At 56.5% G+C, this 70735-nt stretch overlaps 1 long non-coding RNA gene and 1 pseudogene across 1 annotated transcript; one reads left to right on the top strand and one right to left on the bottom strand.

Moving 5' to 3' along the window:
- Positions 1-14863: 14863 nt before the first annotated feature.
- On the top strand, positions 14864-15696 carry LOC143675907 (non-selective voltage-gated ion channel VDAC2 pseudogene; annotated as a pseudogene).
- A 22773-nt stretch (positions 15697-38469) lies between these two features.
- LOC143676662 (uncharacterized) lies at positions 38470-43920 on the bottom strand. The gene is made up of 3 exons (XR_013172242.1): positions 43065-43920; positions 42330-42485; positions 38470-41312 (listed from the first exon to the last, which is right to left on the bottom strand). It is a non-coding gene; the product is annotated as an uncharacterized LOC143676662 (long non-coding RNA).
- Between the last annotated feature and the right edge of the window lie 26815 nt (positions 43921-70735).

Below are 70735 nucleotides of genomic sequence, written 5' to 3'. Positions count from 1 at the left end.
GGGGAGTCATCAGGCGTGGGGATGCCAGCTGCTTGTTGCGAAGACCCCCCGGGAGTGACCATCATGTGTCTTCAGGAATCACCCGGGAGAACGGCTGCAGGAGGAAGAGGCAGCCGTGCGCCCACCGCGCAGCCCAGGGAGGACGCCAGCACCCCGACCCCCCACGGGGACAGCTCTGCTATTGGGGGGACCACAGGGGGACAGCTCCCCAGCCCGGGGCAGACACCCCACGGTTGTCTCCAGCCCCGCTGCTGCCGGCCCCCCGCGTGTCCCCCACGCCCCATCTCGGGCCCTTTCCGCGTGGCCGGCGCCTGGGGAGGCGGCTGGCGCATTCTTGGCAGCGCGGCCTGTGGCCTCCCACACTGCGTGCACGTGGGCCCCATTTGCAGGGCGCAGCCCGGGTGGGGGAGCCAGAGGGGTGGGGCTGGGCTTAAACGTTTCCACCTGAGAATGCAGAGGGAGCACCCCCCCACACTAAAATGATGAAAGGACCCGGGATCAGGATGCCAAACCTGCCGAGGAAACAGGGGGCACAGCACCCCAATGTGGGGTCAGCGGCCTGGGCCCAGCCCAGAGAACCCCCACCCACGGGCAGGGAGCAGAGAGGCAGATGGCAGAAGCCCGGGGGCTGGCGGCACCCCTCTACCGGCCATGCACGCTTCCTGCTCCTCGGGGTTCCCAGATAGGATGCAGGACCCCAGGAGGCCCCCAGACCCTCAGACCTGGGGGACGCACTCAGAGCCGCCCCCATCACCACAGCAGGCGGTGGCTGCATTCATGGGGACAGGGTCTGCTCTGGGTGCCCGGCGCCCACAAGGTCTGTCTCCCAAAGGCTCCAGAGACCCCCAGCCCCGCAGCCACCCACCCACCCCTGGGCAGGTTGTCCCGCTGCCGGGACAGTTCGGAGCAGCTCCTCCTGTGAGCACGGGGCCGGGAGGCTCCGAGGCGACGAGGCCTTTGTCCCGCCCGGGACGGTATGTGGAAACACAGATGAGCAAGGCCCCAGAAGGGGACAAAACCTCCCGGTTCCGGCCCACGCGCCCCGCGTCCCGCCGCACCACGGCGCCGCAAAACCCGCCTCCACCCGCGCCAGGAGCCGCGGTCCCGGGACGCCCCCGCCCGCCTCGCGACCCCCACCGCGCCTGGCCTGGCCCGCGGCCCCGGGAGCAAATGCGTGTCCTCCTTCTGCCAACCACATGGGCCCGGCCCTCCTTTCTCTGTGGGTCCCCCTCGCCTCTCGAGTCCCCAGCCCCCTGAGAACCAGAGCCTTCCAGGCTGCCCGGGGGGGAAAGCTCAGCAGCGCCAACGGGCAAGGACAGGCTCGGGGGGGGGGGGCCCGGGTCAAGGCTGAGACCCGAACACTGGCCCATCGCGAACCAGAACCCGGACTGTGCAGGGAGGAGACGCCTGGGGGCGCGGCCGCCTCCCCTCCCCCGCTCCCACTGGCCCGACCTCCGCGTGCACCCCGGCTCATCGTGCGTCCCTCTTCCCCCACGCCCTTTCCTTGGGCGCTGCCTGTGCCGCTGGGGGGCTGTCTCTGCGGGGTGGGGGACCCACAGGCACAGGCCCCGCCTCTGCACTCGGGAAAAACAAGCACACAGCCATGGATGGTGGAGGCTGCCGGCGGAGGCTGCCGGCGGAGTCTATGGGGCCGCCCGGAAGCGGGGGGGGGGGGGAGCGGGAGGCCCTCCTGGGGGGCGGGGACGCAGAGGGGCAGCTGACAGAGGGGCCAGGGAGGGCCGGAGTGGAGCCTGGGCGAGGAGCGGGGTCCCGAGGCCCGCGGGTGCAGGCCGGGGGCTGGGGTCTTGCTCAAGGGGTCCTGAGAGCCGTGGCCCCAGAATGATGGTGGCGGGTGGCATGTTAAGAGGCCGGTGGGGGGCAGATAGGCTCGGAGGGAGGGCCACCCAGGGACCAGGAGGAGAAGGACCCCACGGCCCCATGGCCACTGCCCCGCTGAGAGGCAGGGACGGGGCTTCGTGCTCTGGGGCGCTAGTGCTGAAACCCTCCTCAGCCACCCACAGGGCCGCTCAGCATTTCCTGTTGGCAGAGAGGGAGCCGAGTCACAGGGAAAACGACCCACCCGGCTCAGGGTGTGGTCTGGAAAAGTGGGGGCCCGAACCCAGGCAGAGGTAGAGGGCAGGACAAGTACTCAGGCCCAAGAGACACCCGGCGCTCAGCAGAATAGGGGGTGGGGGTGCTGGGGTCCGTCTCAGCACTGGCAAGGTGGCTGCTGCACTCACGTGTGGTAGGGAAGAGAGGGGAAGACTTCCACCCTTCCAGGGATGCCTCCCCACCAAGGGCAGGACGCACAGATCTGGGGCCCAAGGGGGCCCTGGGGTCACGGACACCCCCGTTATCCCCACTGGTGTGCAGGTAAGGAGGGGGCCAAGGAAGAAACTGTGGAGATCCCACAGCAGCAGGACCCCCGTCTCCCACCCCCACAAGGCCCTGGGACCTGCCCTGGAACTCTGGGTCATAGCTGAGAGGTCAGAGGTTCAGGTGGGGGGCAGCCCTCTCTCCGCAGCCCCCCATGCGATAACTAAGAAAGTCAAGTGTGCAAGCCAGTCTTAGCTTGTCGGAGCTGCTACAACCAGCAGCCCCCAAGAGGTTGGCTTAACAAGAGGCGACAGGCTCAGGCCAGAGGCTGGAGGTCCCTGCAGGCCAGGCTTCCCCCAAGAGTGGCCAGTGCTGTGGACTGGCTCGGCCTGACCCCGGCTCCCTGGTGGGCACCCCTGCCTCCATCACATGCTGTCCCCCTGGGGCTCTCTCTGTGGTTCCTGTGCCTCCGGCCTGTTCCAAGCACCAGCTTCCAATGACTGCATCCGAATTTCTTCTCTTTCTCAGGCCTCTGTCATACGGATCAAATGCATCCTGTCAGGTTGGGCCACTCCATAAGTAAGAACACCAGCCTTCCAGGAGCTTCCAGGACCTCATTTCCAAGGGGTCCTCCCCCCGCCCGGGGTCTGAGACTGAAAGCAGCCTTCCCGTGGGGACGTGGTTCTGTCCACACACGTCCCGCCGCAGCAGCTTCGGGCTCAGCCCACATCGGGGTGCAGGAGCCCAGCGGCCCGAAAGACCCGGTTCCTAACGCGCTCACACAAATGCACAGAGCAGGGAAGAGAGCGGTTGGGAACATGCTCTAAAACTTCGAAGAATTTAAGGGAGGAAAGGAACTGATTACCGTTCAATAAGTGCCTTCCCTTAAAAAAAAAAACGGAAAGGAAGAGGTTTAAAGAGAAAGAAACTTTACAAAGGGAAAAAGAAATGTTCAACCTCCGGGCAAATTCTGCAGGAAAAAAGGAGAGAGAAAGGTGGGTGGAAGGGCAGACGCGATTTATGGGCCAGCGGAGCTGCGCCAGCTCGAGAAGGTGCTGGAGCAACTTGGCGCGAGGCCTGCCTGCTGATCTGAGCTTTGAGGAACAACTTCCTGTCAATAAATGCGAACAAAAGTTTGGACCCATCTTCAAAGTGATGAGTTATGCCGAAAATATGTTCCAAGCACTTTGAATGTTCCTGTAAACTGGAGGAATGGATCGTTCGTGGCGCTCTGGCATTCAGCAGAGTTTATAAATAACCGCTCAGGTTGGCTTGGATTATTCCTGCCATGGGAAAAGGCAGCGCTCCGCGAGCAGAGGAAACCTGGAGCCCAGGAGCACGTGTGATAAATCAAAAGGTTACAATTAGCCCGCCGCTCCTCGGAGGGCCAGCATCCCGGGCAAGGCTGGCGCGGGGGCCTGGAGAAGCCCAGTGCCCATCTTGGGGAGTGGGGGTCTCTGCTCGGCCCAGAGCCATAAGTGGACCCTGGACCAGATCCTCCATCTGCATTTTGGAGGGAAAAAAGGAAGGGAGGGATGCCACATGTGGTTCCCATCGGCCGAGAAAAGTAAAAACATGTGCCGGCGTTTCCAGCAGACATGGCCCTCGTTATTTTAATGAGAACGTCTGTAATTAGTGGCAAGAGTGAAAAGGCAGCAGCAGCCCTGTTCTTTTGTGCCCCCAGCTGGCCCGAGGGCACTGTCCCCTCTGTCCTTCACCCGCGAAAGAGGAGGGGAGGAAACCGTGGAGAAAGCAGAGCTTTCAGCCCCAACAGTCCCTCTTGGGGTGCCGCAGTCCACACATGCAGTTCATTTGTCAGCAGTTAGACCCCATTACAACATTAACAGCCTCTCCCGGTGCCAAAGGGTTGGCTTCGCACGCCTATAAATTACAGCACATCAAACGGGACTTTATTGAGTCCTCGCCAATCAGAAGTAAAACTTCCATAACTTTTTACAATTCTCTGCATTCCTCCAATTATATTAAAATACTTATTTACACCCTGCATGATATATATAAACGTTTTATTAAGAACACTTGAAAGCTGTTCTTTAAAACAGAGAAGATGGAACCGTACATGGGTGGAGATGCAGCCAGTCCGTGCTGCTGGGTGGGTTATGTTTAGGGCAGCAGGGGGGGTCGGGTTTGCACGGGGCTGTCCTGACATGAACAGGTGAGCGCACAGCTGTGCTCACAGCCGCCCACCGACCCGAAGACCTCCCCTTCCAGCGTGGCCATGGCGTGCGCTGGCGTGTTTCGTCCCCGCCTGGGCCTGTCCATGCGACTCTCTCCTGGGGTCGTGCTGCCCCCCGCCCGCTCCCGGCAGCTGCCCATTCAGGCACGCCATGGGTCCCCCACAAAGTGTGAGCGCACCCTTCAACATCCCGTCACCGCTGGTGTGGAAGGAGGCACGGGGTGGGGGGAGGCGAGCACCCACGTCCCCTCTCTGCCCTCTCGTGACAAGGAGCACGTCGAGAGCCACCACCATGCCTCCCGCCCCACCGGAGTCATCCGTGGTGACTGGCCTGGTGACCCCAGGGGCAACGACACCCCCTTGGAATACGGCCTCCCTCCCGAGGGTCCCTGTCCTGCTGGCAGGCACATCATCAGAGTTGGGAAGGAGGACGTTGCCAGCCGCCATCATGCTGCCACCACGTGAGCCTCTCTCCCAGGGGTCAGTGATCATGTGGCCGTAGTGGAGGGTCGACAGGTGCCAAGCCCTTTGTGAGCACCATCTCTGGTGGTCCTTGGTGGCCACCCTACAAGGCCGAGTCTCAGCGAGGTTGAAGGCCAGGGCGAGGATGGCAGGGGCCCAGGCCAGGCGGGGGGGCTCTGGGCCAGGTGGTCCCTGCAGGTGGGCAGCAGCACCGGAAGGCGAGTGGGAGCCGCGTCCAACAAAGGACTCAGCTGGGAAAGGGCTGTGCCAGGGCGAGGGACCCGTGAGAGGAATCTGACAAGAGGCGTGGGGAAGGGGTTCTGCCCGACGCGGACGCCCACCGCGGGGCCCCGTGGGAAGCCCTCTGCCCACAGATCCCCAGCGTGGAGGCCCACAGCTCATCCCTGCAAACCCCACAGACCACAGCACATTTCCCCAACACGGATAAGGCTCTGGCCCGACGGAAGCTACTTCTGTCCTTCTGACCCTCCAGGGCTCCCTGTGGTTAGCAGCGGCCAGCGCCTCCCGCCCCAGGGCTCCACCACGAAGGCCAGGGAGGTCCAGCGCTGGCCCTGACCCCTTGGCACCTCTCTCTCGCCCCTCAGCTAGGGCCCAGGCATGCAACCGTCCCTAACTGCAAAGGCAGATGGGAGCGTGGTCCAGCCGGGTGTCCAGAAAGAAGGCAGCAACCAGCCCCGTCCACGGCAGGACCCTCCTTTGCTCCCAGAACAACAGCACCAGGTGTGGGTGTAGCTGCTGTGGGATGCCTCGGACTGCAGGGCTCTCTCCGCCGTCCGCAGGGACGTCCCGCCGAGTCCGCCATTGCCCACAGCCCATTGCCTTGAGGTTGTCGCGGCAGCTGCAGACACGGGCACCATGTTGGCATTCGCAGCAGGGAGAAACGTGAGGTGTGGGGGACTGTGCCGGCCGCCCCGCCCCTCCTACAGGAAATCCAACCTCTCCCAGCAGCCCCTGCAGCCCAGGGCACTGTGGACAGCCGGGCCGAAAGGGCCACTGGGAGATGGGCGCAGGGACCACGCAGCTGCCACAAGCAAAACTGCAGCACGGTCAGCGAGGAAGACATGCCCAGGGGTTGCAGCCAGTGGCGTGTGCCTCTGGGGGGAAGACGTGCTCCCTGTGTGCCGGGTTCTGAGGGGCCTCAAACGCTCACACCGCCTGGAGCCTCAGCGTGAACCTATTTGTCAGTGGGGCACGTGGGCGTGTTTCGTTAAGGAGCTTGAGCTAAATTGCCCCGGATTTAGAGCAGGCCCTAAATGGGGGACACCATTTCTGTCATTTGTGGCACTTTGGGACAGCCGTCCTGGGAAACCGGCCCCAGTGTGCGACGCCATGATGATGCAACAGTCTGAAAGAGCCCCCGAGAGGGTGGAGAGAGGGTGCCTCCCCTCTAGGGCGGGAGCTAGAGAAAGGGGACCAGGGTCAGGAATGGACCCCCAGAGCTGGCAGGGTTGGAGCGGGCCAGGACGGCTGGAAGCTTCTCATTCGAGGAAGACAAGAGCGGCAATGAGAAGGGTCTTCAAGGAGGAGTGTACGCGGGGCACCATGGGGAGTGGCGACGGATGGACAGTCTATTCTACGAAAAGAGATCATCCGTCAGCTCAGAGTGGTCCAGGGATTAGGAGTGGCATCCTGAGCCTTGGGATCTCGGCAGTCGGCCTTCCTCCTACAGTGCCCGCTGGTCACAGCCGGAGCCCCAACGGTTTAAGGAGAAGACACGCTCTCGGCTGCAGGCCCTGCACCCCGCGTGCTGTCACTGACGTGGCGAGCGTCTCCAGCGATGCCCAGTCCTTGGCAAGACTGTTTTTGCGTCCTGGCTGGTAAAGCCAGTACCGTGCTGTGGGTTGCCTTCAACAACGGAATTTATTGGTTCAAGGTTTTGAGGCTGAAAGTCCAAAATCGAGGTGCGGCTATGGCGAGGCTTTCTCCCAGAAGACGGCGGCGCTCTGGGTGGCTGCAGGAGGCTGCTGCTCGCTGGCTGTCCTGCCGCCTGGCGATGCCCATGGCCGCCTCTCCTGCTTCTCCAGATTCCCTCAAGTCCCAGGCTGGCCGCTCCCCGCAGTTCTCTCTGTCCCTTCCTGTAAAGCCGCCAATTGTAGGATTGTAAGACCCAACTCAGCTGGGCCACACTTTAACTGAACTAAAGTAAGCTCACCCTGTTTCGACTGGGACCACACCCGCAGGAATGGAGTAGGTTTACCAACGTGCTTTCTTTCCTGGGGCACAGAGCTCCAAGCCAGTGCAAGGACCGACCGGCCCCACTCGTGCCTGGGGGAGAGGGGACGAGGGGAGGCTGTGTCCATGAGGCTTGGAGCTGTGGACCTGCAAAGACACACACCCAGCCTGGCTAGAGAATTTGCACTCAGCTAGAGCAGCCTTAAGATGAATTCAGCGAAGGCATTATGCCAGTGGACATTTCAGAATAATGGTCTTGGGGCCCCCGAAGAGCAAATAAAAGATAAGTTTTCCAAGGCAGGTGGCTGACACACTGCAACAGGGAGAGAGACTCTTGAGTCTTCTCAGGGGACAAACTCCTGGGGGCTTCACATCTGAGACCCCGGAGCTCCTCACCCCACTGGGAGCAGATGATGCTGGCATGACAGAGCCGGGTACCAGCCTGCCAGCCACGAGACACTGCCACAGGGGCAGTCCTTGTGGCCAGCTGGGATGAGAGCCTCCTCCCTTAGCTAACACCGCTGCTGCCCCCTCGACTGGTCCTGCTGCCCCCCAACCCCACTCCAGCTTTTTCTCTTCGGTTCTCTGTAGCGTTCATTGCCTTCCAGCATACTGTGAGGCTCACATATTCACTCTGTGTGATTCCAACCACTAGGATGGAAGTGCCACGTGGGCAGGTCTGGGTGTTTTGGTTTCCTGCCCCAGGGTGCTGCCTGGCACTTAGCTGATGCCCACAACGGGGCCAGCAGGTTGAGTTTGAATTGCAGAATCACCCAGAACACGACTGCCTCTGCATGCCCAGGCACACTTGCCACCCCTGCCTGTCCCTCTCCATGCCCCCTCTCCCCGCCCTCCTTTCAACCAAACCACTGTTGCCTCCAAGCCTGCGTTCAGGGAAGCCCAGCTAGCACTCGGTACTGCTGTGGCATTGGCCACTCTCTCAATCAATCACCAAAATGTGCACGTTGTTGTTTGGGAAGCCATGTGGAGCCTAAAATTAAATCTGGAAAGGTTTACTTACAAAATCACCCAACGCTTTGCATCTTCTGGTAATAATCTAGATTCTGAATCTGCAATGAACTATCCCCTGCCACGCAAAGCAGCCACTCAGGACATGGGCTTGGTGGACTCATCGCTAATTCAAAGGCTCAAGAAACAAGCCAGAGGCCGGCATCATCTTTTCACATTGGAAAGGATTCACATGGCGGCTCAGGCAGCCCCGTGGCCTCCCTGGGATGTGCTTGTCCCACGGCTGCTACACTGGGGCGAACAGCTGCAGCAGGAGGCAGAGTTTTCCATGGACTGATGTCCTTCCAGCTGGGAAACGTGTCGGCAAAGCAGGAGGGCCTGCACGTGGAGGGGGCCGTGCCTGCCCATCAGGGCCCCCCGGACAGCTGGGCCTCCACCAGCCACCTCCAGACATGCCCTTGTCCCTGCACTGCCAGCCGCTGCCTCAGACCCTCCACCCGGCCACTGCTCACCTGGCCCCGCCACCCAAACCACTCTGAGACCGGAAACTGCGTCCGCGTGTCTGTCTGGGAAGGGATAGCCTCCTGCTCCCCGCTATTCTCGGTGTCTTGCGGGAAGAACACAAAGAAGGTGTGGGCTGGTGGCCTGGTGGCAGGAAATGAGGTCTGCTGGACCGGTCTGTGGGCTCCGGAGGTCAGACTCAGCAACCAGGAAACCACTCTCCCCAGTAGACGGACCCGTCCCAAAACTCAACTCCCGACGACAGACGGCTTGGCGGGGAGTCGGCAAAAATGCACTTCCCGGGGCGGGTCCAGCCCAGCTGCACATGGAGGCCAGGGCCCCGGCAACAAGAAGGCACCGGGGGAGGTGGCACGCGGGGGAGGGCAGAGAGACTGGGGCGGCCTTCCGAGAAGTGACATTTTTATAACATTTGTTCTAAATATAAATGTAACAAGGATTTATATTATGGAAAACTTGGCATGTATAAAAACTTTTTAAATGCTTATTGAATTTTCAAGTTCAGGTCATGCTTTTCCATGTTGTTTTAAAACTCTTTTGAAGCCTACTTTTGCGTTCGCGTGCCATCATTCTGTTACAGCACAACTGATGCACGCAGTTTCCTACCGTTAAGACACTTACGCTATTTCCCAATTATTCTGGACGACAGCCATGGGCGTCTTTGTGCACAAAGTTTTCTCTTTTCCCAAAACCGTGAGTACTGGGCCAAAGGTTTTAAACATCCCCCTTAAACTTTAAGTTTTTAAATAGCAATTTTATTAGAGAAATAACACATACTCATCATAGAAAAAATTTAAATTAAAAAAACATATTGTTAACAGCAATTTATCATCCAGAGACGGCCATTTCTTTCCAACATTTTATTATGAAAGTTGTCAACCAGACAGCAGAACTGAAAGAAGTCTACAGTATTATATGACCCAAATAACGGCCCCCAAAGATAGTAAGCAGGTCCTACCCCCTGAACCTGTAAATGTTTCCATATATGGAAAAAGGGTCTTTGCAAGTGCAATTACATTACAGGTTATGAGATGCAGAAATGACCCTGGGTTTCCAGTGGGACCCTGAATGCAGCACGTGTCCTTAAGAGAGAGGCTGAGGCGATTTGACACAGACCCAAAAGGAGATGGTGTGAAAAGAGGCTGCGGCAGGCATCGACGCGGCCACAAGCCAAGGAGTGCTGGCGGCTACCAGGAGCTGGAACAGGCCAGCAACCAGCTCTCCCTTTCAGCCTTGGAGCAAGCCCAGCCTGCCAGGACCTTGATTTCGGCCAGTAAAAATGACCTCCCAGACTATGAGAGAATAACCTGGAGTGATTTATGACACCCAGTTTATGGCCATTTGTCACAGCAGCCCCAGGAAACAAATCTGTAGTGAGTAGCCAATTCTCCCTACTCAGGTGTCACCCTCACATCTTGCCATGCTGACCCTGTCTCTTATCTGTCCATCCACACCCCAGCCATCCATTAGTTATCTTGTTTTTTTCTTACGGAGATTAAAGATGTAAACATTATGTACACTTCCCACTAACTACCTCAACATGTCTGTCAATAACAAGAATTCATGAGTATCTTTTCCTTCAATGTAAAATTCATACACAATGCACAAATCTCAAATGCATATCAGCTGTGCTTTCACACATGCAGGTTCCAGCGTAATCCAAACTCCCATCGAGATGCGACACCACTGTCACCTCCCAGCCAGCCTCTGCCCGCCCTCCCCCAGGCTACCTGGGCATGTGTGACTTTTCCTACCATAGAACTGTTCTGTCTGTTCTAAGATTTTACATAAATAGAATCCTCTCATATGTCTTCTTTGGGGCAAGGTTTCTTTCACACCTCAATGTGTTTTAGTTTATCCACGTCCTGTACACCACCAGTTTATTCCTTTCTCTTGGTGAGTAGTGCTCCATTGGTTGTCTACACCACAACTTTTCCATCCTTGCTTCAACTGAGGAACACCTGAGCATTTTCCAATCTGCAGTTTGTAGCACCCAGGATTCTCCAGAGAAGCAGAACCAGTAGAATCCACAGAACGTGTGTGCGCATGTGTAATAATATAAGGGATAAATATATGGGTGTATGTGTAGATAGAACATACATAGACAGACAGATGGACAGATAAAGAGATTTATGTTAAGGAACTGGCTCACATGGTTGTGGAGACAGGCAATTCCAACAGTTACAGGGCAGGCTGTGTTCCAGTTTGCTAGCTGCTGTAATGTGATATACCAGAAATGGAATGGTTTTTAAAAAGGGGAATTTAATAAGTTATTAGTTTATAGTTCTAAGGCGAAAATGTCCCAATTAAAGCAAGTCTATAATACTGTACAAATTAAGGCACCAACAAGAGGGAACCTTCACTCAAGGAAGACCTATGACATTCAGGGTTTCTCTCTCAACTGGAAAGGCACATGGGGAACTTGGCAGTGTCTGCTAGCTTTCTCTCCAGGCCTCTGGCTTCGTGGCTCTCCATGGCTCTGTTGCTCTCTCCAATATGGTTCCCTCTTAACGGATTCTAGAAAACTAATCAAGACGCACCTGGAATGGGGTGGAGTCACATCTCCCTCTAACCAAAGCTTAATACCACCACAATTGGGTGGGTCACATCTCCACGGAGACAATCAAAAAGCTGCCACCTAGCAATATTGAATGAGGATTAAAGAATATGGCTTTTCTGGGTTCCATCACAGATTCAAACCGGCAGAGGCTGCAAGGTGGAGAGTTCACACAGAGTTGATGTTGTGGTCTTGAGGCAGGCCTTCCTCTATGAAAAACCTTGGTTTTTGCTCTAAACGCCTCCAATGTTTTGGATGAGGCCCACCCATGTTATGGAAGGGTAGCTCTTTAAAGTCAACTGATGGTAGATGCTCCTCAATCTGCAAAACACCCTCACAGAAAAATCTAGACTAGCATTTAACCAAATAACTGGGCACCACAGCCTGGTCAGACTGACATATGCAATTATCGTCACGTTGTTATTCTGTGCAAAACTGTTATGAACACACTGTACAAGCTGTTTGTGAACCTATGGTCTTAGAGCTTTGGGTTAAATGCCTAGAAGTGGAATTTTTGGGTCATAGGGCAAGAAAATGCCAGATCCTCTTAGAAAAGTATTTACATCCTTACCAACAATAGACAAGAGTTCCGGTTGCTCCACAGACTCGGCAATGTTTTGTGTTGGCGACAGTCTTTTCATTTTAGCCATTCTGGTAAGTGCATACTGGCATAGAAATAAACACTTTCAGTGATTTCATATATAATAATTTTCCCGTGTCACTAATATGTTTCTAAGACATGATGTTAGTTGACTGCTACGATGAATGAATAGACTGTAATTCATTTCATCACTCCCACTTCAACTGCTCGCTCTGTGATAAGGATAAAATCTAAGTGTTGCAGCCCCATGTTCTACAAGGGAGAGTCCCTGTCCTTGGGGCTGGAATTTAGAGAAGGACATACTCAAGCCCACAGGCAGTTACAGTACAATTTCATATTTTGGGGAAAGAACCAGGGACTTGGGAAGCCCTTGGACGTGAAACCTGGCTCTGCAGGCACTGGAGGAGAGTCCCTTGAAGAAGTGACAACTAGGTCAAGTCCCAAAGAATGAGCACAAATTAAGCAGACTGAAGTGGGTGTGGTGATTTGGAGCTGTGTGTACCCCAGAAAAACATGCTCTTCCACTTAATCCATTCCTGAGGGTGAGAACTCACTGTAAGTAGGACCTTTTGATGAGGTTGCTTCAGTTAAGGTGGGACCCACCTCACTCAGGATGGGTCTTAATCATATTACTGGAGTCTCTCATAAGCAGAATGAAAGTTAGACAGGGAGAGAAAGCCACCAGAAGCAGACAGAAATCCACTGGAACTCAGAAGAAAACGGAGAGGCCAGGGGAGGCCACCATATGCATGGTCACATGACAGAGAAGCCCAGGACCCAGGGTCTTGGGCAGCCAGCCCAGAATGCCAGAGAAAGCATCTCCTTGGTGACACCTTGATATGACTTTCTTTTAGCCTCAAAACCATGAGCTAATACATTCCCATTGTTCAAGCTGCCCCATTGCATCATATTTACCTGAGCAGCCAAGGAAAATAAAACAGCAGGCAGGTGCAGGGAGAGGGGCAGTGATGGAGATGGGAGGGGTTTCCTTCTTCCCCTTGCTGGTTTGGACTCCTGGGTCTAAGTTGAGGAAGGCAGGCCGAGAGAGGGGCTGCCGATCCAGGGTTAGCACTCTCTGGACTTCAAAGCTGCTCCTTCGTCTTTGCTGAGCTCCTTGGGGACCTGCCTCCGATCCCATCAGGGGACCTCTCGCCTCATCTCTCTCCTCCTGGCCAGGGCAAGTGCGATGCCTCCCTCCCTTGGCCCCAGGGTGATGGCTTGACCTCTAGCTCCTTTTGGCTGAGGTCTTTCCCCCTCAGGTGGGCCTCGTGGACAGGACGCACGGTGACTCAAGCCAGTTCTCCCGTGGCTGCCTGGTCCCAGGAAACACTCGTTACCTGCCCCAAAGCACTCTGGGAGTGCAGTTTTCTGCAGACAGAAGCCCTACTCTGCTGCCACAGCCCCCTTATTCAGCCTCTCACCCCTACAGTTTCTTAAATCTGTATCAGGGGCTCCTAAGGGCAGGGGACGCTGATCACATTTCCCAAGAACATCCTCAGAGTGGTTCTCACTGAGCCTGGGGTCAGAATGAAATGCCCCTCCCTCTTCCCCTCGTCTAGGGAAGGGGCACCCCAGGACTCCAAAGGAATCTCTTCCAATCTCCAAACACCCTTTTCTTGGCTTTTCCACCTCTTTTCTTGGCAAGAAGAGGGTTATCAGCTCAGGGTTAAAAGCTGGTTTTCTTCTACCTTCTTTGCAAACTCTCCTCGGTGGTCTCACAGGTTACTCCCGAGGGGGGGGTGCTCTCATCAGCCCCGCGGGCAGGATGGCCCCGTTTGAACCTCTGGTTCGTTTGCTTTGCCTCGGAACCTCTTCCCTCTCCCCGGCCCGTGGAGTGTTTATCAACCTGAGGGTGGAAAATCTGTCTCACGTTCATTATGCATGCTTCCCAAAGCTGTTGCTTATGGCATGAAGCATGTTTATTGACATTGGGTGCTCAAAATCTAACCTTTTAAGACTACAAAATCCTTTTCTTAATGACTCATCTGAGAGGTTCCAAAACTTCTTTTTGTAACTCACAGCTGAAAATAGACACTTGTTTCCCGTTGTGTGGTGGCTCCTTCTCTGAGAGCTGGGTCTTGGACAAGGCTCTGCTCTGCCTGATTTTCAGGGGTCATAAAATAAAAGGGCATTGCCAGGGAGGGTCACAGCCCTCTGCAAACACCTCTCTCGACCTAGCGCCCGCGCCACTCCACTGCCACTGCACTTGTCCAGGCTACATCCATCCCTTTCTAGACTCCTGCGATTGCCCACTGGGTCCCCCTCAGCCTCTCTTCTCACTCCACTCACGCCCTCTCATCCACGCTGCAAAGGTGGCCAGAGTGGCCCTTTGTGAGCTTCAGCTGGACCGTGCTTCAAGCCTTCAGCGCCTTTCCACTGTATGTTGGGTAAAGCACCAACGCTTCTCTGAAGCCGGCGTGCATGGTCCAGCCCAGCTCACATGGTCCAACACAGCCTGCAGGGTCCCGTCCAGGCCAGGTGGTCCAGTCGATCACATATGGTCCAGCCCAGCCCACATGGTCCAGCCCAGACTGTGAGATCCACCAGCCCAGCCTGTGAGATCCATTCCAGCATGCATGGTCCAGTCCAGGACATACAGTCCAGTCCAGTCTTCATGGTCCAGCCCAGCCCACATGGTCCAGCCCAGCCTGTGTGGTCCAGTACAGCCTGCACGGCCCAGTACAGCCCGTGAGGTCCAGCCCAGCCCACCTCTCCAAGCCCAGCTCTCACCAAGCTCCACAAGCTCTACCTCCAGGCCCCTTCCAATTTCCCTGACCGACCAAGGTCTCTCCTACCTGGCTTCACACATGCCGTTCCTCGGCCTAGAGTGCTTTTCCCATGGTCTGATCATGACCAGAAGCATCTCAGCTTTCACGAGGGGGCTTCCATGTTGCCTGCTCACGGAGGCCTGTCCCAACCACATAGTTTAGGTGAGTCTCCATAGTCCTCATCTACTGCACATTATCCTTTCTTCTACAAGGAAACATATTACAGCCATATCCTGAGCCGACCTAGTGAGAAGATTGGCTGTGGCCCCTCGGGAGGCAGCCATATGGCCCCTTCCCTCGGCCTCACCACGGCGACGCATGCTGACCTTGACAAAGCTGCCAGATATATTCTCAACAGAGGGCTTGGTTTTGGCCTGGTGAAGCTGGATGTGAAAATAAAGTCATGCAGCAGCACGGGAATGCCAACATCTGGTTCCACCAGCAGACACGGGTGAAGTTCCTGGGACCTGGACACCGAGCACAGATGGTTTGGGCATGGACTCACGCTCACAGAAAATGGAGCACTGACGACACTCGGGGAACAGAAACCGCTATCGAAGATCCGATTTGTCAAGGTTTGAAACTGACATTTTGTAAACTTGAGTCTTCTTACAAGAGAGCGTGCATAAACCTTGGTTGTGATGTTGATTCTGACGTTGCTGACCCTGCCACCCATGGTCCGGCCATCTTTGGTTATTTGGGCTGGATCGCTGGTCACCAGGTGACCTCTGACAATGCCAGATCAAAGCTGACCAGGAATAACTGTGCAGTGGGCTGCAGAACTGGAGATGTCAGCTACACACTAACACCAATGATGGGATAGAACTCGGAGGGTCAATTTATCAGAAAGTATGTGAAGATCTTGACACTTCGGCAAACCTTGCTTGGACTTCGGGGACCAACTATGCTCTTTTTGGCAGTGCAGCTGTGGGTCTGTGGGGTCCCGCTGCTTCCATCTCTGCACAAGTCAACAGCTCTTGTTTGATGGGGTGTCTACACTCGGACTCTGAGGCCCGGCATGAAGCTTTCACTGTCAGGTCTGGTAGACAGGACAAGCGTTAATGCTGGAGACCACAAACGCGGGCTTACCCTGGAGCTGGAGGCTTCGCCCAGCTGAAGAAACCCCTGGGCAGGGGCCGTGGAAGGTTTGGCCTTAGCACGTTTCCACTGTGGCCAGTGGCCCTGTTTTACCCTCAAGAAGGGGAACAAAGGATGATCTAAACAAGAGCTGTATTTTAAATATTTAGACAGTCACTTGTTAGCTGGTTTCTAGTTGAACTGGTCACCTAGTTACAATGCTGCCGCCACGCGGTCACCTTGTTAATATGTATTTAACGGTTAACGTGCTACCCACCAGCAATGACACAGACCTTTATGAAAACTGAAAAACACGTGATTACCACCATACATTTTCCTGTCTGTTTACCTGTTATTAAATGTCTGCCTCCCTGCAAACTAACTCCGTGAGTTCTGTGAGACTCCTGCATGCCCAGCTTACCATACACGGGCTCAAAAGAAAATGCCCTGACTAAGCAAACAAACAAATGAGTGAATGAAGGAATAAGCCAAGGAAACCGGGCACCCCGGGAGCCCTCCCTGTGCATGACTGACTGCGCCTTGGAAGAACGTCTAGATTCTCAGGAGAAGAAAAAGGCCAACGAGGACGCGTACTGTGGGGACAGGACGGGACTTCCAGTTCCTCCTACTGTGAACAATGCAGCCCGACCTGCTGGCCTGGAAATGTTTGTCACTGTTCATTCTCTACAACCAGGGAGAAGTGGAATTACTGGGTCAGACAGCACAGACGTTCTCAAGACTTTGTACAGAGAAGCCTTCTAGAAAGCTGTCCATCAGTAAACATGTGCTGTGACTGCTGGGCGACGCTGATGAGAGCTAGAGACAGACAGAGCGCAGACACGGAGGGGACGTGCAGAGAGAGGTGTGCAGGCATCTGGGGCAGCCATCAGGAGTGCATGGACTGCTACAGCAAGCAAACCTGGGCGCTACTGGGGATTGCACCAGCTCCCACGTCGCTCTCTTCCTCTCCTGCCTCTGCATAGCTCCCTGCCGTCTTCCCCACCTCACTGAGTGGGAATTGCCATGGGACTGTCCTCAGCCAATGGAACTGGGGAGGCGTGATGTGTGCAGACATTTGCATGGTTCTTGAACTTCTGCCACCATGAGACCGTGGGGGGCCCATGGTCCCGGAATTAGGAGGTGTGGGGCGCAGGCCTGAAGCCCACTCCCAGCCCGAAGCAAGACCAGACCTCAGGTGACAGCATACAGCCCCAGCCGCCCCCAGATGCGTGTGCCGTGTGAAGGTGGCGGCAGGAAGAGGAGCGAGAAGCAGGGAGCACAACTACGGGCACCACCATGGTCTAAGCAGTGATGGTGGTTTGGATTAGGGTGGCAGGACAATGGAGGCAGAGATTCTTATTATTAAATATGTATTTTGAATGTAAAACTGATAACATGTCCTCACTGACTGGTGTGGTGGAGTAAAGACAACTACAAATTCTTTGCCATTTCTGCCATCACGCGATGGAGTCTTTTTCCATTCTTTGAATCTGGACTGTCTCTGTGATATGCTTTGACCAATAAAGTGTAACTAGTGACGCTGTTAATTCCCAGGTTGGGTCCTAAGCCCTGCAGCTTTCAGTTTCGCTCCTGGAAACCCAGCTGCCAAGACGTGAGAAGTCTAATCCACAAAGCGGGTCACCGGAAGGAACTCTAGGGACCCCTGCTCTGCAAGCCTCGCCCCGCTCCCAGCCAGCAGCCAGAGTCACGGCCAGCAGTGCAAGGGAACCGCTCTAGGTGCTGCAGCCCAGAGAACCCCTCTGATGCCTGCAGCGCAGCCAGGACCCTGTGAGGACCCCTAGCCCCACACGCCCTGCCCTCCCCCAGGGAAGGGCCTCCCTGCAGCCCCGGCACCTGCCTTCCAGGTGACCGCGCTGATGTGGCTAAGCCCCGTCCTCGGTGCCTGCCTGCAGCTTCACCTGCTCCCCGGGCTTGCTTCTAGCTATGTGCTGTCCGCTGCCTGCCCCTCCCCGCTGTTCCCTGGGCCCCGGCCCCCGGCCCCCGGCCCTGCCCTGAAGCTCCCTGGGGACCCACAGGTGCGTGGCCGCACAGCGACCCGGTGACAGCCACCTCTGGATGAGAAGCCGGATGCACTGGCGCCTCCAGGCTCGCTCTCCAAGGCAGGCCCGCCAGGTCCCCCACCGTGCACCTCCCAGCCCGGCCCGGCTCCCCCTTAGGGCGTTTGCTCAGCTCAGGTCCACGCTCTGGGAGCAGGCAGCAGGTGCGCCCAGCAGGAGGGGGCCGAAGCCCCAGCAGCACCCCCACCCCACCCCACCCCACCCCCAGCGCAGGTGGCCCTGACGCCCTGGGGGGCCCGGGCAGGGCGGGGAGGTGGGCACCCTCCCTTACGAGAGCCGAGGGCTGCGGCAGAGCGGGTGGGAATGTTATTCCAACAGCCTTTGAGGAAACCGGTCCACATCATAAAACTCCTGGCGGGCACCTCCGCCTGGCTCCAGGCTTCAGGGCTGTGGGTGCTCGTCTCAGCAGCACTCATTAAAACCCTTGTAAAGACCCGGCCTCGTCTCCACTCAGGAAGGCTCTCACCTGCGGAGCACCTTCACAGGTGAGCTGGCTCCAAAAAGCTTTTAAATCAATGTCATTCCCCATAATTCTTATTTTTCCAGGGAGCTTTCCAGTAGCCCCACCTTCCTCCCGTCACTGGCATGCCCCGCCCACGTGGGGGGTGGAGAAGTGGGGGGCCTGGTTGGCCGCCAGCGCCGGCGCATGTGGGGTCCTCGTGGGGGGTGCAGTGCAATAACACGCTTCCGGAAGGGAGGGCTGCCCGTTTGACTTCACACGCTGTTTCTGTTCAAGAGAAACCTCCACAGAGGCCTGCCTGCCCCACACGCTGTGATGCTCTTTGGAGAAATGGACAACTCAGAGCTCACACCGGCTCCTCCTGCTTCTGGCTGAACCTTCACCAAGCCTGGACCAGCAGCTATCACCACTTCTTGCTGTGGTCCTGTGCTCGGGGCTTGGGATACACGATCCAATGTCATCCACACAGCTGAGCCCTGGGGTAGTTATCGTTATCTCTTTTCAAAATGCAGGTCCGGGCCCAGAGAGGCCAAGCAACATATACCAAGTCACACAGCAGGAATGAGGGGAAGCTGGGATTGGATTTCAATTCATGCTGGCTCTGGGGTCTGCTTTATTTCAACTGTACAACTTGATAAAAATTATGAAGGGTGAGTTGATTTTGCAAGTAATGTAGTAAAGATTGAAAGCAAACATAAGAATTGGGGTGACAGTCCCATTCTCTAACTGGGTGAAGCTCCTATGTGGGGACTTCTCCGTGGGGTGCTGATAAGGGAGGGCTAGTGCTGAGAACCTGAGCTCAGACATCTGACCACCCCCCAGGAGGTCCTTGGCCTCTGGTGGCCCTGCCCCCGCCTGTCAGGGAGATCATAACGATGGCAGAGCTGAGGCAGTAGGGATGACCCACAGAGCCCCTAGAAGCTGGAGCACTCAGCGAGGCTCCCACGTGAGCAGGTGGCTCCCAGCTAAACAGGTGGCTTCTAGTAACCAGGTGGTTACCTGGAGAACAAGGGAATCCCAGATGAATAGATGATATCTAGGTGAACAGGTAACTCCCAGGTGAACAGGTGGCTCTCTGGTGATCTGGTGGCTCCAGGTGAGCAGGTGGCTCCCAGGTGATCAGGTGACTCCTGGATAAACAGGTGGTACTGGGTAAACAGGTGGTTCCCTGGAGAACAAGGGGATCCTAGATGAATAGGTGATATCTAGGTGAATAGGTGGCTCTCGGGTGAGCAGGTGGCTCCAGGTGAGCAGGTGGCTCCCCAGTGATCAGGTGGCTCCAGGTGAGCAGGTGGCTCCAGGTGAACAACTGGCTCTCAGACTGCCGGGGAGGATGGTGGCCTTGGTGAGCCAGCCAGTCACAGAGGTGGGTGCCCCCAGGATTGCCCAGGGGAGGCGCCCAGATGGGCCCGGGAAGGAGAGTGGGGTGCCCGCAGCCACCCCAGCCATCCCAACGTGTTCTGTGGGTTTCCCTTCCCCAGCCCGGCCCAGCTGATCCAAAGGTGGAAGCTTCTCCCCACCCCAGCTCAGGCCTGAGGCCAGCGTCCACCCACCAGCAGGCAGAGGGGTGAGGCTGCGCATCCCAGCGCTCCTCCCCTCTGCTCCAGCCCCCAGCCCCCCGCGCAGTCCAAAGTTCTCTGGGGTGGGAGCAGAGAGCCAGCCCGGGGGACTTCACCACCGGCCCTGGAGCCCCCACTGGCCAGCCTCCCACCCCTCTCCCCCTGCCCCTCTGATGCCCCCCCGTGCCCTTCCACCCAGCCCGATGGAGCTCAGTCCCCTCCCCTCAGATGGACGGCATCACACCTGAATCCAAACCTGGGATGTGGGGGCCGCGGGGAGTCTAAGAGCCCGGCAGGCCTGTAGCTGCACCCTCTCCCCAATGCCAGGCACGTGCCCGCCCTGGCGGGGAGACCAGGATGGGCCCCTGAGCCACAGAGTTAAAACACCTGCGCTGGTCTGAAAGCAATCCCGTCCCGTCTGTGCGCGGATTCCACGGAGCAGGATTCAGAAAGAAAACGTGGTCATAGAAAACATGAACTGCTCCTGGAACTCTTTATCAAAGCGCTTAGGCAGAGGTGCATGTCCTCAGGCAGGGCTCAGCGACGCCCCGGGGACCCCGTGAGGAGCGGCTCCCCTTAAAGCTGCGGGACCTCTGGAAATACTGTCCCCGCTGCCCGGGAGATGGGCCGATGCGGCTTTAAACCCCGCTGGGGGCCCCTCGCGCACACAAGGGGGACTGGGCCACTGGGGGGAGGCAGCGTCCTGAGGCTGGACCGGCTCTGGCCCCCATGGGGACAGCAGTCCTTGAACCCGAGACTGGACGCAGGGCGGGAGGATGTCTGCCAGGGCCCGCCCCCACCCCCGGCAGCACACCAGAACCATCTGGGGAGTCTGTAGAACCCCGAAGCCCAGGCTGCACCCCGACCTGCGAGTCAGAGCCCGTGAGGGCGGGACATGGCAGCCCGCGTGCGTTTCACAGCACCCCAGCAGGGCCCGGGCAGCCGAGCCAGGGAGCCACGCCGTGGAGAGGGCACTACAAGCTGCTCACCTATGTCAAACATGCTAGACCGGAACCCCTCTGCCAGGTGGGCTCAGAAAACCCCAACAAATCCCTTTTCCCTAGTCCTAAGGTTAAAAGCCTCCTCCAGGTCCGGCTGGTCCAGAACCTCCTACCTGACCACTTGAGGCCAGCGCTCAGGGCCTGGGGCAGGCTGTGGTCCCCACGGGACGCGCTGGACATCCAATGGGCGCTGGAGCAGAATCACGCTCCCCAGACCCAGAGCCCCGGCGGGTGGGCAGTCCCCCCAGCCCCCCAGCTCCCCTCAGCACACCAGCACCCCCAGGCCCCCAGCTCCCCTCAGCACAGCAGCACCCCCAGCCCCCCAGCTCCCCTCAGCACAGCAGCACCTCCAGCCCCCCAGCTCCCCTCAGCACAGCAGCACCTCCAGCCCCCCAGCTCCCCTCAGCACAGCAGCACCTCCAGCCCCCCAGCTCCCCTCAGCACACCAGCACCCCCAGCCCCCCTTAGCCCCCACCCCAGCTCCCATCCCGCCACCTTTCAAGGCAAGCTGGGGGAGCCCACACTTCACACGAATTTTAGGCAAAGTCCCTGCCACATGGGGTGGGTGACCATCAGCAGGAAGGGACTGGGATGAAGGAAGTTTCTAGAAGCAGCTGCGAGAGTTCTGCAGGGAGCAGGATGTACATGGAGAGGCGGCTGGCTGCACAGGACCACTTGGGCCTGTGACTTTCACTGGCGTCTGTGGACAGGGTCGAGAGGCAGCCCGAGCAGGAGACTTCCCACGCCAAGCTGGACAAGGAAGGGCAGCCACGCGGCTTGGGGACCCTCCGAAATGTGCCCGTCTGGACCCCACAACTGCAAAGGTGTTTTATTTCCTGCAACGCTTACATCAAAGGACATTGTTTTAAGACTCTGAACTGCTATTTCCATTTCTCTGGAGAAATCGTAAGTCGCAGCAGCAATCACTATCAGCAAGGGCTGAAGGGAGAGGGAAGGAAGGCTGCTCTCTCCTTTCAAAAGCCAAACCCCGTCAGAGGCGCTGAGCCACTGTGCAGGAAGCACACAGTCTGAAATACACGCCGCCCCGACAGGAGATAAAGGTGGAAATCCCTTTGGCAGAAGGAAAAAGGATCGAGTACTGTCAGTGAATTCACGTTCTATTCAGAAAACGCAGGTTTATGCTCCAGGAAGCCACCGAGAGAGGAAACGCTCCCTCCACTGGCTGGTTCTGGAGAGACAAAGGCAGCCGCGTGGCCTCCATGAGCCAAGAAGGACCCTGAACGTGCTGCCCGGTGAGCCCGCCAGCGGGCCGCTGTCACGTCGCTCAGTCTTCTTCAGGAATGGTGAGACCGCCCAGCTGGAATGTTCCAGATGGAAAAGAGGCCTTCCCATCCCCCTTGGAAAGGGTTAAACGTTGCTTAGGTTTTACGAGTAGTCAATGGCAAGGCCACCCACATGCCGAGAAGCTGAGGTTGCCAGAAAAAAATTCCCAGATTTCAAATATCTCCCCTTCCTGGATGGAGAGTCTCAATCTCACTTAGAGATTTTGCCTTTTGCACTCAAGACCCAATTTTCGAACAAATTGGGCAAAGCAAAGGAATTGTTTGTAAAATGCAATCTTGTGCGGCAGCCTGGTTCACAAACTAGAGAGGGGGCAGCTCTTCTGGCTGAAGTCGGGGTGCCTGGAGCCCCCCTCACCCCCCAGGTGGCCGCCAGCAGCTCCCCAGAACCCCACACTTACCCGCACCAGAGCTCGTGCCCCCAGCCGCGCACCGTGTGATGTTCCAGGATGAAAGTACCCACTGTGACCTGCTCTCTGCACACGAAGTGCTCACGCCTCTCCAATGGGAGAGAGGTTGCTGCAGACAAAAGTTATCATCCTCTTAAGATTTACAGGAGAAAAATGATATGGGAAGATAAAAAGCTGTGCTCATGGCAAGCCGTATATTGTAAACAAAGAAATTTTCCCCAATTTTGATGAGTTTAGTGCCACTTCACAGCTACAACATTCTGGAAAAGAAGAGCAGGGGAGAGCTCCTTGCCTTCTGAGATATTAAAACATGTTAGAAAACGGCAATTACGGAATCGGTAAATTAATGGTATAAGAATTAATAGATCAATGGCAGGCATAGAAAACCCTGAAAAAAAGCCCCACAGCAGGGGCTTCGGATAGGGTAAAAGGAGCACCACAGGCAGTAGAGAGAAGGGTGGATTTTCCACTAACGGTGTAGGAAAAAAACTGGCTCTCTGGGAAAATATTCAAGTGAGAGCCCCACTTCAAATCATATCCCAAAGTAAATTCCAAAGAGATTGAAAAGCTAAACATAAAAAAAGAAACCATAAAAATTTTAAGAGGAAATATAGTTGAATATTTAACTGGCTTCGTGGTAGGTCAAGTAAGAAATTTTAAAATATGAAAACAATCAAATAACAAAGGAGCGATCTATTTAAAACGTCAAAGTGTCTGTACCTCAAATAACAAAACTGGGCCAATAACATTAAAAAATATATATTGCAGAGTATTTTAAAAACTTTTTTTTTAAAGCCAAACTTCAAACAAAAAAAGAAGCAAAGATTTCACAGGCCCTTCCCAAAAGGGGAAAAAAATAAATATATTATTTACATATATTAAAGCACACTAAAATTTTTTTCTTCTTTATACTTTATATATCTAATTTCTGATTTTATCAAATAACCATGTTATTTTCACAATCAGAAAATAGTACAGACTGTATGAATCCACTTATATAAAGTTCAAAATCAGACGAAGCTAACCTGCAGTGTGAGAAGTCAAGATAGAGGAACCCTGAAAGACTCGTCCTAAGGTGCAGCAAGGGGGGCACCTGGCTTTCTGGTCTAAATCTCGACTTGTGATCATACGGGTGTGTTCACATTGTTAAAATGCATCAAGCTGCAAACTTACAATGTGTGTGCTTTTCCGTATTGATGTGCCCTTTGCTTTTTAAAAGTTACTTTAAAAAAAAAAAAGACACATATATGGCAAAAAAAAAAAAAAACAATAGAAAATAAGAAATGTACAAAAAATCAGTTTTAGCACAGACGATCAATTAAGGGAGAATGGTGTCTTGAACATACAGGAAACTGGGGCTCATAAGGAAAAGCCATATTCCCCGTAGAGAAGCAGCAAAAGAAGTGACTCCAAGCAAGGTCATGTCCTGCAAGCATGAGCCGAGGCTCAAAATCAACAGAGGTCAGGGAAGCGGGAATAAAGCGTCGCGGCCGCTACCCCACAGCAGAGACCACGAGCACTTCCACGCACGGCACAGGGGGCCCCGGAGAAACGGTCACACCTGCGGGCAGGAGGCCAAGGGCTGCAGCTCTGGAGAAAGCAAAGTGGCCGCTGCTGTCATAATTAAAATGCAAGCACCCTCCAGGCAGAGCCTGACACAAGAGGATCAAATGGCACAGGGCCATCTGGGGTTCTCGGAGACGTGCTTTTGTCCCCTTGCCTTGGGGGCCGTGCAGCTTCCAGACAGGTCCCGGGTCGGGCACTTCCCTGTCAGTCCTGGCCACGCTGTCACTGCCAAGACCCCGCGGCCCCTGCTCCCATGGACCGTGGCGCAGGGCAGCAGCTGACGCTGGCCTCCGGGCTCCCAGGGCCCCGCGTGTCCGCCCCGCACACCTAGCCTGGGGCCGCCCCGGGGAAACCCGCAGCTGCTCCTAAAATACAAATGCGAAAGCGACCTGCACGTTCCAGCCCCCACTTCTCCCAACCGCGCCGCTCCTCGCTGACCCCGGCCCCCTCCGAGAGCCCCCCGGCAGGCTGAACCGGGGGCTCCGTCTTAACCCGTGGCCTGGCGGCTGTGACCCCGTGACACAGGGCTTCTCGAAGGCGTCCTCTCCAGCTGCGGCGGCCATCCCGATGACTTAATCCCGAGGGAGAGGAGAAAGCCATGAGAGGCCGGAAGCCAGTGGATGCCAGGAGAGGACACGGCCACAGGGCAGGGGTGCAGATGCCAGCGACGGTCCCATGGCCCACGGCAGCCAGCTCCGGGACGTGCGGGTTTCCAGGGGAAGGCAGGTCTTGACCATACCCTGATTTGGGATTTCTGTCCTCAAAACCAGGGCCCCAGCGTGGGGTTGCCATGGCAGCCTGGACACACAGACGGGCCGCCGGGCACCTCTACCAGGCCTGAGGATCGTGGTGACCACTTGTTGAAGGCCTTCTGCCCGCAGACTTGTAGCCCCTGGTGTGGGGGGCCGCACCCCCCTGTCCCTGAACGCCTGCGTCCACGCCTCCTGCCCTCGGGTCTGCAGCTGCCATCTGCGCTTTGCAGGGCGAAGTGGAGGGGGCGGGGGCGGGAGCAGGGAGCAGGGAGGGCCTGCCCAGGGGGCAGAGCCGGGCCCCAGGCTCCCCCTCAGATGCTCCCCGAGATGCTGCCATGCTGCAGGGCTTCAGGGGAGGGTGAACCCCAACTCTGGAGACCAGGTGGGGTTCCAACCCACTCTGACCTAACAGGAGACCCGACCCCTCCACACCTCTGGTTCTTAACCCAAAAACCGAGCAGAGGTGGAGAATGACCCTGCGCCAGCATCACGGCTGAGAAACCTACAGTCACTGAGGACCCACTCGGGAGGAGACACTCGGGGGGACACTCAGGAGAGGACACTCAGGGGGGACACTCGGGGGACACTCTGGGGGGACACTCGGGGGACACTCTGGGGGGACACTCTGGGGGACACTCAGGAGGGGACACTCAGGGGGGACACTCGGGGGGGACACTTAGGAGGGAACACAGGGGGGACACTCGGGGGGACACTCAGGGGACACTCAGGGGGACACTCAGGAGGGGACACTCAGGGGGGCACTCGGGGGGACACTCAGGAGGGGACACTCAGGGGGGACACTCGGGGACACTCAGGGGGACAATCAGGAAGAGACACTCAGGGGGATACTCAGGGGGACAATCAGGAAGAGACACTCAGGGGGGACACTCAGGGGCACCCACCCAGGGGCACCCACTCAGGAGGACCTGAGGACGCTGAGCTCGGCTGGCTGTCATTACTCTGCATGCAGGGCCCCGGGGCCATTTGCCCTGCAGTCTATGGTGGGTCCCAGGACCCTGCCCAGGGAGCTCTGAGGCATTGGTACTGCGGTGCCCGGTCACCTGCCCTGCCCCCTCCGCCGCCGTGGGCTCTGGCCGGGGCCTCTGCCCCAATGGCCCAGCGGGCCTGGCACCCCTATGGCCTGAAACCGCTGGCTCCCAGCTGCCCACGACAGCTGAAGGACATGCAGACTCCTGGGCTCCAAGCTGGGCCTGGCGGGGGTGTGGGAATGCCTGAATGCCCCCCCGGGCCCCCCGCCGCCCCTACCTGCGTGAGCACCCCCAGATTCACCTCGGCAGCTTTACGAGGGGAGCGCTGGGCCTCGCAGCAGAGAGAACTCTGCAGAATGTCAATATCTGGGCAATTAGGAAGGAGATATTTCAAGAATCATATATGCAAACAGTCAAAAGGCAAATGGTTTTAATAATGACTTATTTATTAGATGGCCCCCCGCCTCCACCGGCCTGGTCGAAGCCCCGAGCGCTCAGCTAATGGATGTAGGCGCCGGAAGCCGCGATCCACCTAATCCGCTGGGGCTGCCGCACAGGTGCGCTGGGGGCGGGGGGCGTGCATCTCTGCAGCCCAGGAGGCTGAGAGCTGGGCATGGGGAGGGGCATTGCGGATCCCCGAAGACACAGGACCAGCACCCCTCTCTGTGCCCTTTTCCGTGGCGGGGGCGGGGGTGTGGACTCTTTGGAGGGGGTGGGCTGTGGGCCCTCCCTTAGGCCCCCCGTGAAGCCCCCTGACCCCTGGACCCCAGTTTTAGATGGATCTGGGGTCACAGGCCAGCCACAGACCAGGGCAATTGAGGACGTTACATCTCCAGACTCCAAGGGAACGCCTCTCCCCACAGACTGAGTCCCAGGCCATTTCAGTGCCACTAAGAAGACAGAAACCCCTGAGATAATCTCTAAAAGGGCAGCTAAACCGGAAATTAAATCCACCTTATTTCCATCATCCTCAACCCGTTTTTTCCTCAAGGTTAATAGTTGTGGGGTAGGGTGTGGTCTGCTGGGCAGTGGGAGGGCCGAGGCCCCAGGGGCGGGAGAGGGCGGGGGGGGTGGTGTGGGCAGCTGGGGGGGGGGGAGGAGCGGGGGGGGCCTGTGGACGGAGCAGCAGGTGTGCTGGGCGGTCCCCGCGGGTGGCCGAGAGAACCCAAGGGCCACACGAGGCCACGTGTCCAGCCCCTCGGTGCCACTGCAGTGGTGAGCTCAACTCCCCGGAGCCTCCGTGGATGAACGTGCCAGGTGGGGGTTCAGAACTGGGTGGCATCGTGGATTCTCCTAGAAAATTCCACCAGCAGCCACCGAGAGGCTGGGGAGAGGTGCCACCCGCAGGCTGCACGTAAAACCCTGCAGGCCACACAGCTCTGCGTTTCAAACAAGTGTCCCAGCGATACCCGCGGCCGACTTTGAACTGCTGAGAGAGACGGTGCTGACCGGTGGCCACTTCACGTGCCCACCATGACGTCAGGAAGCCCCTTAGATGTCCCCCTCCGATTGCCCATCAGTCAGAAGGAAACTGCCACCCCATGCACAGGACAGGGCGCCTGGAGCTCTGCCACAAAAAGAATCACTGGGATGGAAATAAGGAAAAAATAGAGAAGGAGGGGAAAGGGGAAAGAGAAGCTGCTTCCAGAAGGAATAAATTTGTGCACATACTTTGATCCCTCTACGACTCTTATTTGGTTTCGCCACATCCTTTTCTCTGCACCACTCAGCCAAAGATGCTTCAAATTAGGTGGATCCAGGAAGCCCCCTCCGCATGCCCACCCCAGGGCCATGCTCCCGAATCCATGTGGGCAGCCCCCTCGCACGCCCACCCCAGGGGCTCCTGCTCCCGAATCCATGTGGGCAGCCCCCTCTGCATGTCCACCCCACGGGCCCCTGCTCCCGAATCCTCGTGGGTAGCCCCCTCTGCACGCCCCCCAGGGGCCATGCTCCTGAATCCACGTGAGATGTGCGATCATGCCATGCTCAAATGTAACTGGAATAAATCGACACAAATAAACTCGAAGTCACCAAATGCACCTGGAAGGCTATTTGCTCCCGTGCTCGGCACGCCTGCAGCTGCGAGCTCTTGGGCGGCAAAAGTGGCAGACATACCTGGCTTTGACACAGCGCACATGAAGAGGTCAAGAATCAGCCCCTCTTTCTTCCTTCCGGCCCGGCCCGCCCAGGCTGGGCAGGGTCGTATCGCGGATTCACCGGCCTCTCTCCTACCTGCCTGCAGTTGGGTCATCGAGTAGATAGAAGGCACCAGGGCCCTGAAAGCAGAGATGGGAAAGCGTAAGCCACGTGTCCCCACTGGGAGCCGAGGATCTCTGTTCAAAGCAGGTCAGCGCCGGAGGGTGGGGGTGGGGGGAGGCTGCTCAGCATTCAAGGGACAGCGCCCTGCCAACTCATTCCTTTCTGCTGCTCAACGAAGCAGGTGCTTCCAGGCACTGAAGGGAGGACCTGAGATGAAACCCTCCTTCTCGACCAGCCTTGTTCCCACAGTCAGCCTCTTAGCTCTGGGTTCATGGCACCCTGGAACCTTCCCCCTCCACCCCCCGCCTCCATGGAGCGCCATCCTGTCCATCTCTACCCAGTGGGTCCCACGTCGGCTCTCTGCTCCTGGACACTGGACATAGCCCCAAGACATTCACTGGGCTGCAGCCCGGCTGTGACACTTACATGGCATCCTGCACAGGACAGCCCAGGAGCTGCCTCACGCTCAGACCCCGAACCCTATCCCTGTCAGGTGATGACTGGAAAGATTCCTCACCTTTAATTTCCTTTTTTTTTTGCATGGGCAGACACTGGGAATCGAGCCCAAGTCTCTGGCATGACAAGGCCTCCTTACCTTTAAATATAGGCAATTGTAAGTAACACCTGAAACCATTTTTCTTGAGACTCAGCCCTCTTCACACAATGAATTGCCAGCTTGCTGTGCCTCCTGCTTCTGTTCCCTGAGACAATTTCTGCAGCCTGGAGCCACCTCAGTGTGGGCCTCTCTTTGCTTTCTTTGTAGCTCTTTGGCTGCCAAGCGTCCATTCTCCCTGCCCTATAACGCACAGTTTTTTCCTGGGGAACAACCGCTTCCGGGCTGGGAGGATAACTTCAGGAGACCCGTGTCCACTCCAGAAGGGGCCGTGCCCACCAGCTGCATCATGGACTCAGGAGCACCACCCACCCCTGCCACCTGCCGCCCCACTGCCTGCGTCCGCTGCCTGGCCTCTGGCCCCCTGAGTTTTGTTAATTTCATATCAGATGCTCCTCTGGGAGCTGTGACCCTCCCTAAACAGACACACTCTCAATTTCCTTCCATAAAGCCGCCTGAGATGGGACCTCATTCTTGAAGGTAATAGACTCTGTTCCCCTTTCTTTCTGTTCATCTCTGTTGACTTGCATGTCTGCTACTTCACACTTTCCAAGCAAACCCTCCTATTGTCTGAGGTTTAACACGCTGGGACAAGATTCACAAGCATTTGCCCCCCACCCCCATGGCCCCTTCCAGTCCAGCCGGGCCACACAGCCCTGGGGAGCCGACACACAGGAGAGCCAGAAGGCCCCCTCCGGGTGCTGGGGTCTCGGGCAGCCTGGCCCGCAGGTCCCGGGGGAGCCCTCCTGGCTCCTGCAGATGGAGCCTCCGGAAGGAAAAAATCCCCGTGGTGCCAGGCCCCAGAGAGACCCCTGTGAATTCCGTCTCACTTCTGGTATCGATTATCTGCACAGCTCACATGGGAAGAGCTCCTCTTCCCCAAGAACACAAAACCTCTACCTCCTTCTGGTAGTTTTAGTTTTCCTTTCTTAGCTCCAGTTGGAATTTATTTTAGGTATGGAATGGGTGGGGGCTATTAGGTTTTCATACATGGGTGGACAAAACCAAAATCATGTATTAAATATCCCTACTTATTGGAAATGCCCCCGTTGTCATGTGGTGACGTCCCCCACATCACAGCCTGCATCCCTGGACTGCCTGCTCTGCTGACCGCCGGCCTCACTGAACCGGCAGGGCTGTGTCCACCAGCACGGCTGGAGACATTGCAGCCCATTAGCCAAGAGGCCCAGAGCCTGCGCTTACTCTGGATATAATAACAAGGGCCCCAGAGCCTCACCCCAGGGTGGCCTCAGACATCAGAAACCTTTTGTAGGCAAGAGCCCCAGGGGCTTAGAATCCACTGGGACCAAACCTTCTCCTGAACAGGTCAAAGAAATCTGCCAAATCCACTTGAAGAATGAAAAGCGGGAGGGGTCCCCAATAACGAAACAGAAGAGGCCGTCCACCAGAACCCCTGGCCTTGGGTGGGAGCCCACGGACCCCTGAGATTCCCAGCTCCAGGAACGGGAGCAAGACCATGCAAGAGACGTTCCTCGTGGACAGGACGGCCACCGAGACCACTGAGCGGGCAGCGCGTGGTGTCAGCCGAGCCCCCGCCAAGGCCGAGCGCCCCCACAGCCCCTTCCCCCTGCATCTGCCGAGCCCCCAGCCAGCTGTGTCGTCTCCTCCCGAGGCCACAGCTCTTCCCAGCAAAATGGATGGAAGAGGCCCCGGGGGACAGGAAACGCTGGGCGAATTGAGTCTACTCACATTTCAAAATATTATTTTGCCTCTGTCATTTCAATCATTTAAGACGGTGCATTTGTGAGGTTCCTTAAGTTGCATCTTTATTTTCCTGATTTTAATCCTAACTTTTCCACTTCTTAGTTGAAAATGGCAGGCTTCGCCATTTTATGACTTCTACCACAAATCCCATTAAAGTAACAAAATAAATATGAAAAGAGGAATATTCCTCCTGCAGCCCTGCACAGGGCGAGCAGAGGGGTGACTCTGGAAGGCATAAAGGAGGCTGCGGGAGCACCAGCAGGCGCCTCGCAGAGGGGTGGGCCTGGGGCGGGGGAAGCCTTGCGAGGGCTCGGGGCCACCAAGACACGTGAGCACGTTCCTCGCAGCCGCTCCAGGAGCAGGAGAAGCCCCCCGAGATGTTCTACTATCCGAGACATCCCAATAATACCAATTAGTAAAAACTGACCCAAAACCCTGCCGTCCACGAATCAGGGGGCTCCGTGAGGGCTGGCCTCCACCCTCGGCCCCACGGAGCTGTCAGCTGGACGTCAGGCACCCAGGCAGAGGCAAGGACGGGTCAGACCGAGATTGGCGGGAAAACGCACATCTCTGGGCTCCCAAGTGCACCCCTGAGAAGGTGCCTCCGTCTCCCGGAGCGAGACTATCGTCGGTGCACAAAGCAGTGTCAGGCTTCCACACTCGAGACTCCCTCACTTCCTCTGCCTGCTGCGGACCCAGGCCCCCAGAAGGGCCCCACAGGGATGGCTCGAAGCCCCCAACTCCAACCCAAGCCAGCCTGTTGTGCTCCCTCCCTGCCCCCCTGGGGGGCACCTTGTTCAGCTGAGCCGGGAGGGCCCAGTCCACTGGCCTTGGTGCTGCTGCAGGCGCTTGGGCTGGGCGCTGACTTCACTCCCCGGCCTGCAGCAGCTTCTGCCGAATGGGCGTCTGGGTCAGGGTCTGTGCATCGTCCTGAACCCGCCAAGTCACAGCCCACCCAGCGGCCTGCCCAACCCCCCGACCTGAACAGCTCCATGGCACAGCTCCCCCGCACGTGCCTCCCCACGGACCTCCCTGGCCACGCAGCCGTGCCCAGGCTGGAGGTGCAACTGCGTCTGCCTGCCTGGCCCTCGGTCACCCTGGGCCTCGGTCACCCCAGGCCTCGGTCAGCCCTGCCCGCGGTCACCCCCACTGTCCAAAGCAGCCGCCCACCAGAGGGGAGCTGCTGCCAGCTGCTGAGATGGGAGGTGATGAGATCCAAACTGTACTTGAGGAAAACAGTGCTTTCTGAGAAAGGACACGGACCAGATTGGACAATCCATCCGCTTGAGACCTCAGGAGACCAGGGGCTCCAGAGACGCCAAGTGCTGGCTGCCGGGGAGGTTTGCATTCGCATCTCAGCTCTGACTCGGAGGGGCTGGGTGACCCGACCAGCACCCCAGCCCTCTCCCACACCAGCTTCTCCTTCCAAATCCCGGGGAAGGAACACCACCCGGCCGGGCTGTCTAAGCCTGGCCAGGGTTCAGTCCTGGCGGTCACTGATGCCCAGCAGTCAGTCCTGTGGGCCTCGTTAGCTGGCCCGCTTGTGGGCAGCAGCTGACGACAAAGCAAGGAGGGGCCCTCGCTGTCCTGGGCAGCCTGAGCTGGAGCCAGTCTCTGGCGTGAAGGAGCAAATGAAGCTCCCAGAAGCAGGTGCTGTGCAAACCCAGTGTAGCAAAGGTCTCTGCAAGGGGGAATCCGGGAACAGACCAGAGACAGGGCCTCCTTTCTCCACAGAGTGGTAGGCCCCAACCCCTGTCCCACCCCAATCACAGCTGACCTGGCGGCACTGGGCACCTGCTCAAGTCCCCTCCACCCGGAAGGCCCGTTTGGTCAGCAGGGACCGGGGGACACTGCCTCGCCCTGGCCAGGAGGGAATCACAGGCCTGAGTCTGCTCCCAAGCCCCAAGGCAGGCCCTGACTCGAGGCCGGGAGGCTCGGCCAGGAGAGAACCACCACCTGGACGGAAGAGCCGCAGTCAGAGCATCAACATGATGAGCAGCGGTGGGAGTGGGGGCCCCCAGGCCATGGGAGGCCCACCGCGGTGCGGGGCTCGCCTGGAGCAGGCCAGGAAGGCAGCCTGGGCCTTGGCGCCTAACCCCACCCCGCTCTCCTCCAAGCGCAGCTATTAAAACCCCTTCTGGCCTCCAGATGCCCCGTCTGCAAGCTATTTCCCTTCTGCTGTTTCAAGCTCGGGGCCTTGATCTTTCGCCACGTTGGAAGAGGCAGAGCAGCAAAGAGGTCTGGGGCTGGTGCTTAGCAGCCGGCTGGTTCTCTCCTGCCCGCCCCGCACTGGGCCAGCAGGCCTCGGTGTCCCTGCACCTTGACTAAGGAGCCATTGCTGTGGTGGACAGCTAGACCCGGCCGGCCAGGGGGTCACTGGCTTCCCTGCGCCGCCCACCCGCTGCCGCCCAGCAGCCCCCTCTCCCGCTGCCCGCTGGCCTCTGGCTCCCACAGAGCAAGCTGCCCGGTCCCTGCTGTCTCCCTCCTTGCAGCGGTGGGTAGAAGGAAAGAGTCCACCCTCAGGGTTCTCCAGAGAACCTGGACCAATGGGACTCGCTGTGTATCTATCTGTACAGGATTTATTTTAAGGCACCACCTCACGTGACTGTGAGGACAGGAGGGCCAGGGGGTAGAAATCCCGGTGAAGGTGAGACTGCAGTCTCAGGGGGAGGCCAGCAGGCTGGAAATCCCGGGGGCAGCTGAGGTTATGGCCTTGGGATAGAATTCCTTCTTCTTTCTAGAATCCTGAATTCTTTGTTCTTAAGGCTTCCAGTGCCCACCAACGTTATGAAGGGTCATCTCCTTTACTTCAAACTGACTGATGGGAAGTGCCAATCCCATCTACACGATACCTCCCCACCGAGGCCAGGCTTTGGCCAAATGACAGGACACCACAGCCCAGCCAAGTGGACACATGCAATCGACCAGCACATGCCGTGAAGGACGAGGGAGCTTGACTCCCACCAAGCACCCTGCCTGTCCTCTCTGACATCACTGGTGGTCAGAGCAGGGCATGTGGGGCCAGGCAGCAGGCTCTGCTGGGCCTGGACTGCAGTTAGTGCACTCCAGATGATGGTGCAAAATGCCCTTGGCCGTGAGCCCTGAGACCCTCCCGCAGCATCTCGGGAAGAGCACGGATGAGGAATCGCAGGTCTGGGCTCCAATTCCACACAACCTCCTGGGCAGGGCCTGTGCTTACCTTGGCCGCCATGGCCCCCGCACTGGGCATGGGGTTCGGCCCAGGTAGGGGCAGCAGATATGCGCCAAGTGGTAGAAATCCCAGCTCTGCCACAAGGAGCCCGCGTGACCCAGGAAAGGTTCATTCATTCTCGACTCACGGACTGTCTGAGGGACGGCACCGGCCCTCAGGTGAAAGACTAGAGGAGAACGCGGCCGGCAGAAGGCAGAGCCTGTGGTCAGTCTAGAGCCATGGGAGAGTGGGGACATTTTGGAAAACTCTCAAAAGTCCTGTGTGACTAGAGCAAAAACTGCAAACAGCAGACATCAAGAGATGTGGCTTTAGCCACGTTTTCTAGAGAACCACAGAAGCCATTGCAAGGCTTTCACAGCGGGTATCATGGTCACATCTGGGCATGACAAAGATTCATCCAGAAAGTATGAGACGCAGCTCCGTGGAGATGGCAGGTGGGTGGCGACTGCGAAGGCAGAGAGGAACGACAGTGGATGACAAGGAGGCTGATTGAGGACAACTGGAGAACAATAATCAACCCATTAGATAGGAAGGAGTGACCTTCACCCCACAAACTTAGGGGACGACGTGGAAGATCCCCCCAGAATAAAGGACAGAGCAGGGCTGGGGGCGGCATGGGAGTGGGCTCAGCTCTGGCTGTAGGGTCATGGGACTGACAGAGGTGGCAGGGATGACCAGGTGGAGGGGGCCAGATGTGGGTATTGGGAGATCTAGAGGGCAGTCTGAGCTGAAGACCAGTAGAACAGGAAGCCACAGCCGAAGTGTGGAGCCTGGGGACTGAGGGGGCCCAGGGAAGCATCCAGCCCCCAAGCCTGTGCTGAGAAACACAAAGGTAGCTGGAATGGCAGCAGAGCTTCCTGGGGCGTGGCTTGGCCCACCCTAGGGAAAGGGCGCTCCAGCCCAGCTCACATTGTCCCTGTTCAAGACCTCTCACTGCTGGGGGTTGCCCAGGTCCCAACACACAGGCCACAGGCACTCCACCTTAAAGCAGACCTGACTTCCACAGAAACACCCTTCCCTGCTTTGTCCTGGGGATTCAGGCCATGCAATGTTGTCTCTGAGCCATGAGCCTGTGTGGCAAGAGCCAGAGAATACACCTTTCCAGGTACCTTTAGTTTGCACAAGGATCAAAGCGGGGAAAAGTCGGCTGGGCAGAGCACTGGGCTGGGGGCAGAAAGTTTCGGTCCTGCCTCTGAGTCACTAGTCAGCTGTGACTGTGGTCAGCAGTGGCCACAACTTCTTGGCCTCATTTGCTCTGCTGAGCAAGTGACATAACACATGAGTGCCTCCCCAGAGGGCTGGTGTATCGGCTGGGCATGGAAAGGAATGCCTGAAGTATTATTAGCATCCCATGAGCTGAGGGATTATAGATCACCACCACCATCACCATCAATAGCAGCACCATCATCACCACCACCATCACCATCACCATCATCACCAACACCACCATCACCACCATCATCACTGCCATCACCATCACCATCATCACCAACACCACCATCACCATCACCATCATCGCCATCGCCATCATCATCACCACCATCACCATCATCATCACCACCATCACCATCATCATCACCATCACCATCATCATCATCATCACCATCATCATCACCATCACCATCATCATCACCATCGCCATCATCATCATCGTCCACCCTGAGCCTCACACTCCACCACACTCTCTCCGCGTCAACATGGTTTTCTATGACAGAGAATGTCCAACCTCTGAATCAGCCCATCCCATTTTTGGACAATTTTTCTAATAGAAAACTCTTTGATTTTTTTGTTTGTTTGTGAGTTTCAGTTGCAATCTATTTCCCCATCATTTTTATCTTCTGAAGCCAAAATAAAAGTCAACATCCCTTTTACATGTAATGGTTCTTCAAATATTTTAGGGCAATTGTTGTTTATTCCCAGTCATTTTTATTCCAGATTAAATGGTTTCATCGACTGCTTAGTTTTATCCTAAATACATTCCAATTGTGAAATAAGACATGTTCATAGCAAAAAGTTTAGAAAATGGAGCGAAGACTCCAAAGAAAATCAACTAGAAATAGCAACTCCTGTTACTGTTTTTGTTCCTGTATTTCTTCTATTACAATCCATGATATTTGTCACACGGTGTCAGCCCATGGCTTCCTTTTTCATGTAATGTCTCAGTAACATGCCCAACATCACTGACCACCCTCTAGAAAGCACCTTTTCCCTCTTCCTGAAGCCTCAAACACCCGCCCTGCGCTTCACTCTCGGCAGGGCCTCAGTTTCCTAGAACTCCCACACCTTCCTACCTTACCCCCCACCACCAGCGTCACATTTCAGACCTCCCCAGTGGAGGCGGGATGAGGTGCCCGTGCTCCCCCCTCAGGCCACCCCCGCCTTCAACTCCCCTCCCCAAGGACTCCCCACTGGTCCTTCCCTCTGTCTCCTGACACTCCAGGCCTTCTCCGGCCCGAGCCGCTCTCGCGTTATGAAAACACACCGTGATTTCTCCTCTTCCTGTTCCAGCCCCTGCCCCATTTCTCAGCTGCCCTTATCGGAACCCCTGAGTGGGGTGGGAACTCCGGTCTCCAGTCTCCCCCGTCGGCTACAGCCGCTGACCCCGTGGCTCTTGTCAGGGTCTCCAGGTGGTCAGATCCCACACAGTTCTCACTTCTCACATTGCTCTCCTCAGCGGCGAGGAACGGTGGCCGCATGGCTCCCCTGGACCCTGGAATATTGAAATGTGCACACAACATTTAGCTTTTCTGAGCCTCAGTTTCCCTGAGTCGTTGTCATCATGCCAATTAAATGAGGCAATATGACTGCTGGGCACCCTGCCCTGCCCCAAGGTGGCTTTAAAGATGGGCTGCCCCCATGGGGCCCACCGAGGGGGCTGTGGGGGAGCACTGGCCACTGCTAGGATAACCTCTGGAGTCAGGGGTGCTGGTGAGCAGATTCCAGAGGGCACCCCAGGTGAGCAAGAACATCATGAGAGAGGGTGGGGGGGCCCAGGGACGTGCTGAACCCGGCTGGGAGGGCCCCTCCCGATGACCTTGCACAGGAGATGACCCAGCCCCAGCGAGACCAGCAGCCAGTCCACCCAAAAAGGCAGCAGTGAAGGCGTCGGGGGTGTCGGGGCTGGGGAGCCAGCTTTGAGTCCAGGCCCATCATTAGCCCCCCAGGGGGTTCGCTCCCAGCCTTTTGGTCCTGAGCAGTAGGGCCAGAGGTGTGTGTGTGTGTGTGTGTGCGTATGCACACTCAGGAAGGGGGTGGGTGGATGTGCACACTCAGGAAGGGGGTGGGTGGGTGTGCACACTCAGGAAGGGGGTGGGTGTGCACACTCAGGAAGTGGGTGGATGTGCACACTCAGGAAGGGGGTGGGTGGGTGTGCACACTCAGGAACGGGTTGGGTAGGTGTGCACACTCAGGAAGGGGGTGGGTGGGTGTGCACACTCAGGAAGGGGGTGGGTGTGCACACTCAGGAAGTGGGTGGATGTGCACACTCAGGAAGGGGGTGGGTGGGTGTGCACACTCAGGAAGGGGGTGGATGTGCACACTCAGGAAGGGGGTGGATGTGCACACTCAGGAAGGGGGTGGATGTGCACACTCAGGAAGCAGGTGATGTACACACTCAGGAAGGGAGTGGGTGGATGTGCACACTCACACTCAGGAAGGGAGTGGGTGGATGTGCACACTCTCAGGAAGAGGCCCCACAATTTTCAACAGAGCACTGAAGGGATCCAGGACTGAAAAATTAGCAAAAACCTGTGCCTCACTGCCCGCCACTTAAAGATGGGCTGCCCCCGTGGGGCCCACCTCACCTGTGGGTCCCTGGTGAGGGGGTGGGGGCCCCTTGGAGGAGCGAATCCCAGCCCGGGGCCAGCAGGACCCCACGCAGGATGGGGAGACACCCCGACTTGCCCTTGGTTCCCTGGGGATGAGAAAAGCCATGGGCTGGGCCCCAGTGGCTCACCGGCAGAGTTCTCGCCTGCCATGCCAAAGACCCGGTTCGATTCCCGGTGCCTGCCCATGCAAGAAAAGAAAAAAACTGGTTGAGAAAAGCCACGGGATAGTTGTCCAAACACCCCTGACTGAGGAATAGCACAAAAGGCTAGAGTACAGATTAAAGGCCTGGGTCTGCATTGCAGACCCGTTCCTGGAGGACAGCTCGCAACACTGGCCATTTAATTGATGGATTCTGCTACGAAAGAACAAATAGAGAGACAAGCCCGTGCTGCCGGGGCCGAGGTGCTGAAATGTGCCCCCCATATGGCGGGCCCGGGAATGCGTGTGTGTGCGAGTGCATGCCTGGGTAAGCAAATTCAGCATCGCGTGTGGGAGATGTGTTTGAACATGAAGCGCTCGGCAACTCGGTTCGCCTTGGGAGGTGGAAGCGCTCGGGGTGGAAAGCAGATGCAGACATGGCCCCCCGGGCGGCCGGACCTAATGAGAACAGGCTCCCGCCTTGCGCTCTGGGGACGGCCCTACCCCCGCCAGGCAGCTCCTGAGGATCGGGGGTCTGTGAGCGGAGGAGCCACCCCACTGCCGGCAGATGTGCGTGACAGCTTGGGGCTGCCACAGGCCTCCCGCGTCGGAGAGGGCCTTTGATTGGGTGAAAGCACCTGAAATCCTGATGAAGCAGCCGCGGCACCCACGGCCATCCTCCCTGCGTCTCCGGCAAGAACACGTGAGCCCTTTCCTGGTGAGCTGCCCACGAATGGACACGGAGAGTTTTCCTGCACCTACTTTGGCAAATTCCAGGGCGGAGGCAGGATTTTGTTTACATGGATGGTGAAAGAAGGAGGGAAAAATGGCAAAATGATGCACGTTTATCAAACACCCTACATTCTTGCACAAATCGCTCCCCACATATCCACCTCCTACTTACCATCATCAAAAATAAAGAAAAATAAATGGCCAAGGCACTGAAATCAGCGCCCACCACACAGGCCTGAGGCCTTGGCTGGGGCGATCCAGGACCCGGGGAGGGGCTCACGAGGCAGCGTGGGGGTGCCCGAGCCCTCCTGCGGGGCTGTGGCCTGGGGGGCTGGGCCCTGAGGGAGGGAGGGTCCTGCAGGGAAGACCCCATTTTGGATGTTTGACCACAGACTCAGGGCAAAGCTGTGCCCCCTTTCCCACCAGGGGAGGAGAAAGCCCACGGGGACCCCTCCTTTGGCGCCTCCAAGCCCCTTGTGGAAGCTTCCCTGGCCCCGCCCGGCCCCACAGGTGCCAGCCCCCATCCCGTGCCCTGCCCACCCAGCTACCCTCAGGGCCCTGTGTGTGGGAGCTGCTTTCACCTTCGCCTGGTGTGTGCACTGCCATTGGCCTCAACATCTGGACAAAATGTGGGGGGTGAGGTGCACCCTGCTTCTGTGGGGTGAACACGAACATATCCAGACCCCCCAGCTCTGAGTGGCCCTGAACTGAGCCCAGTCCTTGGAAACCCAAAACTTCAACCAGGCCAGTGGTTGGCCCGAGGCTTTAGAGGGGTCAGGAGAGTGGACCATGGGTTCCGGTGGGTTCCCTGACCTTGGGGTGGGAGCTGTTACAGGAATAAAAACTTCACTTCACCCCACGGGAAACCCAAAGCAGTCCTGCATGCTTGGGGAAGTGCAGGCAGAGCCCCACTGGAGACCCGAAAAATTCAGGGTAGAGATCTCAGTCACATCCCCACTTGACTGGGTCTTTCTGCTAAAGCTCAAACCCAATGAGTGTTGCCAGCCCCGGAGCCCTTACCAGATCAAGAGGAAACCAGAAGAATAAGTCAGAGAGGAAAAAAAGAAGGAGAACCCAAGACAACAAGAGGTCCCGGGCCCTCCTGCCTCCTTCCTCTGGATGAGGCTGTAGGACAGGTGATGGTTGGGGCTGTGGCAGCCATCCTGTGACCCGAGGGTAGGGTGGGAGAGTGGCAGGGATGCCCACCATCCCTCAGCTGTTAAACCGGTGTCTTCAGCCACCTACCTCCAGAGCTTGTAATCTAAGGAAAATAAACCCAGTTGTCTGAGCCAAAAACAAAGGAGAAGCCAGAGATTCAAAGCAGAAGAGGGACGTGCAGCCTTTGCTGGTGGGAGCCACAGGAGAACACGAGAAGGCATGCAGGCTGGCTTGCAGAGCAAAGGAAATGGGGACTCAGTCCTGAGATCAAGGAACTGGACTCAGACAACAACCAAGAAAGGGCAGACGGGGATCCTCCCCCAGGCCTCCCAGGGCAGCCCACCCTGCGGCTCCTTCTGCCCAACAGACCTGCTGGCCGAGGGATGCCTGCTCTAAGCTCCCAGCCTCGCAACCACCTGAGCAGGTCTCATCCAGGCCGTGTCCACGGGCGGGACACAGCAGGGTCGCAGGAAGGAGAAAAGGCCATTCACAAAGCTGACTGCGGCTGGGGCGGGCCGAGGAGGGCAGGATTCCTCTTTGGGAGACAAGCTGCTCCTTCACCCAGGAAAACACCGTCAGAGGGTGTGCTGGCCGCAGCAGGCCCGGGGGCCAGAGCTGTTTTGCGTAACCAGGGCACGGGGCGCCCGGCTCCTTGGGGGCAACTTCTCTCGGGGGCACCTCCCGCCTGCACTTCAGCTGCCCACAGCCTCTGTGCCTCTGTGAGGTCGGGTGGCCCTGGGGCCGTGCTCGGGGAGAGCAGGAGAGGCCCGGTGTCCATCTCCCCCCCCAACAAAGGGCAGAGCAGCCCCGCCACGAACCGGGGAGCAAGACCATCACGAAGACTCTCCCCATGGTGCGGGGGTCCGAAGTGGGGGTTTCACTCGGATTTCAAAGGAAAAAGTGACCCTAGAGGCTGGAGGGCTCGGGACATCTGAGGAGCAGATTCTTGGGTCATCTTTCCAGCTCCTTCTTCCTTTAAAATTGCTTTTGTTCTATGGATGTGATTTGTTTTTGTTTTATTTTTGCTTGGGCAGGCACTGGGAATCGAACCCGGGTCTCCAGCACGGCAGGCGAGAACCCTGCCTGCTGAGCCACCATGGCCTGCCCGTGATTTGTTTCTAATGCATTCTGAGGATACTAATCCAATCATTTTATTCCAATTTTTATCTTTCAATTCAACTAAATTTAAATTCTAATTGTAATTTAGTTAAACTCAAAGGCAGGCAGTTCACAAGGGAACCTGTCATTAACCCCCCACCCTCATCTGCACACTTACCTACCGTCGAGCTCCCAGCATCTCTAGCCCCAACCATAGCGCCCACCCCTATGCCTGTACGTGGGTCACGTAGTCCGGGAGAATCTCCAGCTGCTCGGCCCAGCCTCAGATGGAACGAGACTAAACAGGATCCTACAGGACCCACGCCAGGTCCCAGGACCGTGAGGCATACGTAAGGGTCCCAAAGGTTCAGGGAATGATGGCAGAGGAAGCCCCCTGCACTCCAGTTACCATGGCTGAAGGAACAAAGCAGGTCACATGCCATGGTCCATCCCCTCCCACTGTCCATCACCTGTCTGACCCATCACCTTCCATGACTGTCATCTGTCATGGTTGTTACCTGTCATGGCCCATCACCTGCCATGGTCCATTACCTGCCTTGCCCATCAGCTGCCTGGTCCATCACCTCCCATGGTCATCACCTGCCTGGCCCATCACCTGCCATGGTCCATTACCTGCCTGGTCCATCACCTCTTGGCCCTTCACCTCCCATGGTCCATTACCTGCCCGATCCATGACATTCCTGGTCCATCACTTCCCATGATCATCACCCGTCGTGGTCCATCACCCGCCTGGCCCATCATCTCCCATGGTTGCTACCTGTCATGGTTGAAATCTGTCACGGCCCATCACCTCCCATGGTTCATCAGCTGCCTAGCTGAAGCCAAGGCCTCCAAAGCAAAGACCACCACAGTGGCACAGCCCTTGCTGCAAATTGCCCAGACCCCGTGGAGTCTGAATTCCCACGCCCTGCATGCACACACGCACACATGCACCACCACTGCCACCCCATGGCATCAGTGTGGCATCACCCTGGGTTCCTCTCCTGCCTGTGGACAGCAGTTTGGACCCAGAATCAGAGGATAGTGGTGAAATCCTATAGTTCTACCTACTCACTGATACCCAAAGAAGTGACCCCCCACTGCCCAGTCAGAACTGGGTGGCTGGGGCCCAGCACCCTGAAATGTGGTCAGGTCTCCTTCCAGCACAGTCATCCTGGCAGAGCTCCAGTGAGCTTTGGAAGAGATCCTGAGCCCAACCCAGCCAGGCCCCCTCCCCTGCCCGGCCTGTACTGGCATGGCCAGCAAAGCAGCTGAAGCAGACCCCACAATTGGCCACACCATCTTCTGAATATCTAGAGGTGCGCAGGGATGGACCCCATCTGCACACGGGCACCTCGACTGCCAACCTGCTCTCAGCCTGGGCTGCCATAGCGGTGAGGAGGTGGTCTTCTGCCCCCCCCAGACCCCAGTCCAGATGAGGCACCTGCCCAGCCTTCATCCCTCGGCTGCCACAGGGGCTCTTACTTCAAAGGCAAAAGCCCTGGGACTTCAATGGCCCCACGCACCTGCCTGAAAGCCTGGAGCCTCCTGAGAGCGAAACAACGGCCACAAACCGACCTATGCTCCCCACGGCACTGGATTCTGGACTGAGGGTCTTGGCCAGCGATGGCCACACCCTTGCCCAGGCCTGGCTTGGGTACCTCTCCATTCCGGAACCCTCCAAGGGCCCCGGCCATCAGGAGGAAGAGCTAGACCCTCTCCACGGCACTGTCCCCAAAGGCCCCTTGGCCTGTTTCCCACCCCCAGGAGACCTTCCCACTGTGTCACTGCTGACCTGTGGCCTCAGGGCCTTCCTAGGCTTCGGCCTGAGCTCAGCTCCTGGGTCCTGGGCCCTGAGAGCTCCCAGGATGGCAGCGTCCAGCCCACAGGATGCTTCTCACCAAGCATACGGGAGGGAAACCAGCTTCGAGCCCACGTCTCATTCCTCAACCTGGGACAATGAAATAGGTAGACTCAGGACCCAGCATTCGGAGGGGGAGCCCTGCCGATGGGATGGGCTCCGAGAGCTTGGGGCTGGGGCTGCCTCAGAATCCTGAGGGCAGGTTTTCTTCTCACCACATGATGTCTGGACTTGAGAACAACTGCCTTTCACCTACCAGCCCGCAGGCTCCACCAGCCCTGGAGAAAATCCCTCAATAAACCAGGAGTGCTAATACCCCAGTGCAATAAATAAGACGGGATTCCATTTTACACCGGGGGAAAGAAGTGGGCACTTCAGGGTCATTAAAACGTAGCTTTTCCACAAAGCCTTCAGTATTCAACATGAATATAGAACAAAGGGGTTCTTGTCATAAAACACACAAATCTCCTCCTCCATTCTTCAAATCAGTTCTACTCCGCCGTGCAGATAAGGGTACAGTTTGGAGGTTTTTCAACGTCTCCGCCCATTTTACAGTATTTAAACAGTGAGAAGATGACACAACTTATTTTTTTAAAGAAGGATCCTAGAACCCCCTCACAAAGGCTTCAGGAGAGAAACCCAGGGGAAAGCAAGTGAAGCAAAGCGTACACCGTGTGGCAGCCTCTGCAGCCTCCTCCTGACACTCAGAGCTGCGGAGGACTCAGCCCGTCAGGCCTCTGGGTCTCGGCCTGATAGAAACACCAAGAGATGCCCCATCAGGAATGGCTCAGGTGCGTCCTTCCAGAACATTCTACGTGTGCAGTGGGAAAGCACTCGCACATCTCGGGCTGCAGATAAAACACACGGCACATGCTTAAACCTGGATTTCAGATAAACAACAAATACGTTTTAATATAAGTATGTCTGAGGCAATATTTGGAACAAACTTATACTTAAAAATTATTCCCTGCTTATCTGAAATTCAAGTTTAATAGGAAATTCTGAGTTTTATCTATTAAGCACAGACATACACAGATCTTCTAAGTGGATGTTCAATATTTCATCTTAGATATAAGCAGATAGCCAAAGATCGCTAACTTTTGAGGAAGCTTCTTATAGGAAGGGACAAAACACTACCCTGGAGGAAGAAAGGTAGAAGAGAAGGTTGAGGAACCCTGAGATTTTAGCCTAAAAGGGCTCATCGACTGCCGGCCCGGGGTAGAGGCCAACAAAGACCACCGAGGGGCATTCAGGACAGTGGGGACAAACAGCAGGTCCGGAAGGCTCCAGAGAGGGAAGAGGGAGACGTCATTCAAAGATCAGGGTCAGCAGGCCTGGGGCTTCTCGGCCACGGTATGGGGGGGCCAGAAATGGTACGGGGGGACAGAAAAGTGGAGCAGATCCTGGGTCGAAATGGGAAAATAAAATGACTTCCAACCGAGATTCTAAACCCAGTCAAGCTACCAAACTGTAAAATAAAGACCTTTTCAGAACTGCATGATGTTTCCAGTTTACCATCTAGGTCCTCTTGTCAGGAGGCTCCTGGAGGATCCACTCCACTGACGCCAGGGGGCAAACTGGCAAAGACGGGGCTGGGGGAGGGGGGCCGGGGCCGGGGGGGGGGGGGGGGGGAACGGGGATAGGGAGGGGGGATGGAGCTGGGGAGGGGGGACGGGGCTGGGGAGGGGGCCAGGCCGCCCAGCTCAGGAGAGGGCGGCCCGAGAGCATGGCCACACAGCCGGCTCAGTCAGGAGCAGGTGACAGCGGGAGGGCAGGGGTTTCTTCCAGAAGATGAAATAGAGAAGTGAGTCTTAAGGAGACTCAGACAATTGGGAAGGTTTGGGGTTGTATTTGCAGTAAATACATAGAAAAACCAAGCAATGAAAAGGACAAAATGATCATTCGCTCCAGGGAAAGCAAAAATTGCTCAGACAAGAAGGGAACATGTTATTTCCCTTAGCGTGGACAGTGAGCCCTGAGTATCCATTTCCCGAAATTCCGAGACTGTGCTGGAAAGCAGAGGCAGGAAGAGTGGCGGTCTCTGATTCTGTGCATGTGTGTATGCATGTGTGTGTGTCTGTGTGTCTCTGTCTCTGTGTATGAATGAACATGTATGTGTGTGCACGTCTCTGAGTGTGTATGTGTGTGCATGTGTGCCTTTCTATGTGTCTGACTGTATGTGTGCATATGCCTGCAAGTACATGTGTCTCCGTGTCCCTGTGTACATGTGTGCGCCTGAATGTGTGTAAACGTGTCTCTGTGACTCTGTGTATGTGTGCATGTGTGTAAATGTGTCTCTGTGTACATGTGTGTGCCTGCATATGTGTGTAAACGTGTCTGTGTTCACGTGTACCTGTGTGTGTGCATGCGCGTGTGTGTGCAGTGAAGATGTGAGTGAGAGTCTGAAGAGTGGTGGAAAGTGCACAGACGACAACCAAACTGAAAAACCAGGAAGTGACAACGCAGACGCGTCCCTCAGTGGCCTGTGCTATCCGAGGACTCGGCTAAGGAGCTGAAGTGGGGGCGGAGCGGGCGAGGGGGCCCGCTGGTTTCCCCATTTGACTCCTTAAACTCTGAACTAATGATGGATAAACTTTTTTTAAAAAGTTCTAGAAAAGTATCAAGTTGCAGTAACTACTATCAACGCCCCAAAATAAAGGTGCAAAAGTTCTGGTGCCAAGGGTGGCCTGTCCTGGGGAGGGGCACCCCTCCCCTGGCCCCTCCCCCACGTGCACACACAGGACCCTAAGTGCAGATCCCTTCTGAGTGAAACAGCGGTGGTAAATAAGCACAGCTTCTTCCCGAGGCCCTCCCTCCCCTGCGTCGGGGCTGCCTCCCCAGAGTCCCACCTGGAAAAGGTCCGTGGCCGCCACCACCTCAGGATCCATGGCTTGCGACTGCCTCACATCCCCGGCTAGGGGTCACCCGGGGCCCGGGGCTCCTGAGGCTCTCGGTGGCGGTGCTCCTGGGTGACGCGGGGTGCCTCCCAGCCCAACACTGCGACGTGGCCACACGCCGAGGCCCTTCCCGGCTCTGGGCATCGGGGCACGTTTGGGGTCCAGGGCGCAGCGGCCATACCTCAGGGGAGAGGAAGCGGCGACAGGGCCGGGGCTGGGGCGGTGGGGAAGAGGCCAGGAGCCCGGCGCAGGGTTGGCCCGTGGGTCCCCAGGAGGAGCCGGCCCTGCCCATGCCTGGACTCGAGCCCCGCGATGCCCGCTCACGCCTCCTGACCCGCATGACGTCAGCAGTCCCAGGAGCGGCCTGCCCATGGGGCCAGGGGAGCAGGGCGTGGGGGCCGGGGGGCGCGGTCAGCCTGGCACCTGAGTCCGGCCCAGCAGATGCTGGAGTGGACACGGGCGCCATCCCTGAGTCCACCAGGGACGGTGCAGCATCTTGGACACGGGGACCGGCTCCCAGAAAGTCACATCTCCGCAGCGTGGACTGGACGTTGCGCGAACAGGACATCAGCTTGCCACCAGGCCCGTGGTCCCCTCCGACATGGTTCAGGTCCCAGGGCCAGCGAGTCCCCTCTGAGGCGACGGGGGCCCAGGCTGTTGCGGGTGGAATTATTCCTCAGAAGGAAGAAGCCCCAAACCAGACACCTTGGAAAACCCCATGGGGAACCTGCTCTTTCTGTGCGGCCTGAGCGGGTGGGTGGAAGGTTCCAGGCCCTCCGCAGAGACTCTCACCATCCCGGCAGCACATTCAGAGCTTGGCCTGAGGCTGGCTGGCGCGGGGCAATGAATTATGACCTGTGACTATGGAAAGCGAGGAGCCGTTCGGGCCCCTGCCCCCACCCGCCGGACACAGCTGGGGTTGAAAGTTCAGGTTGGATTTTGGCTGCGAGGGCCAAGGTGATTTAGGAGGTAGGACATCGGTGAGTGTGTCGGATTTCCACACCTCCCCATGCACGCCCCAGGCCCCCCCAGCTCCCCACACCGACGACAGCCGTGGCGGGGGCTCCTGTCTGCAGGTTGGAGTCCCCCACCGCCCTGCGCTCCCTTGGGGCCCACCCGATGCCCCTCGTCCTACTCGGGCCCACCGCCAGGCCACCCCATGTGGAGGCGCGACCCCCGCTGTGGGGCTCCGGAGTGGGGGGGGCAGGGCGCACACACTACCCCATTGTGCACAAAGCCAGGCTGGCGAGAGGCCAGGGCCCCCCAGTGCGGCTCTCGGAACCCCCCACGTGTGCACCGGGGCCGGTGGCTTTAGGCTGATGATGTGCTTAATCTCAGCCCGCGGCCAAGGCTGCAGGAACTGAAAGGAAAACACACACGCATAAGTCCCGCTCACTGGCAGGGACAGGGGACCCGCCCAGAACCTGCCTTTGGCCTTTGTGGACACAGCCGGGCGGTTAAAACCTTTAAACGGCTGCGTGTTCAAGTAGCGAATGGACGAATCACACACACACTCTGCAAATGCTCCCCTTCCTAGGGAGCGCGGCGTCAAACAGCAAATAAAAACTACCGCAACGGGCAGAGAGACAATGGAAAAGCTCTTTTCCTCCTGTTTGAACAAGATGCCCTATATTTTCATTTTGCATTGAGACCTGTAAATTATGTACCACCCATGCTCAGCAGCTCAGGTCCACCTTTGGTGTGGTGGAAATATACACCTGTTCGGGGCCAGGCATCAGAGGCCAGGAAGGGTAGAGCTGGGTCCTACCAGCCAGCATATTTGGAAGTTGAGGCGTTGAGAAGGAGCCAGCAAGGACACTAAGACAAGGGTGCTAGGTCCAGGGCCCAAGGGGTCAGGTCCAGGGCCAAGGAGTCAGGTCCAGGGCCAAGGGGTCAGGTCCAGGGCCCAGGGTGCAGGAACACAGCCCAGGGTGCAGGTCCAGGGCCCAGGGTGCAGGAACACAGCCCACGGTGCAGGTCCAGGGCCCAGGGTGCAGGAACACAGCCCACGGTGCAGGAACACAGCCCAGGGTGCAGGAACATGGCCCAGGGTGCAGGTCCGGGGCCCAGGGTGCAGGAACACGGCCCAGGGTGCAGGTCCGGGGCCCAGGGTGCAGGAACACGGCCCAGGGTGCAGGTCCGGGGCCCAGGGTGCACGCTTCTGTTAAAAGCCTCGGCCTTTCCATCAGCCATTTACCACATAGCGTAGAGTTTAATTTGACATAAAGAAAACGACCCATAATAATCCTTCCGATATCCTCAGCCCATGTGGGATGCCAGCATAGCATTCTTGAGAGTGTTTTCAACTTTCCTGCCTGCCCCCCCCTCCCCCACCAAAACTGTCTAACAGGAAACTATAAATGAGATCAATATAAAGATATTTTTAAAAGTTTATTTTGCTCTGACTAGGACCCAGAATATTTCATTAAACATCAGAGTTCTCTTAAATTCCTGGTGGGACCAGCCCAGGGGCGCACAGGACTGGGGAGACCAGGCACCACCTGCTTGGCAGCTGCTGCCCAGCGGCTCACAGGCCCTTTGCACAGGCAGTGCAGGACAGGCAGAGGCCAAGGGGCTGCTTCCCACCTCAGCCGAGAGGTGTTGCAGCCTTCAGAGGGGCTATGGGGACTCCTAGGTTTGCCTCTGTTCCCCACCACAGGCAGCCCCTCTGCTGTGCCCCGGGGGCCCCACCTCCCAGCCCCTGCCCTCCAGCCACAGGCAAGCTGACCCTGGGGGCCCCTGGGGGGCCAGGGCCTGGTTCTCTCCCCATCTGTTGTAACTGGTCGAACTTCTAAGTGTCAGAAAAATAAGGCCTTCAGGATTTCACCTCACTGTGGGGTGAGGAAGGCAAGGCTGCCAGAAGTCGCCAAGGCACGGCCTGGCCAGGCCTGCGACCCAGCATGCCCTGCACCCCAGCATGCGTGGCTCCGTCCCTCCTCAGACCCCAGTTATGCCAGAGGAAGACTCAGAGACAAAAGCTCTGAGAAATGAAAGGTCAATACCGTTAGCGAGGGGGCTGGGCCCATGGCTCAGGTGTTAAAAGGCGCAAGAGAGCAAAGCGAGGAGGTGGCAGACATCCATCCCTGTTTTTGAGTCGAAAAACAGCCATTTTCTCCCATGATTATTGTATCTGAGAGATACAACAAATAGCTCAGCATCTGGCGGTACCAGGACCCTGTGTCTGTTGGAAGAAGATGACATGTGGGGGCAACTCCGCTTTCCCCAGTTAGGACCCCAGCCCAGTCCCGCCTCATCCCAACGGCTCACATCTCCAGAGGCCCTGTTTCCAGGCAGTACTGGGTTAGCTGGAACATAACTTCTGGGGGACAGTCCAACCCATCACACCTGCCACCTCCTGGCGCTCCCCAGGACCAGGCAGGGTCATCTGGCCCGGTGTCCGCTCGACTGCCCGGCACTCTTGTGTGTTCTCTGCCCCTCCGCCAGACCAGAGCTCCAGGTAGGGGCTCCTGGGCACAGGGCAAGGCCTGACACACTGTGAATCAATAGGTTGGGTGCGCCACCCTTTGCCACCACCCCCCCACCCCCCCCCACCCCCCCCCCCCCCCCCCCCCCGTGCAGACAGCTCCCTGCACCACCACCACCACCGGTGCAGACCTCCAGCTAGCCGCCCTCCCCCCTTCGCCCCGCCCTCCCCCCTTCCCCCCACTCCGCCCTGTCCCCCCCCCCCCCACGTCCCCTCCCGGCCCCCGGCCCGGCCCCCGTGCAGAACTACCACTGCCCCCTCTGCAGATCTTCCCCAGACCCGGTGCAGACCTCCCCCTGCGTTCACCACGGGGCTAAAGTCCAAGCAGCTCCAAGCCCAGAACGGACTCTACCGCTAAGAACCGGTTACTTGAGAATCCTCCGCGGTCGGGTTCCATTGCCCAGGTGCGGGGGACACGGGTGGAACAGGGTGAGGAGCCGGCCCAGGCGCTTCTGGCCCTCCTCGCACTCATTACCCGCCCCCCACGCCCCGCACTCACCTCCCGCCCCTTCTCGGCTCCCCGCCCCCCCGCACTCACCTCCAGCCCCAGCCCTGACTCGGGCCCTCCCACGCACCTCTAGCCGCCCGCGGGCGTCGCTGCTTCCCACCTCCGCCGCCCGGGGGCAGCAGCGAGCTGTGCTGCATACAGACCCGCGGAGCGCAGACAGCGCACAGGCACACGCCGCCTTCTCAGCTCTCAGCCCGCGGCGCGGGCGAGAGGAGAGACCGTGGGCGGCTTCCGCGTGGGCGGCCTCGCCGGGAGGCCTTAAAGACCCGCCTGCTGCTGCACCGTGACCCTCAGGGAGGCCCGTGAGCTGCCCGAAGTGGCAGAGTCGGTTACAGCTCAGAGCCTCAGTCATGGGGCACGCCACTTGGTACCCACGTTTCGGGTTTTTATGAAGAAGGGTGGAAAAACCTGGGAAGTGACATTTCATGGGCCCGTGTTCAGCTTGGAGAAGGCACAGGGCGCAGGCGGGGAAGAGATGGCAGCTCTGGGTGCAAGGCACAGCCGGCCCTTGCACTTCTAGGTAAGGGTGTGGGGCGGTGTGCAGCCGCGTGCTTGGCCCCACCTTGGAGAGGGGGCATCACAGTACGTGAAGCAGAAAATTCACAGGATGCACGGATGGAAGCAGTCTTCCCGGTGGAAGCCGCCTGCAAGCAGGCAGTCATGCCTTTTCCTCTGTCTCTGCCTCACTCTGAAGGCCTCACTGCACAGAGATGAAATGGGAAATTATGCTTTTTTGGTTCCTTTGTTTCCCCAGGAGGATGTCACTAACCATCCAAAAGAGAATCTTTTGGAAACTATACCTTTAGTAGACAAAGTGTGTCCAAGGGTCAGCATGCAGATGTTTGTGGATGGCAGTAGGAGAGGGGCAGGGGTGGGGTGGGGGGTGAAAGCATCCAGAAGCTCAAGCTAAACCCGTGTCCCCTAGAGCGGAACAGCACCAATTACCTCAGAGACAGCACTAATGAGAAAGGAGCAAGACAGAAGCCCCCTCCTCGGCCACCTCGCCCAGCCTGTGTGGAGGGTGGGAGCAGAGGACCCAAAGGAAGAAGGTGCCAGGGCATGGGGGGGTCTGGACAGGGGCTCCTTGGCATTGTATTCCCCGCCACGTGCTGCTGAGATGGGGAGTGACATAACAGGGCCGAGATGGTTTACAGCCTCTGTTTGAATCTGGAAGCTGCATCCCTGCTTTCCTTTCTGAAGGGGAGGGGGGTGGTGGTGGCTGGAACTGGATGGATGGACAGACAAGGAGACAGGGACCTGTGCTGTGGCCAGGGCAGGACTGAGTGTGGCTGTCCCCAGCCTGTGACCCCCACCTCTCTGCTGCTCTCTGGGCTGTTTTACCACTTAACCAGGCCTTAGGGGATGGACTTCTGGTATGACAAATAGAAACTGGCTCAGCTAAAAGCCACAGTGAAATAAAAGTGGGGAAGCAAAAGTTTAATTTCTCAAGCATTAATTTTATGAAGTACATGAGGTTGCAATGTTTTCTTTCCCAGCAGCAACCTTCATTTGTCACTGATGAGTGTAAACCTAAAAAACTTCATTGGCAATTCTGGTCAAAATATTTAAATTGAAAATTTTATGATCAAAAAAGTTCTTTTATTGTTCAGTTCTGTTACAACAAGCCCCTGAGCTCTTCCAGAGAAAGTTTATCCCGGTGTGCAGGCAGTCTTCAGCTCATTCTCTAATTCCTTCCACCCAATTATTATGTAACACTTTACGAGATGGTGCATTTTATTTTTTCTGATTATAAAGGAATTCCTGTGCACTTGTGCTCCTGGAAAGATGGGCTAGACCAGCTTTTCCTGCTCTGCCCACAAAGCATATGACCCCTGGAGATGTCACACTAAGGACACACTAAGACGAGTGCAGGGAGGAAGCAGACCTCTAGGGACCTGGCACCCAGAGCACAATAAAGGGGTGAGTTTCCTCACTGTTCTCTCTGCTGCATATATTTGGAGCTGAGAACTCCAGCAACCCAGAGCGCTGGAAGGCACAGTCAGCAAAAACCCGACAAAAGCCAAAGGACAAGGAATGGGGTGGCCTTATTTCAGGCACTAACCATTGTGCTCCAGCAAACATCCCAGAGGAAAACTGGGGTTCCACCCTCCCTCACTAGCAAAGAGTGGATGGAGACTAGACTTTGCCTCACAGGCCTGTAGGGAGCGTCACTCCCACTCCCCACCAAGGGGGGCCAGAGAGGAGTGTGGGGAGGCAGGACTTAACGAGCCCATCTCCACCACCACGTCAGTGCAGGCCCCCCTGCCCCATAGGAATCCCCCCTGGGGGTCACTGGAGCCCAGTGGGAAACTGGACCCCCACCTCCACCTGGCAGTAATGAGGCAGTGCCTCCCTTTCCCTGCTGAGCGCCATCGGAGAAAGCCAACTAAAGTAAGAAGTTTAGTTAAGATACAGAGGAAGGTCTCAAACTGAATGAAGAGAAGACAGTCAACAAATGCCAACACCTAGAAGAAGAGAAGTTATAATTATCAGACAAAGATTTTAAAGCATCCACAATGTAGATGTTTCAGTGAGCAATTACAAACATATTTGAAACAAATGAAAAAAAATTGAAAACCTCACCCAGAAAATAAAGAAAGACTCAGCAAATAAATAGAATATATGAAAGAAAACCAAATGGAAGGCAGGCCATGGTGGCTCAGTGGCAGAGTTCTCACCTGCCATGCTGGAGACCCAGGATCGATTCCTGGTGCCTGCCCATGCAAAATAAAAAAATAAAAAATAAATTAAAAAATAAAAAAAACCAAATGGAGATGTAAGAAGTGCAAAGTACAATAACTGAAATAAAAGCCCAGGGTATGAGCTCAGGAACAAATGGAGGGAACAGAGAAAACCATCAGCAAGCTCAAAGATAGAAAAATAGAAATTACCCAATCTGAACAACAGAGAGGAAACAGCCTGAGGAAAAAAAAAATGAACAGAGTCTGTGGACTAGGGGGACTATAACCAAAGATGAAGCATTCATGTCATCAGAATCCCAGAAGTGGAGAAAGAAGGCAGGGCTGAAAAAGTAAAATACTCAAAGAAATAATGACTTCCTAAATATGGCAAGAGACATAAACCTACACATTCAAGAAGCTGAACCCTAAAACAGAATAAACCCAAAGAAATCCAGGCAAAGATACATGAAATGAAAATAAAGACAAAGAAAAAGGCTTGAAAACAGCCGGAAAGAAATAATACCTTACCTACAGGAAAAACAAGAACAACAGCGGAATTCTCATAAGAAACCAAGACAAAAACAAAAAAGTGGCATGATATCTGTTAAGTCCTGAAAAAAAGAACTGTTTGTCAAGAATCCTGTATCCTGGGAAAATATCCTTCAAGTATGAAGTGTAAATCAAGACATTCTCATATGAAGAAACACTAAGAGAACTTGTCACCAGCAGACTTACCCTTTAAAAATATGGCTAAAGGAAAGTCTCTAAACAGAAATGAAACCGTAAAGGAAGGGACCTTGTAACAACAGGAAGAAAGGAAAAAAAAATAGTAAGAAAAAATATAGCTAAATGCAACAGACTTCTTCTCCACTTGAGCAATTCTACATGATGTCTAAGGTTGAAACAAAAATTATAGCACTGACTGCTGTGGTTCTAGAGAAATATTTAAGACTATTTGTTTTTAAATGGAAGAGAGTAAAGGGGCGTAAAGGGAGGAGAGGTTTATATGTTGCACTCCCACTTGCAAAATGATGACCCCATCACTGTGGTGATAAGTTATATACATATAATGTAATGCCCAGAGCAACCACCAGAAAAAAAGCCATGCATCTGTCCATCTATCCGTCCATCCAACCATCCATCCACCCACCCCCACACACACACACACATCTATCCATCTACCTACCCACCCGTCCGTCTGTCCATCCATTTGTCCGTCCATCCATCCATCCATCCACCCATCCACCCATCCACCCATCCACCCACCCACCCACCCATCCATCCATCCACCCATCCATCCATCCACCCACCCATCCACCCATCCATCCATCCATCCACCCATCCATCCACCCACCCATCCACCCACCCATCCACCCACCCACCCATCCACCCACCCATCCATCCATCCACCCACCCATCCACCCATCCACCCACCCACCCATCCACCCATCCACCCACCCATCCATCCATCCATCCATCCATCCACCCATCCATCCATCCACCCATCCATCCATCCATCCATCCATCCATCCATCCATCCATCCACCCATCCACCCATCCACCCACCCATCCATCCATCCATCCATCCATCCATCCATCCATCCACCCATCCACCCATCCACCCACCCATCCACCCACCCATCCATCCATCCGTCCGTCCATCCATCCATCCGTCCATCCACCCGTCCACCCACCCATCCACCCACCCATCCATCCATCCGTCCGTCCATCCGTCCATCCATCTGTCCATCCATCCATCCATCCATGCCCTGCCTGGGTTCACAGAGGAGTTGAGGCAGAGATATGCAAACCAGTAACTGGAACCAGGACATTCCAGTCTCCAGATGTGGGGACGGGGGGGGTGGGGGAGCAGCCTTTCCATGACTCCCATCCCTGACTCTGCCCCTGGAATGGGGGTCCTGCCCCAGGTGGACACCCCAGTTCAGGTAGGCGTCCACCTGGGGAGACGGAGCCCTCATTTCAAAGCCTGTCTATAAAATGCTGCTTGCGATTTACTTGTTTTTCCTTTGAGAGAAACCAGAACATTCTAAAAGTTACCTCTGGAGAACAGATCTTGCCAAAGGCGGGGGGGGGTGGGGGTGGGGGGCGCGGTGCAAGTGGCAATGCAAACTCTCTTGAACACAGTTACTGCCAGCAGGGACACAGCCGGCGATGGGCGCCACGTGGGTCACAGGTGCCCCAGGAGCACCAAGTGGCCCAGTCACTTCAGCCTTGAGTCCAGGACGTTGAGGGGGCAGCGGAGCTTGGGGGCGGGAGGACACAGACTGACGATTGCCAGAAACCCAAAGCCAGCTTGGATGGGGAAGAGAGGGCGCCGCTCCCACTTCTACGTGATCGTGAACACCGGGTCAGAATGCGGACCCCCTCGGGCCTCCAGCCCTGCAGGCCAAAGGTGAGGCTAATTAGGAGCCCCATTTGGAAGGAGCCGGAGTACGCGGGGGGTGCAGTTGAGGGGCTGTGTCACGGGAGGCCTGGGAGCAGAAAGCGGCCCCGACCTGCCCTGGCGGCACTGGTGTCATGGGACAGCCCATCACAGCCCTGCAGGGGAGGTCATCACACTGGGCCTGGCCTGGGCAGTGCGCTCCGTGGGAAATACCATCTCTCCCCTTCCCCACCCCCTATCTTCTAGATTGTTCTGGAAAGAGCCTAGCCCCCAAAGGTTACCACCTTTAAAAGGCCTTTCCCCAGTGTCTTCTGCTGCAGGGGGCCCCAGGACCCCAACCCACCAAGCAGGCCAGAGTCCATGTGGGCAGGTGGCTGAGCCCCCCAACAGGGGCCATGTGACAGCTCAGGGCCAGCACGTTTCATGGGCATGGCGTCGTGTCCCGTGGGTCACTGGGCTGAAAACCCCCCAAGGGACAGGCTGGGTGTCCTGCTCACCCCATTCCTAGCATGGAGGGGCTGGTGCTGCCCACATGCCCGCAGAGCTGTCCTGGTTCCCAAGCGCCGCCACTACCACCCACAGCCAGCTCGGTGTGGAAGCCACAGGCCCGTGCGCCTCGCAGCTCAGGAGCCGCAGCAACATCGGCCTGTTGGCAGGGCTGTTTCCAGAAGAATCCGCTCCAGGTCTCCCTCCTGGCTTCTGGCCCTGGTCGGCAGTCCTTGGTGTCCCCTTGGGGCAGTGCCACGCCCATCTCTGCATCTGTCTCCATGGGGCCTCTCCTCTGCCTCCATGTCTGCTGCCCCCTCCCTTGTCGTCTAGGAACTCGGTCACTGGATTAGGGGCCCTCCCAAGCCGGGCAGACCTCCCGGGGATCTGGTGAAGTCTGCAAAGACCTGGTTTCCAAACAAGGCCACAGTCTCGGGTTTGAGGTGTTAGGACTCAAGCATGTCTTTTTGGGGGGATGCAACTCAACCCAGCACAGGGATGAATGAATGAATGAATGAGTGAACGAATGGCCAAACAGTCCCACCCTGAGAAGGAATCTCCTCAAGCCCCCTCGGCCTCCCTGTGCCAGGCCTAGGCTGCTGAGACCTCAGGTGTGGCCTGGACCCAGGGCCCCCCCAACCCCCCTGACCTTCAGCAGGGTCATGGCGGGCTGCAGGCGCGTGCGCCCACCGCAGCGCCTACCACGGCACAGCCGCACGCACACATGTGTGTGTGTGTTCTCAGGAGGGGGGCACAGCAAATGCAGTGCTGCTGCTTCCTGCTTGCTTAGGAGACTTCTGCTGACCTGGTGTGTTTCATGGGTGACAGCCGCTGCTGAGGGACCAGAGCCAGCATGCGTGTCCCCATGGGGCTCTGAGGTCGGGCCGTACTGGGTGAGACCGGATTTGGGGAAACGGGCATCAATGTCAAAGTTCCCAATTAGAAGGACTGGGTGCCCTGGGAAGAAAAAGCACCGAGCAGGGTCATGCGGAGGCAGGGCCGGGTCACTGAGGGCCCCCGGGGACCACCAGTGAGGCTGCAGAGGTGCCCCTGGCAGGGGCACCGCATCCTGTAAATGCGCTGCCCGGCACGGGAGGACAGCGTGGCTGGGCATCGGGCTGTCCACTGACCTGCCCCAAGCTCTGCCACGGCCACGCCCCCTCCCACATACACTGGGGCTGTCTCGGGGACCTCTCTGGGGGCCGGGCCAGGGGAGGAGTCAGCCTGCAGCCAGGTGAGGAACGGCCGTCCTCCGCCCCTCGGGTGGGAGAGCCGCTCCCGCAACAACCAGCAGAGGGCCCCACTGCACCCCGAGACAGCTCCAGGGTGTCCCAGCCTGCAGGCTGCCCTGGGTGCCTCCGTGGGGATGTGCTGATGCCCGCTCGCTGCATGCCTGGCAGCTTTACTTGCTGCTGGGGCTTTCAGGTCACCTAGAGTGAAACCATTGCACCCACATGGAATTTCTTTATGGAGAACTTCACTCGTGTCTCCTTGGGCGTCTCTTACCCGAGGGACTAAAGTGCCAGCCACAGGCTCCCTTCTGCAGTCTCTGCCGTGTTCTGCGCCCTGCGCGCAGCTTGGAGCCCATTCGATGGCGTTGGGAACAACGCCAGGGCTTGGCTGTGCCCGCGCAGAGGCAGAGGCGCAGAGCCCCGGGTCCTGATGCCCGAGGGGATGGGGGAGGACAGCGAGGCTATCCGAAAGTAACCCCGCTCCTGGGGTTGGTTTTGCTGGGGGCAGGCGCTCTGCAGAGGCGCAGGGGTGGATAGGCGAGAGGTGCAGCACCGAGTGCCGACCTGGCGCCTCAGCTCTGGGGTGCTGTGAGGCCTCCAGAAAGATGCTCAAACAAGGTAGAGGCATCCTGAACTGAACGTGGAGGCTCAGGCGGAAGAAAAGAACCTGAAGTCCACAGCAAAGAAGGCAAATGAGACCGAGACCGAGAGCGAGAGACCGAGAGCGAGAGAGCGAGAGAGTGAGAGCGCGAGAGTGCGAGAACGAGAGAGCGAGAGAGCTAACTTGAGTGATTTAGGGGAATGTTTTTCAGGAGCCTTCCTGGAGGGTGCATGGGGAAGCCCAGGAGCTGAAACCGGCCCCATGTGGGAGCAGGTGTGGCCTTGGCTGCTGCGGACACCCAGGGGCAGAGACAGGGAGGCCGTGCAGACAGCCCTTTTGGCACGTGGGCAGCAGCTGTGCCTACTGTTCAGAAATTTCTCCAGGCAAAAGCCAAGGCAGGCACACTTGAGAGTAACACGCCTGCGAAACAACAGCTAGTGCTTCTTAAGAATCCAGAACCTTACATGATCACCTCGCCTCCTTCCCAAAACTGTGTAGAGAAATGCAATCCTGTTCTCCACGGTGCCAATTTTGACACAGAACCTCAGTAACTCGGTCAAGGCCCCACAGCCACACACAAGGTCACCTGGTGCCAAGGCTGCTGGACTCACACATGCACGGCCTCGCCCCTGAACTCAGGCACCCCAAAGCCCCAGAGCCAGGCTTGCGGCAGCTGTCCATGCACACCCGGGGCCCAGCGGGCTCCAGAACTGCCTCAAAGGCTCGTGGCAGCTGTCCGTGCACACCTGAGGCCCAGAAGGCTCCTGGCTTTTCACAAGGTGAGGTGACCGCCCCCTCGCCACCTGGCTGACCGGAGGCTTCCGGGCCCTTCCAGAGACTGCAGCCCCGAGGTCACTGTGGCCCACTTTCTCCAAAGGTCAGCTGCAAGAGGCCATGTCCACGAACGTTTGCCCAGAGCGCATGCAGTGTACGTATTCCCAGCACACGCACTGTGCGCGCGTTTCTATGCCCGTGTACACCCTACGTGCATGAATTCTCACAGGGCTAGGCCGGAGGCAGGCGGACTCTTCAATTTGACCAGCTGCGCCCCCAGAGCTGCACAGAGCTCTGCCATCAGCTCCCATGCGGGCCACTGTAAGGGAGAGGCAGGAGGAGGGCTCTGGTGTCACTGGGCGGTCAAGGAGGGCCCGGTGTCACCCTGGCTGGAGGACTGGGGAGCCCTCGCTTGCAGGCTTTGGAAACGCTGTGCCCTGGTTCCCAGAGCCCTCGACCTCCCCCAGGAACCCCAGGCCGGGCTGTTTCTTCCTCTGCCCCGGGGGCCTTGAACCTAGGGCTGCAGGCCCCACCCTGCCTCCATACTTGGCCCACCTGAGGGTGGGCTTCTCCAGCCGCAGTCTGCGGTGGTCTGCGGGGCTGCGAGCCGTGCAGTCATCAGTGCAGCTGCTGGGAGCAGACACCAAGTCACCCTAGAAGCAATTTCAGTATTACTCTTTATAGAAGCACCAGTGTAGCATGGAACAGAACACAAAAGTCTCCGTGGATTCTAAGAGAAAACAAGAGCTTCCAGAGCTTTCTCATGGCCAGCTAGAACTCTGCTCTCAGGCCCTCAGGATCCGTTTCCTGGTCTCAGCATACCCAGGAGGGAAGGATCCGTTTCCTGGTCTCAGCATGCCCAGGAAGGAAGGTTTGAGAAGTGTGAATTATGGCCCTTCGGTTGGCAACCCAACTTTCATTCCGTCTTTGCCCAAGTACGTTTCTCAACAGTGTCGCATGTGCACTTACACAGACGAGCAGCCCCAGCTGGTTGGCTGAGGCTGAGTCCCCCGGGCTGGCCTCAGGCTGCATGCGTCCCACCCTCTGGGCCCCCTGGCATAGCTACGTTAGGTTCTTCCCCTGGCAGTGAAGACAGTCCTGCCCCACGAGCCCACGACATGACCCCACTGGTGGCAGGGCCGTGAACAGCCCAGAGGTGGGGGTACTGCATGGCTGAGCCCCTGAGCAAGGGCAGGGAAGCTGCCTCAGCCACCCTTGGAAGCAGCTGGGGAGTCACGCGGCAAGTGACTGGACACAGGAAAGGGTGGGAAAGCGGGCCAGGACCCCTACCCTGAGCCCCCAAACCAAACATCCAACTAGGCCATTCAGCACCTCCACAGGATGACTCAGAGGTACCCCAGGCCCCCGCCCCAGGGCCCCCGCCCCAGGGCCCCCCGCCCCAGGCACCCCGCCCCAGGCACCCCACCCCAGAGCCCCCACCCCAGGCCCCCCCGCCCCAGGGCACCCCGCTCCAGGCCCCCGCCCCAGAGCCCCCGGGCCCAAAGCCCCCCACCCCAGGCCCCCGCCCCAGGCACCCCGCCCCAGGCACCCCGCCCCAGGGCACCCCGCTCCAGGCCCCCGCCCCAGGCCCTCCGCCCCAGGGCACCCCACCCCAGAGCCCCCCGCCCCAGGCCCTCCGCCCCAGGCACCCCGCCCCAGGCACCCCGCTCCAGGCCCCCGCCCCAGGACCCCCGCCCCAGGACCCCCACCCCAGGGCACCCCACCCCAGGGCATCCCGCCCCAGAGCCCCTGCCCCAGGCCCCACCCCAGGCCCCCACCCCAGAGCCCCTGCCCCAGGCCAGCCCTGCTCTGGAAGCCTCCATCCGGGGGAACAGCAAGACTCTTGGTCCAGCTGCCCGGGGGTTCACTGGGCACCATCTGGACACCTTTCTCTTCCCCACCGTCCCGCCGCCATCAGTCGCTGAGCTCAGAGCTCATATCCCCAACCGGTCGTCGATGGCCCCCCTTCCCCCGGCTCCCCAGTCCCCACCAGCTGCTGCGGCTGGGCTCCTGCGGACCCCCCTCCTGCACACGTCAGGTGGACCCACAGCCAGAGTGCCCCCTTCAAACGCGAGCCACACTGGGACAGCCTTGCCCCAACCTTAAGTGGCTCCTAGTAGCTCCAAGGTGCTCCCCCAGCCTCACGGTGCTCCAGGACCCCACCGGCCCGCCCCCACCTCCCTCGCTCCTCCAGCCCCCTGCCCCCCCACCTGGCAGCACCCCCAGTGGGCCAGGCACCTCCACCACGAGCTGCCCCTGGGTCCTGGCCTTGTCCTGCACCCTGGAGCCACCCTTCTAGCCGACGTCAGGGTCCCCCGCGCGGTGGGCTCTCACCTTGTCCTTCGCACCTCCCGGGGCACGTTCTCAGACCAGCATCCCTTCATGAGCTGCCAAGACCCCGAGACCCCTCCAGGCTCAGGCCCGGCCCACGGAGACACTGAGCTACTGAGTGAGTGCCTGAGCCTCATTTTACCCATGGAATAAGCCTGAGCCCCGAGGGCACTGTGCAGTCCCCCGCAGACGATGAGATGGGGCCCAGCGCAGGGCGCGACACAGCCAGGGCCACCAAGCTTGCGCCGCTGGCTCTACTGAAAAGGCCCTGTGGGACAGTTCTCAGCTGCCGCCACCCCCAAGAGCCTGTCCTGCTTCCGGGGAGGGCGGTAAAACCTGCGGAGAGATCGCGTGGAGCAGTTCTCCCGCTGCCTCGGTTCCCCTCCCCGTGCGCACTCCTGCTGCCCTTTCTTCCTCACTCCCTCGCCCCCTCATTTCCCTCTCTCCTGCGTCCAGTAGCTGACCTGTACCCCTTTAAATACTTCCCAAGGAAGCAGCTCAAACAGTCTTTCCCACAGATTTGAAAATTCTCTGCAATAAAAATGTCAGGGGTGAAATAAGACAATGCATTTTCTCAGCACGACATCAGGCCAAATTACATATTAAAGACCAACATCTGAGCAATAAAACTTGGGCTGAGAGTCGCCTCTGACTTGCTGCAGCGCTGGCTGAGGCCCGGGTGAGCCAGGCTTTTAGCGCCTGGGACACAAACCCACTTGGCTCCCTCCCAGTGTGCCCACTGCCCGTGCCCGTGCCGGGCCAGTGCAGCGCCAGACGCTGGTGGACTCGCCGTGAAGCCCGTTACAGAGACACTGCCCTTTCCTGCCAGAACTGAAACATGCGAGATGCTTTCTGGGGTTTGTCCCCCTGAGGACAGACGGCCGGGAGCTGACAGTCCAGGCACCCCACCACCTTCCCGATCCGGCCAGCAGAGCCTGGGATGGGGCCAGCCTGACACCCGCAGGGCCAGGCAAGGTGGGCCTCCGTGTCCAGACATCTCCTACCCAGGAATGGGGCGGGGAGAGGGGCACGGGCCCCTCACCCTTTTACCGTCCATCGTGGCAGCAGCCACCCATGGGTGGCTTTGTTTTTTCATTTCTCCTTCGGAGGAAAGGATTCAACCATTCCCTGCCCCAGAGTATCTGGCAATCCTCCTTCCATCCGAACACAAACATGCACTTAATTCTTCCTTCAGTGACCAGCACACGTTCCTTTTTGGACTGTCTTGGTGCTGGAAGATAGAAGATAAGGTAGGGCTCCCTGAGAGCCTTCGACTGCTCAAGCCTGTTGGGGGCTGCAGGGGCACTGGCCCTCTCAGGACTGTCCAGGACAAAGTCAGGGCCAGGCCCCAGCAGATGGGGCCCGAGCCTCCCCCAGGTCCCCGCCGCCCCCCTGCCCCACCCCAGGACAGCCCGCACGAGATCTCTCAGCTTCCTGGAGAGCTGAATGACACACAAAGTCAATTTAGGTTTTAAGGGCCCTTGGGGAAATAACAGGCTTGGAAAATGTTAACTGTTCTTAGAGTTGAAACAGACACGGGTGATGACCCCATGATGTGCTGATTCCCGAGATTTTATTCTGTTCCATTACTCCTGGCAACTGGATTTAAAACTCCTACACGCAAATCTAATTGCCAGAGTAAATCCATTTTCCCCACTCCCAGGAGCCTCCTCTGATTTTTATTTTCCCCATCACAGATGAGAACGTGGAATGTCAAAGATCCCTAGTGCCTGCCAGCCCATCCCCCTTGATGTGCAAACGAGGGAAATGGGACGGCGGGTCAAAGACCTGCCAAGGCCAGAGGCCCAGCCGCCCAGACTCCACACCATCTGATGCGCTCCAGCCGCCTCTGTGTCCACGGAGGCCTCCCTGGCCGAGGGAAGACTGGCTTTAGGGGACACGCTCATCTCCTTCTCTCTGCAGGCCTTGACCCTAACACACACCAAGGCCTCCCCTCCACCTGGCCCAGCACAGATCTGTAAATCTTCTGCTTGTGTTTCCAGCATATTTTCTATGCCGATTAAAAGCCGAGACCATTTGAATATGAGTGGCAGGGAAACATTGGGTTTAGGGCTTCCCCTGAAGTGGCTGATGACATAAGACAGAGTCTTGTCTTAAGAAAATCAGCCTCCCCTCACCCCCACCAGGTGTGTTAGAGTAGGCTGGGGTAAGTGAACTACCCCCTCCCCACCCCCGAGAGGCCAGCAGAGTGAGAGGGAACTGGGCTTGAACTCCACCTGGCAGTAACAAAGCACCACCCACCTCTTCTGCTGGGGAGTTGTCAGAAGATACTAAAACAGAAGATTTAAATACAATCCCGCATAGCCCAAATGTCCAGGATACAATAAAAGTCACTATCACCCCAAGAACCTAGGAAATCTTAGCTTGAATGAGGAAAAACGTCCTCAGATGCCAACACGGAGATCACACCCATGTTGGAATTATCTGATGAGGATTTTAAAGCAGCCAACAGAAAAGTGTTTCAATAAGCAATAACAAGCATGCTTGAATGAATGAAAAAATAGAAAGTCTCAGCAAAGCAATAGAATGCTTCCACAAAGAAATAGAAGCTATAAAGAAGAAACAAATGGAATTGCTTCAACTGAAAAATACAATAACTGAAATGATTTTTAATCTCACTAGATGGTTGGGGGGGGGGGCGGGATTTGAAGCTTTTATGGACCCCAGAAAAGTCCGTGTTCTTTTAATCCATTCCAGTGTGTGCAGACCTACTGTGCATGGGACCTTTTGATTAGGTTATTTCAATTGAGATGTGACCCAGCCCATTCAATGTGGGTCTTAATCCTTTACTGGAGTCCTTTATGAGAGGTTAAAATAAAAAAGAAGCTGAGAGCATTCAGAAAAACACCCAGAAAATTTTGGAGAGAAAAAGCCCCTGGAGGAGCTGAGACAGGAAGCCACGAAGCCAGAAGCTGAAAGCCACAAAACCCGGGAGAGAAGAACCAGCAGACGGCAACCTTGTGCCTTCCCACGTGACAGAGGAGCCCCAGATGCCAGCGGCCTCTCTTCAGACATTTGGACATTTTCACAGCCTTAGACTGCAAATGTGTAAACTGATAAATCCCCACTGTAAAAGCCCACCCGTTTCTGGTCTATTGCATTCTGGCAGCCCGAGCAAACAGAACAGCCTCCACGGCAGCTGGAGAGGACAGAGAAGGACCAGGAGGGCTTGAAGGTGAGCAAGCGGAATTACAACCGGAACAACAGAGAGAAAAGAGACTGAGACAAATGGAAGCGCCTTAGGGGGCTATGGGACTCTACATGCCATCATCAAGGCCTGGAAAGAGAGGAGAAAGGCAGATGGCCAAGAGAGCACTTGAAGGAACAGTGGCTGAAAATTTCCCAAATCGGGGGGGGGGGGGGGGGGGAGAAGCCCACAAACCTGAAGATTCCAGACAGAAGCTGAGCAAACCCTAAATGGGATAAACCACGCCAAGACACATCCTAATGAAACTTCTGAAACCATGGACAAAGAGAAAACCTTGACAGCAGCAAGAGAGAACATCGCCACGTCTACCAGGAGGAAAGCAATGGCAGTGACAGCAGGTTTCTCGTCGGAAACCACGGAAGCCATGGCATGATGCTTTTCAAGTGTTCCAAGAAAAGAACTAACAACTCAGAATTCTATATCCAACAAAAATATTCTTTAAAAATTAAAGAGATTTGGTTCCTGATGCCTGTCCATAAAAAAAAAAATTAAAGAGCCATCAAGACATTTTCAGATGAAGGAAAATGAAGAGAATTTGTTGCCAACTGGCCTGCTCTAAATAAACGGCTACAGGAAGTTCTTGAAGTACAAAGGGAAAGATAAAAGAAGAAATCTTGAAACATCAGGAAGGAAGACAGAACCAAAAAAAAAAAGAGTAAAAATGTGGGTAAATGCAATAAATCAGGCTGCGGTAAAATGCCACGCTCAGCATTCCTGCTTTCCCAGGGCTTTGCAATGGTGACCTGCCGGCACTGCGCTGAGCTCTGGGTGCTGGCTGATGCTTACCAAACTGTTTGTCAGGGCTAATTTAGAAGCATTTCATTCAGGCCTCATTAATCAAAAATGAATCTCGCCTATAACTTGATTTTTAAATTATTCCCCACCTTTAAAAAAATAAAAATAAAAAGGTATTCCCCATCCTTATTTGTAAGTCAGATTTCCTTCACTGAACATGCATATTCACAAGAACTTAAATTTCATTCCCAAGTTCATGCCAAGCAGGGTTGCTGGATTTAATAAAAAATATAGGAGGCCCAATTAAATTTAAATATTGCATGGAGCATACTTAAACTCAAAATTTGTGCACTGCATCTCAGAAATTCAAAGTGAATTGGCTGTGCAGTATACTGCAACCAATGGGGTTTAAATCGGCTTCTGTAGGAGAGGATCTTCCTGACTGGAAAAGAACAGCTCTTCTATACTCTCCACCCATCCCGACGGGACCGGCCTCATGGTCTGCCCCTCTCCGGGCTGTCAGTCTCACAAGGCAGAGTCCTTCTTCAGAAAGGTCCCATGTCCACGGGTTAAGGAATTTTTAAGTAAGTCATAAGGGTAGGTCCCAGCAGCTCGGGGTACGGCAGTGGCCAGCAGCCCAGCTTCCCAAGGCCTTTGGCACCCTGTGGCCACAGCACCCAGCACATGCCCACCTGGCGTCGAGATGCCCAAGCGGAAGGTCAGCCTGGCCAAAGCCGCAGGGACGGAGCCCAAGAGGAGGTGGGCGAGGCCGTCAGTTCAGCCTGTTCCTGCAAAGTGGAAATGAAGCCAAAACAGGCAGCAGGAAAGGGTAAGTCTTCAGACAAAAAATGCAATCTCAAGGGGAAGGGGGAGCAAAGGGAAAACAAGCTGAAGTTACCTGCAGAAAATGGAGAAACTGAAAATGAGGCAACGACTCAGCAGGCGAACTCACTACCCATCCCTGCTACATGGGACATGACCCCCAGGGGTGTAAATCTCTTTGGCAACACGGGATGAGCTGGGACCTGGCATCATGGCAATGAGAAGCCTTCTTGACCAAAATGGGGAAGAGAGAAATGAGACAAAATAAAGTTCCAGTGGCTGAGAGATTTCAGAGTCAAGAGGGTATCCTGGAGGCTATTCTAATACAGTCTATAGATATCCCTTTTTAGTTTAGGGTGTATTGGAGTGGATAGAAGGAAGTACCTGAAACTGTTGAGCTGTGACCCAGTAGTCTTGATTCTTGAAGATGATTGTATAAAAATATAACTTTTCTCCCTAGCAATGTGGGACAGAAATCCTAGAATGAGCTGGGACTCAGCATCAAGGGATTGAGAAAACCTTCTCAACCGAAAGGGGGAAGAGAGAAATGAGACAAAACAAAGTGGCAATGGCTGAGAGATTCCAAACAGAGTCGAGAGGTTATCCTGGAGGCTATTCTTATGCATTACATAGCTATCACCTTTATAGTTAAGTCATAACGGAGAGGCTGGAGGGAAGTGCCTGCAAATGTAGAGCTGTGTTCCAGCAGCCATGTTTCTTGAAGATGATGGTATGATATAGCTCTCACAATGTGACTGTGTGATTGTGAAAACCTTGTGTCTGATGCTCCTTTTATCTACCTTATCGACAGATGAGTAAAACATATGGATTAAAAATAAATAAATAATAAGGGGAACAAATGTTAAAATAAATTTAGTAGATTGAAATGCTGGTGATCAATGAAAGGGAGGGGTAGGGGTATGGTGTGTATGAATTTTTTTGTTTTCTTTCTATGTCTTTTTCTGAATTGAATCAAATGTTCTAAGAAATTATCACGGTGATGAATATACAACTATGTGATGATATTGTGAGTTATTGATTATATACCAAAAATGGGATGATCATATGGTAAGAATGTTCATGTTTGTATGTTATGTTTAAAAAAATTTTTTCATTAAAAATATATTTATGACTTTTTACAGTGTGACTCTGTGATTGTGAAAACCTTGTGTCTGATGCTCCTTTTATCCAGGGTATGGACAGATGAGTAAAAAAAAAAGTGGATAAAAAAATAAATAAACAATGGGGAGACAAAGTAAAATAAACTGGGTAGATGGAAATGCTAGTAGTCAATGAGAGGGACGGGTAAGGGGTATGGGATGTATGAGTTTTTTCTTTTCTCTTTTTATTTCTTTTTCTAAGTGATGCAAATGGCCTAAAAAATGATCATGGTGAAGAATACACAACTATGTGATGAAATTGTGAACCACTGATTGTACACCATATATGGAATGTGTGTGTGGAGATGTGTCAATAATTTTTTTTTAATGGGGCAAGTCCAGCCTCTGATGAAGCCAGTGAGAAAGAAGCCAAGTCTGATTAATATCGCTTACCATGTCTTAGAGTGGCCCATTTCTCCCATCTTGTACAATACAGAGAAACATTTTTATCAACTATTTTGTAACTACAAGTTGTTTTTAGTAGCTCTAAGAGAAGCATTTTTAAGAAGGAGGTTGAAATCCCACCTCACCCCTTTTTTTAAGTGTCAATGCTTTCTTTAAGAGGGGAAATCATTTGCTGGTTGTTTATATTTTGATACGAGAAAACAGTGGGTTATTGACGTATGAGAGGCTTTGACTGTTGGATGCCAACCGCACATCCCCCAGGCTGGGGGTCGGTTTTTATACCCTACTGTAGTGAATACATACTAAATGATGATTGGAGCCACAGCCATGTGTTCAATACGTGTTGAACATTTAAAATTACTTCTGTGGTTCCAGGTGCCTGCCAAAGCTCCCCATACACACACACAAAAAATTACTTCTGTTCTCATGTTTCCTAGAATTGTTTCTTAAAACTGCCCCCTGATCTCGCCCTCCTGTAGGAACTGTGAAGCCCCTAACATCCTTGGTCGTGGTTGTCCAAGATTCCCAGTCACTTTGTTATATGCTGGGAAAGACTGGAGATGAGAGTGTGATGGATACGATATGAAATTGTGAATTAGTGGGACCCACGATCTAACAGTCTATCAACACTGAAGACAGTGGCACTTGATACCCTCAGAGGGAAAACCTGCCTCCAAATCTTAAACTGGAAAATCACTGGAATAACTTTAGAAAAGAATTACAACTTCAGGGCTTAGTGTACAGACAATTAAGAATTGTGTACACATTGTTCATAATGTTTGTGTGCTGATCTTCAGAACAGCCACTAACATCTCAATTACAAAAGAAACAAAAAGAATAAGAGTAAGAGTTATCTGCTCCAGTGCCCTTACAAGAGATGAAAGGCTCTTAAGCTGCCGTCAGAGACCAGCCGGGGGCGTCTGCCCAGAGCAGATACTGATGTACGGTCCTCAGAATCCTACTGAACCCATGCACGGCTGACGCCATCATCTCGAGGCCACGTGGCCCTCAGGGCCTGTGGTCTGCATGCCGAGTGGGGACTGGTCCTTCCCAGGGTGGCTGGTGCCTCGGCCAGCTGGGGGGCAGGCAGGGACCTTGGAAGGGGGGGTTCAGGTGCCTTCATTTTGCCCTCGGCAAACTAAGGCTCAAAGGGGAGAGGATCTTTGCGAGGCTCCACCTGGCTGGGCCCCGGCCCCTGTGGATGTGGCCCCCACACTCCCTGCCCCATCCTGGGATGGCAGGTGACCAGCCCAGCGGACACTCAGGAAGCAGAAGGACAGAAAGGAGATGCCCGCTGGCCGTGGGCTGTGACGGCCTCCAGACCTCGGCTGCCCACTGCCCTGCTCTGACTTGCATGGGGTCAGGGTGGGGGCTCCCCTGGATTGTACAGACTAGTTTGGGGCCTTCTACAACCCAGGTTGGGCCCCCATCTTGAGGCCCAGACGCGGAAGGGACAAGGCAGCCGCGGAGGGAATGAAGTGGCTGGAGACAGGAAGAGAGAGCTGGTGGCGGACAGGGGGCACTCAGGAGCCCAGACCCAGAGGGCGTCTGGGAGTGACCACGAGGGCAAGGAGGCCACCCAGGGTCCAGCTGGGAGGGGAGCCGGCGGCTCAGGAGCTCCGGGCGTGGCCCCCAGGCACCAGGAAACCCGCAGTCTCGAGTCCTGCTGGGCAGAGCCTTTGGTCCCACCAATGCCCTCGAGCCCCACAGCAGCAGGACGGAGCCAGGCTGCCCACCAGGTGGGGCTCTATGTCACACCCCAAAAATTCCACGGGGTCTCAGGCTGATGCTCGCGCTCCAGAGCCCGCCCTGAATCCACACCTTGCGCCAGCCTGGCTCACAGGGCAGCCTCACCTGCTGGACCACTTGGAGAGACCCTTCGTGATTTCAAAACCAGACATGCAAATGCTCTAAAACCCCACTCCGAGTGCTTTGAATGTGACGCCGGATGCCAGACACAAGGGATTATGTGGGGGGGGTGGGGGGTTCCCTCGAGGGACCCGCTGGTCCAAAACCAGGGTGAGTGTAGCTGCCTGCACTCCAGGGTCTTTGCAAAGTGTGCTGCAGAGACCACTTCAGTCCGTATGATACATTAAATTCATTGAAACATCATTCATTCATTCACCACTCGGCCAGCATTCTGAAGCACCCACATAGAGCCAGGCCTGTGCGAGGGGCCCAGGGTACCCCGAGGGGCCAGGCCTCCCCTTTCAGGCCCAAGGGCGTGCTCTCCATGGGAAACACCGGTACCATCCTCCTTGGTGCCCCGAGCACCAGCCCCTGCTTCTGCCTGAAAGTCGTCTTGACGGCGGGTTTGGGGCTCCGTGCCAGCACCCCATCGCCCAGAGTGTCAACGTTCACAGGGAAAGCAAGGCCCGGCTGGGTGCCCCTGGCCACTCGGGGCCTGCCTGGAAAACCACGAAGGTTCAGCCAGTGGCGCTGCCCCCAGCGACCCCCACTGTGACACCTCCTCAGAAAGGAATTCGTGTCCCATGGGCGAGCACACATGCAAATACTCAAGCTACAAAGGCTCACCTCCATGTGTCACCTCCCTCTGGGGGCTGCACTCTCACGGGGGTGCAACCCCCCGGGGGGTGAAGATTTGGGAGCCCGTCTGTGGAGGGCAGAGACTGGTAATCCTGGGAGGAGGAGGAGGGTGGCGAGCCTTCACTCTTCCAGAAACTTGGGGTTTCCCTGTCCTACTTCCAGGAGGCGCGAAGGGGCACCTCAAACCTAGCGCTGGAAGCCAGAGGCCAAGCGGTGGCCGTCAAAGTACATGGTCCTGGGAACCGAGCGCCAGGCCTCCCGTGGGCGTCGAGGCTGCTGGGTTCTGCCCTGGTCCCAGGCACGCGTCTGCAGACACTTCCCGGGGCACGCGCCTGTGCAGACACTTCCCAGGGCACCCGCTGGAACAGCCTAGACCCAGAGGCCGTAACACCCTGACTCACGCCTGCAGGGACCCGACCTGAAGACCACGTGCACTGGGCCCCTGGGGTTTTAGATTCCACGTCACACGGGAAGAGCTGCGTGCCGCGTGGAAAAGCCAACTGGATCCTCAAAAGGTTGCAGGCCATCATTTCGGGAGGCATGGTGGCTCACACTCAAGTGTCTCCGGTGCCAACTCCGCACTCAACGGCAGCACGCCGCTGTCACGGGCCAGGGCCAGGGATGCGCCCAGGTCTCGCGTGGCCTGCACTTGTCACCTGCCTCTCACAGCCCCCACGGGGCACTTCACACGTGGGCAAACCAAAGCTCGGAGAGCTGCGTGCTCACACAAGGGCCCAGCCAGGGGTGCCAGGCCCTGCTGCCTCGAAGGTTCGGCTCTGACCACACGGCCAGGGCAGCACCCTCCCTGAGAGAGAGGCAGGAGTGGAGGGGGAGCAGAGAAGCATCAACAGCTGCCTGCTGTGACAGGCACCGTGCTGCACCCCAACACGCTCGTCTCAGCAGCCCTACGTGCTGGGTGCTGTCATTCTCTCCATCTTATGGATGAAAAACTATAACACAGAGAGGTTAAGTGGCCACCCAAATGCTTCCAGCGAGGGCATGTGGGCAGCCAGAACTCAAGCCTAGGTCGAGAGCCAGCTCCCAGCCACAGCTCAGCAGACCCGAGGGACCAGGGCCAGGACAGGGTCAGGCAAGAGAGGCACCGAGAGAGCAGAATTACGGAGGCCCTCACTCTCAGGGCCATGACATTGCTAGGGTTACCTGCCTACTGTGAGGGAAGCAGAGTCTAAGGAGAGTCTGGGGTGCAGGAAGTATCCTTGGGTCTGACGCGAAGGGAAAGGGGGTAAGGAGGAATTGGCAGAGGGGTGCAGATCTGAAATACAGGCCCACCCACAGCCTCGGCCAGCCCCCCGGAGCTCTGCAGCTCGAGGGGCCCTTGAGAACAGTCACCCTTAGGCCAAGATGGGCAGGCCTTGCTATTCACCCACAGGTGAGTCATGGGTGTGGGCTGCCCTGGCAGGGACTTGCCTTCGGCCAGGTGCTCTCTGCAGCCAAGGCCATCCCTGAGCACTGGTCTCTGCTGCTGGCAGGGTGGTCACTGGCCTCAGCAGGGAGTAGATCCGTCTTGGCCAGAGGGACCTCAGGCTACTGGACCACGTCCGGTCTCCACTCCTGCCACAGTGGCCACTAGTCCACATAAAGAGTTACTAGATAACCGAGCCCATCTGAATTTCAGATAAACAAAGGATTTTCTTTAGTATAAGTGTATCCCAAATGTTGCATGGGACATACTTATACTAACCAAAAAAAAAAGATTTCTTGAAAATTTATTTGCGCACTCTGGAAAGCATATTCATGGCCCATCATGCCAGCACTGGGGCAATCTGTGGCAGAGGCTGGCCCAACCATTTCATTGGCTCGTTGTTTAGTGCCCCTTCCATGGAGAATGCTCTCTGATGGGTATAAAAGTGCAAGGGGAAAGCCTTCACGTGCTCACTCTCACAGGGACATCCACACGCCTATCCCCAGAGGCCCTTGCCCTCCATCACCAACATTTTTCCTTCTGGGTTCCTCACCAGCCAACTGATCCACTCTCCACTACCCGTGAGTCCATAAGGGTGGCCCTGAGCCGCTTCTGCCCCTT

Source organism: Tamandua tetradactyla, chromosome 3, assembly GCF_023851605.1.
Source record: "Tamandua tetradactyla isolate mTamTet1 chromosome 3, mTamTet1.pri, whole genome shotgun sequence".
Taxonomy (NCBI): Eukaryota; Metazoa; Chordata; class Mammalia; order Pilosa; family Myrmecophagidae; genus Tamandua; species Tamandua tetradactyla.
This window is presented reverse-complemented; position numbering and strand designations above follow the sequence as displayed.